The sequence below is a fragment of the Pogona vitticeps genome, chromosome 6 (genome assembly GCF_051106095.1).
Source record: "Pogona vitticeps strain Pit_001003342236 chromosome 6, PviZW2.1, whole genome shotgun sequence".
Taxonomy (NCBI): Eukaryota; Metazoa; Chordata; class Lepidosauria; order Squamata; family Agamidae; genus Pogona; species Pogona vitticeps.
In genome coordinates, this window is record NC_135788.1 from 62397345 (window position 1) to 62468624 (window position 71280).

Below are 71280 nucleotides of genomic sequence, written 5' to 3' on the forward strand. Positions count from 1 at the left end.
TATGCAGCATTTCTCCCAACAAGGGACCCAAAGTGGCTCAAAATAAACAAATGTGAAATAAACAATGTGCCCTGTATTACTTTGCTGATTACTTTTGCATATGCAAAACCATAAAATAGCAGAAGTGAATCTGAAGATCTGCTCCATCTATTTGTGCAAGGTGTCTTTTTATCTCCTTCAGGATACATAATAAATGTTAGCATTTGTACACCAGAACAATGGGTCCATCTTTTTTGTCCTGCCTGTAGCAGTATACACTTGACACTCCTGAAGACTGACCAGGATTTTGACTGAGCAAATGGTGATGAACAAATGGACAGAAAGCTCTGCTGGCTACTGGAAAGTCAGTGTAATTACAATCAAAGCTATTAAGTCATCAATAAAGTGGTCCAAATTAGATTACTGGCAGTGAAAACCAACCAGTTGAGATCATTTGCTGATGAACAGTGATACAGCACATTTGACAGGTGCACAAATCCTAGCATTTGTGAAGTCAGCACAGGAAATATATAAGTGAGTAATCTGAAAATAGAGTTCATACTGTATCTTTAATGAGGAGGAACTTGAAAAGAAATAACAGTTCTATTCCCAGATCTTTCTGATTTCCAACTTTATTCTCTGAATAAAGCTAGAATTAATTTATTTCAATACAGAATCCAGAGGCAGGTATGTCTGGTCTATAAACAAAGTCCACAATCCATATTGGGATGTTAACTTTGTTAGGAAAAAATTGGGGTGAGCATAAAATTATGTGCAAACTCTCTGGTTCACAAGAGTCTTTTGTTAGCCACTGTATTACAAAAGGTAGCCAAGGAGGGGGGTGGATAGAGAAAAGAAAGAGACAAAAACAGATCTCAAAATCTTTATATTCCCATCCTGAATGGCCTAGGAAGAGAAGGAATTTTCCTTAGGTAATGTTTTCCTTTAGGATATGCAGAATATAGAGACAGCCGTGTTGACCAATAAACAAGACTTAAAGTCCAGACTCCAAATTAGGGCAGCACCTTTATTGAGTTAACAACAAGAAAATGCACAGCACAAAGAAGGACACCAAATTCAGCCATCTAGGAGTGGGCTTGACAATGTGAGCCACAGCTTGCTAGAAACTGATACATTAACATGTATCAGGTAATACTGCTCAATGTAGCCTTGACTGAGATTTTTATACCTGATATAAGATTTGAAATACTGTAATATGATGTTAAGATGGAATTTACTTAGTCTGTACCCAATTCCCCACCTGTCAAGGAGTCATGAGCTTCAAACAGGGCAGATACAGGCTACAGTTGACAGATGGACTTTATGTTTGCGGCAGTAAATACACGCTACCTTGAGTTCTGTCATACAGAAACTTGGGCAAGAATTAACACACACAAATGACTGAAGGATAGCACTCAAAAATCTGCTAGCTTGTGGGAAAACTCTGCTCAAGGTCATTAGCTGCATTCCATTTCAGTGAAGAGCAAACTCTCCTGGCTGAAAAGCGACAGCTGCCAGCCGGCAGGGTAACTCCCTCATTCTGCTTCGTCCCTTAGAGTTAGATCAAAAGTTCATTCTCTCGCCAATCCTCGTAGTGATTAGGTAACCAGTATCCTATCTGAATTCTTTCAACATTCTGTGTAAGCTTGCTAGTTAATAAAGGGAGTTCTCAGGGTGTCGCCCTGGGACTCCACTGGCAGATACAGTCAACCCTCGACTTACAAACGGCTCGAGTTACAAACATTTCGACTTACAAACCACTCTGATAGAAAAATATTGACTCGACTTGCACACTTAGATTCGAGTTACAAACCAAAAAAACATGTTTGAGGTGAGGAAAGCATGAAGTTTGAACTTTCAGTTAACCGTTGGCCAGTGAAGAGGGTGCTTATCTGCTTCCTCGCTCTTCCCAGTGTTTTGAGAGTGGATTTGGAGACAGTCTTCAGACTGCCTGGTACTGCCTGGTACTGCTGGTATTGCCTGGTACAGTGCGGTACGGACTGTATTTTTATTTTTTGGTGCTTTTTTAATTTTTGATTTTTGGATTTTTAAAAGGTGTTCCCTCCCTCCTTTGCTGCCCCCCCTTTTCCCAAAAGGTGCTTGTATTGGCTTGTCTTGATTTAAAAGGTGCTTTTCAAGGTGATCTGTTGTCTGAAAGGTGCTTGGTTTTTTCCAGAAGGTACGTGTCTTGGCTGAAAATGTGCTTTTCAGGGTGTTCTGTCGAAAAGGTGTCTGTTCCCTCCTTCTCTCCCTCATTTCTTTCCTTTTTTTTTAACCTAAGTCATCTTAGGTTAAAAGGAAAGAAAGAAAGAAATTCTGCCCCTAGTGGTAGGAACGGATTAACCGGCTTTGCCTTAGTTCCTATGGGAAATGCCCCTCAACCTAAGAACCAAAAACAGCCAGAACAGATTAATTGGTTTTCAGTGCATTCCTATGGGAAATGCTGATTCGACTTACAAACTTTTCGACTTACAAACTGCCTTCCAATACGGATTAAGTTTGTAAGTCGAGACCCCACTGTATCTACGTGTCAACTTCTTGGTTCTATCTCTCTCTCTAAAGCTAATTAACTTATCTTTGTTCCATGATCACCTACACTAGCTAAAGCATGCTGACTCAATTTTTAAAGCAGGGATGATGAGGATGTGGCTCTCTGGAGTCCAGATGTTGTCGGACTACAGCTTCCACCATCCTTACCATTAGCAATACAAGCCAGAGTTAATGTGAATTGCTGTCCAACAACATACAGAAAATTACACATTCCCACTCCTGTTAAATTTACATCATTTTCCATTTTTGTAGGTTTTGAAGAGATAGTCTACAACAGAATTCTACTTTCTGTTAGTGATTGGTTCCTTCTCAAAAGCAAATCATGTTCTTCTTGTTAGCGATTGTCAATTTGGATGTTGTGTGCATTGCCCACAGCAAGACAACATACTCTCCCCCACCATTATTAACCTGCTTTTCAGTTTCTCTCACTAGTTAACAAAATGGCTTGACACCACAATCCCGTGCATTCCTCCCAGAAGAAAGTGGCATGTATTCCCAGGAAAATGGGTACAGGGTTATAGTATGGTGTTAGTGTTAGCACAAAATCAGCGGAAATTCAGCAGAATCAGCAGAGTATTGATCAGTCCAGGTAGTCCGAATAACTCACGCATACACAGGCAGCTTCTCCCAACACCAACGTGTATTTACAGGATATTTACAGCAGTTCAGTCTGGCAGCATAATAGGATAGCATTCATCACAAATCAGGAATACATCTGTATAGTTTCACATATATACACATATACATATCTGCAAGTGACCAATCACATTAGATGTTACATCATGAGTCAGCATGACTCAGCATTCTTACACACCTGTACAATATGGCTGCTCATTCATTCATTCATTCATTCATTCATTCATTCATTCATTCATTCATTCCTTCATTCATTCATTTTTTGATTTGATTTGATTTGATTTATATCCCACCCATCTAGTCTATACAACCACTCTAGGTGGCTTCCAGTGTAACAAAAAATACAATAAAATAATACAAAAATATTACATAAGACAACCAGCAACAAATTACAATACAAAAATAGAGTAAGTAGTAAATAAAGAGAGAATAAAAGAAAGTCAAGTGTTGACAGGAGGCCTGAATATACATCCATGTTTTTAGTTGACTTTTAAAGGTACCCAGCGTGGGAGCTGGGTACCTTTAAACACACACTTTGTTCTGTTCAGGCTTTATCCTCGACACCCCTCCTAATTTACGCCTCAGCAGAACATATACCCAATTCTTCAATCATTTCCTTGTGTTTTTGTATGTTCAGAGGTTTTGTCAAAATGTCAGCTACATTTTTCTCTGTCTCGCAATATTGTAACTCAATTAAATTTTCTTTTATTGCTTCTCTGACATTATGATACTTTATATCAATGTGCTTACTCCTGCTTCTCATCTTTTCATCCATCTGAATGCACGTAGTGTTATCTTCATACACAGTTATGGCCTGATCCACTATAATTCTTAAATCTGTGAGTAATTGTTTGTACCACCCAATTTCTGAGCACAATTCTGATAATGCTACAAATTCTGCTTTAGCTGTTGATGTGGCAATGGAACTTTGTTTCCCTGACTTCTGGTAACTAGAATATGAACTTATGCTCACCAGGTAAAAACATGAATCTGACTTTTAATTTGGAACAACTGGTTAATTCTACCTGGTGAATGAACCTGGTGAATGAACCAAATTATAAACCCTACTGTGCTAAAAGATTCTGGGTCTTTGTGTTGTCTTCCCCCACTCCCCATAGCTAAAGGAACCTTTGTTTCAAGCAAGCAATGTGTGGGTGGGGTGTGGGTAGAGATTACAAGGTAATTCACAGTCTTTTGGTCTCAAGAGTCAGGAAATAAAAATTCCAGACCTTGTTGCAGAGACAGTAGAGGCTCAACAAGAAGAACTGATCATCTCTCCCATATAGGTAATATTAATTTCTGGACACTTTTTCTGCATCATCCATGAAAGGGGACATGCTTAGAGCCTGAGGAAGTCAATTTCATTCATGAAAGCTTGCTATTTGTTTAATTTTTAATGGTCCAATGAAATGCATCAACTAATGTATTTTTCCATGTATACAACCCTCAATATACACGCCGACCCCCTAATTTTGTCCCTTGCTGGAGGTGGAGGAGCAGTCAATGGGCAGCCGCGAGGGGCAGCTCCACCTCCTTCTCCTGCTGCCTCCGCCACCCAATCACATTGCCTCCTTGTCTCCTGCCTGAAGGGAGCCTGCGAGTGGTCCTGCAGGAGGCAATCCAGCAGTGGAGGCAGGAGCAGCAGGAGATGGCGGCAAAGGAGCAGCCATGCTCGGCTGCCTCTTGCTGCTTCCCATTGACTGCTGCCACTGGCAGATCACCTCCTTCAGTGCTACTTGGAGGCTCTCTTCGGGCAGAGGACAAGGTGGCGATGTAAGCTGGAAGTGAACCCTGGCAGGAAGAGAAGGTGATTTGGCGACTGTCGCTGCTCTTTTGCCTCCACCTCTGCCTCCTTCCATGTACAAAACAACCCTCAATTTTTTCTCTAAGATTTTAGGGGAAAGTGTTGTTTTATACATGAAAAAATATGGAACTCTTGCATTTTCAAAAAGTGCTGTTTGTTAACAATGGCTATTTTCATTTTTCACTACGTTCACTTAGATGAGGATTCAATGTTGAACACATTCTTGATTGCATCTGCCAAGACAAATTCACAAAGATAATTCAAAATATTCATTAATACAACTCTATTCTGATGCTTTTTTACTACAGAGATGGGAGAGTGCAAGATCTACCTATTATTAACAGCAGCCTAAGTTTTTATTTAATACATTGCTCATGCTTGTTATACTAACATTTCATACTGACACCCATTCTAAATGGAGCTAGAAGTGGTATCCTGTGTGGTACAGTGGTGCCTCGCATAACGAGCGCATCGTTTAATGATGAATCCGCATAGCGATCCGTTTTTTGGGATCGCTAATGCGATCGCATTGCGATGTTTTAAGTGCCAAAACATCGCATTGCGATGATCGGTAAGCGTTTTGCTTACCGATCTTCGCATTGCAATGTTTTTTTAAACAGCTGATCGGCGGTTCCAAAATGGCCGCTGGGTGCCTAAAATGGCTGCCCGCAGTGTTTTCGCGCCCTGCCCTCGCTTACCGAGGGCGCGAAAATGGCAGCTAGATGGGGAATCTTCGCTCAACGGTGAGTTTCCCCCCGATAGGAATGCATTAAATGGAGTTTAATGCGTTCCTATGTGGTTTTCCATTTCATTTTACGATGTTTCCGGATAGCGACAATTAATCCGGAACGGATTAATCTCGCTATGCGGGGCACCACTGTATTTTAAAAACATTTCAGGTGTAAAAAGAACGACCCAAATGGAGCTAAAGTTAGTCACAACTAGAGACTATTGAAACATGTTAGACCAGTGTTGTTTAGCGTTGACCTTCCAGGCTGAGCTGCAACTCCCATAATCAATGACCATCAGCTATGTTGGCTGTGGCTTCTGAGAACTGAAGGTGCACAAATTCCGGAGGCCAAAGATTTAAAAACATTAGCTGAAATCCTGTTTGTTAAGGCATCATAAATATGCTGGGCATTCAGTCCTGGCAAAAAGGACTATATAAGATGACTATGCAATCTGCTGCACAGTTCTTGATTTGATTGATCGCCAAATGAGCCAGCAGCACCATGGAGACAAGACATTGTGAGAGTCATCCTCAAAAATCACCTCTGATGATTGGATGGGCAGCTATGGGGTGACAGCAGATATCATGAGTATAATGCCAAGTTACACGCTCAACAGGATTTCAGCCTCTGAGACATACTAAACTTAAGTCCTGTTCCTATCATAGCACAGAAATAATGCTATTTCGTTCAATGAAGTTTACTTCAGAGCTAAATGTGCATAACAATGAAGTCATGATGACTGTGGCGTTTACCCCGTGGCCCCTGCTTGTTTCACCAAACAAAGAGCTCACCTGAGTATCCTAACACATGCTTTAACAGGCTGCCACCAATTGCTCTCTTTATCAACCTATATTTCCTATGAAAGACTAAGGTCAATTTAGTACTGAACTTTTAAACAGAAACATGTTTATTGATTACAAGTTGTTTTAGGAATAATTCTTAAGCACATTCTTAAAGTTACACAAAGCTTCTGTATTTTACTTTAACCTCTTCTATCTTAATTAATACAGGTCACACTCCGACTAACCACTCCTAAGTACATGCACATATAACAACTTACCAATACTTATACATATCCTATAATACAATCTTTATTTCTGTTACTATGTTCACCAAATCAAAATTACTACTATAAACATCCAAGACAATTAATGACTCATTTGACATGGATCAAATGAATTTCTTATTGAGCCAATAAATGCTTTGTTTTGTCTCTGATGGAACACAGACCTGATATTTAGGAAAATAGGTTCAAAGACATTATAGATGTCAATAAATTTGCACTTGGAAATCATTAGTTAATTCTGAGATTACCAGGAATGTTCAATAGACATGTAATCATCCTGCAGTTGAACTCAGTCAGTTCTGAGTTAGAGGTGATGTGACATTCCAGTTGTCAAAGTTACTCCTGTTCAATAAGCTTTTTAAAGTGTTCCCTACTTCTTGAATTATTAAAATAAGACAAAATACACCCTCCCCACTTCATCCTCTTCTCCTAATGAAATAATGTATTTTTATTTCTTAAAACACTTTACAATGGCTAAAAGGATTTTATTCATCTCGGTTTCCAATCCATAGAGCTAGCGTTTTGTCCGCAGACAATCCTCTGTGGTCATAAAACAGCTACCCTGTTTTCCCGAAAATAAGACAGGGTGTTATATTAATTTTTGCTCCAAAAACGCATTAGGGGTTATTTTCAGGGGATATTTCATTTTTTTCATGTACGACTTAAGGAAAGGATAACAGCTTTACTACATTACCCTTGGTGTCCCTCAGTGAGTTTTTTAAATCATGAAAGCTTTCACTGAATGTTTGATTTTAGTGGTCTACTAAAAGTGTTGCCTGATTTTTTTACAGTATACAAACATACTGATGATCACTTTTGTAGAACTTTTGGTATTTCAAAGTGCTGTGAGTGTTGTTTCAGATACAGCAGCACAAGATTCGCTAATATCTCTGCTGCATATGAGACAGTATGGAATACTGGCTTTCCATCAAATAGTTAGCTGAGGTAAAATTTGAATAAAGGACTACTGTACATAGTTTATGGACTTTGCCCTTGCATTGCACTAGCTATATACATCTTTCTGGTTTTAATTTTGTTGGAGTAAGTAAATTTGAGGACCTTTAAAAATGTAGCAACTGAAAGGTAAAACGCATGAATAATTATATCATTCTTTCAAGTGACTTAATTTCTATGTCTTTTTCCTTTTTATGAGGCAAAGTCTTAATAAAGAACCACTTAACTGAAATGAAAATGCACTTTTTAAAGCAATAGGTGGCAGCAAGTCTCCAGTGTTCTGGTGACATTTCAGACTGAGACAACAATATAAGCCACAGTCAAAATCTTTTACAAGTTTAGAGAACAATTAAGAGAAAATATAGTTTAGCCTAAGTCTTTGTTTCTGGAACACACAGATGTAGAAGTCCAGATTGAAAAATGTATATGTAAGGTTTAGTTTCTACACACATTTTCAGTTCTTTCCCCTTTGAGATGAAGTAGTTAAACTATGACAACTGTTTTAGAACCACCAAATAATTGAGTTGGAAGGGGCCTGTAAGGCCATTGAGCCCAAGATCAAGGATGGTCAATTGGTGAACCTCTCTATTCAAGTTTAATCCCTGAGGCAATTTCATTTGGACCCTAGTGAACATAATTGTTTTAATCAATCAAAGAATAACAAGAAGTTATTTATTCCTTTAAGAAAAAGGCTATTGGTTTCAAAACCTGGAAGGAGAGTTTCAACATGTTATTACGCCCTTTTCTCTGTTTTCCCAACAATTCTATGTACACCTGTGTAGTCTGGACTACACATGCTTCGTAGCTATCAAGTCTTTAGTCCTAGCAGTCCTGATCACTGTAAAGCAAAAATGAGGATCTTCTACTTCCAAATATTGTAGGAGATCCAGTAAGCCCAGGCAGCATAGTTAATACTTAGAAGGACAATGGGAGTTTATTTATTTTATTTATTTGTTCGATTTATATCCCGTACATCTGGTATATTCTACCACTCTGGGCGGCTTACAGAATATCAAAACAATTAAAAAACATAAAGACATTAGCATACAACAATAATTTTAATTTTTTTTAAAATTTAAATAAATTAATTTAAATAATTTAAAAATGTTATGGTTTCACAACAGATGAAGGGCCATAAGTACTTGGTTCCTGTTTACAATGCTAAGCACATATGAAGAAATTGGATATTGAGGCAAAATGTCCTGTTTCATAAATGCTGTTTGAATAACAAACGAGCCCTCGAGAATAGAAAAGACAGTCTTCTTTGATACAGATGTAAATCTAAGGTCACTGCTTCAGCTTCTTTTTCCAGATAAAAGCCTCACTCAGAAGTCCATGGAAACTTTCGGAAAATACACAAATAGTTGTCTTGAAGAAAAAAAGACAGGTAACTGGATCTGAAGATTACATGGCTTTCCCAGAGACAGATGTATTTGTAGGGAATTGAACTCTCAATCCATGGCTCTGTTAGATGCCTAATTCACTGAGCTATCCAACCAGGCAATATACAAAATAAAATAATCTCGCCTAGAGTCAGACACGACTGGACAAATTGTCATGGGAAACAGCAGATAGAAAGGGACTGTCACACGCAGGTTGGGCTCTCACTCAACAGCCACAATCCTATTGGGTGCTTATGTACATGTGGAAGGTACTGTGGCTAATAGGGATGGGACTTTTGGAGTCTGAGGACTTCTAGTCCCATAATTTGTCCAGGCCCCTTCCCCCCGGCTGAATTATGAGAGTAAAAGCCCCAAAACCAGAGGGAGTGTGAGCAGTCTTCTCTATCTTTCTACCACTCTGCCTTGTTTCTTCTTGGAACTGTAATATACAGTAGGATCCCGGCCACTGCTCGGAATCTATCGCTCTTCTGGCTATCATATATTCTCAGAGGAAAAAACTGTGTTAAGTTTGAATCAGAACACAAAATACCTGTTATAGAAATGAATATGCTTTATTATTGTTGGCAAATGTATAATTCATTTTTAATTAAATAAAAAAGGACCTTAGAATTCTCACTGCAGAATAACACCACCCTAACACATATAGAAACAATGTGCTCCTAAAGTATGCCAACATGCTCAGACAGCTTTAACAGTTGACATACAGTAGCTGCATTAGCCATCCAAGTATATTCCAAAAGTAATGTGATTAGATTTAACTCTTCACTTACCATCTTATTTTACTATCTAAAGTACAGCAATGATCTTATACTGCATATTAAAAATACAATGAAGCCTAACTTTTATTGCAATGTGTTTTATCAAAAACATTTTGTAACAAGCAATTCCTCCATGCTACTTGCTCAGTCCAATGTGAACCAAGATGGACGTTTCCGGTTTCTTTCTATGATCCGCTTCCCTTCATCTTTAAGTCTGGGTTTCTCCCCTTCATACAGTACAACAGACTCAACTGTGGGACTCCTATGAGGTCCTCCTTCCATTATCGTAATTTCCTTCCTTATGGCAGCAGTCTCCTGTTTAACTTTTTCATAACAATAGCCGCAAAGAATATGCTTCTGTTTTAAGCTGCCACACTGAGGACAGACATCTATGTTTCCCTGAAGATAAATAAGAACACAGTTTTAAAATGCAGAAGTGTAATACCACCTCATTTTAAACTGAAATGAAACACAGAAGCCATGGATGCATTTTGTACTATGAACTTTTTCATCACTGCTCAGTGATGAGCAAGAGAATTGCCAAAATCCTACTGAGCAACTACACACAAACCCCCTCAATGTTCCACCTACTACAGTGTATGAGTGCTAACACAGAAGTACAATTCCTGAAGCATTTCTGCTGGTGCACTGCACAACTGGTCATGCTGAGTAAGCACAACCAATTGTAGAACTGAATAGCACAGTTCCTTGATGCCAGGTGTAAAACCGTATACTCCCCATTTAATTTAATTATTTTATTTATTTCCAGAAAATGTACCCAGTTCTGCTTGGAATCAAATCCCATGAATCCCACCCTCATCCTACTTTTCATCTCATAAAGTCTTTTTTTTTTAATTGTCTCTTCCCCTCTCTACTCTGGTAGCACTTAGATTAGGGTTAGAAGCCTATCCTAGTGTTCTCCCTTCTTTCTCCACTGTTATTTTTACACTGCTCTTCCCCCACCCTTCACTCCAGAAATCAGGAATATCTACAATTCCCAAAATCCCCAGCCTGCCTAGCTAGGTGTTGCCATTTTAGCAAGAGGACTATAACTTCTAGGATACAATAGCCCAGCTGTTCTTAGACTTTTCTTCACCATATTTACCTTCTTCAAATATCTTTTGTTACTGTGCACCACCAAGACCTAACTCAAGATTTGAAAACCTAAAGTGCATCAAATATTTATTTAATGCTCAGGAAGGGTTTTCAAATTTAGAGAGAAGGGAGAAATAAGTTGATCTGTTAATGCACACACTTCTATTATAATATTTTATTGGAGTGATTCCATACTATCATCATCATCATGAATAATAACAAAAAAGCAAAAGAATAATGTAAGCAAAAGAAATTAGGCCCATGTAAAGGTGATAATCTAAAATTTTGAAAAGAAATGTGGGAAAGCCCAACCAGACATAATAAAGATGCCTCATGGATTAAAGACATTTGTAAAGAAACTCAAGGAAAACAAATGGATGATATTGTAATAACAACTGAAATGATTAAGAGGCAAGTAAAGGCTGTGCAAATTTGGAGTGCAGCTGGTCCAAATGAGCTACATGGATTTTAGTTAAAGCATTTAACAAGTCCCCATCAATGTATAGCAGTGCAATTTAATCACCTACTCGAAAATTCTACAACTGAACATTGGATGACAATGGGCTGTATATTTCTGATAATTAAAAAATCATCAAAAGAGAAATGTACCCAGTAATTATTGCCCAATTACATGCCTTCCAACAATGTTCAATCTCCTCATAGGAGCACTTCAAGATCAACATATTACTTAACTGAAAACTCCCTATACACAACTGAACAGAAAGAAAACTTTAAAAACTCAGGAGCCACAAAAGATAAACTGGTTATTGATAAAATTATACTGAAGAATGCAAAAAACGAAAAGCAAACCTTAACATGGTCTGGATAGACTATAAAAAGGCATTTGACTCATTGCCACATAGCTGGATTAACATCTGCTTTAATAGATTGGAATCAAAATGAATTAGGAGAATTGGATTAGAAAACATGGAAGCTAATGAACATCCATCATGCACTACATCCAAAAAGTGCTGTGGACAGATTATAGTTACCATGAAAGATTGGAGACCACAGATTACTACAAATACAGAAGGTAGTACTGGAAAAAGCCTAAATTATTATATAAGTACAGAAAAATTACTTAAGGCTGTGAAAATGGAGAATATTTCGAAAGCAACAGAAGCAAAGGTTCAATATAAAAACCACAGCAATTTGGAAATAAATTAAACAGTTGCAAAAATAAACCACTGCATACCCAGCACCTGAGAAATATTGATGGGAAGCATGATTATAATTCAACATGGGCTAAAACTGGGACCATTAAGATAGAAAACGAAGGTTTATATTTTTTTTCATGCATAAGAACAAGCACACCAAAATCAATGTGATGAAAGCTAAAATTCAATGAATCAGTGCTAACAGCAAATGCTGATATTGCTAAAAAAAGAAAGAAGAAACTGTCACACGTCATCTGTGAATGTCCCAAGATTGCAAAAACAGATTACAAAATTAGACGTGATAGAGCGGCAAAATTAGTACACTGGTCATTACACAAAAATGTAACCTGTTAGCCTCCAAAAACCCAGGTAGAAAAGTTGTCAGAAAATGATGAAGTCACTCACTAGACATAGTAGTAAAAGAACTAAGATCACTGGCATTGCTTGTTTGTGTTAAACTTGGCTTTTTTTACCTACCACCTCCATTAAAAACAAATAAAAGTAAAAGTCAATTATGAAAATAACTGATAGCAAATAACTATTTGATATTTCTACACATGGTGAAAACATACAAATGAATGGTTGATCAGTGACAAATTTGGCTTAAATTAAAATCAACTGAACCACTCTTACAAAAATGTGCATGGATATTTATTACAGTTGTCTTACAATGTTGCTGTTAATGTTTACAGAACTGCAGACATCTTGGGATCATAGCAAAGAAATTCAGGACAAATAGGTCAAGAAAGCGAACAGAAATGTGATAAGTTACCTTTAACTTTTCAAGTTTGTTAGGATTTCTTCGTCTGCATCGATTCACTTCAATGGTCCGCCTTGACTTTGGGGCAGCCATCCAAAATATGCCATCTAAAAAGCTTGGAGTTTCATCACTTTCAGTCTTCTCTGCCATAGGCTCAAGCAAAGAAACTGGAGCTTCTACAGCCAAAGCGGGTGCTTAAAGGAGACATGAAACAGTATTGTGACTAATATAATATTAACAGTTTGTTTACTTTTATTAAACAGAGTACTAAGCAAAAGTCCCTCTCAGTGTGAGCCTTCTTCTGTTTATGGGAGGTAGAGGGTGAGGTTGCATTATGAAAAATAGTATCTGGGATTAACTATACACAGCTCAGTTTTTTATATATGTACTGAGAAGCATTCACTTCTGCCAACAGGTGATTATCTTTCTCTTCAGGCGCCTTTACCTCAGTGACTGGCTATCCCAGAAGGCTTTTAAAAATGGGATTGTTAGCGCTTTGCTGCTTTTAAACGTGTTGCTTTCAAATATGCTTTAGCACCCTTTTAATTTACATTTTATTATATTTAATTCTTTTAAGCATAGTATAAAGGGATTGTTTTAAGCTTTCAATATTTTTTTTCTTTTGAATGAAGTAAGCTGCCTCGGGTCCTTTTTAAAAGAAAGGCGGGATATAAATACTGTATTGGGATATACAGTACTTCCATTCCACTGCTGCTGCTGCCATTTGCAGTTAGGCAGCCCACAAAATACGCCTCACGGGCGGAGGCCGGCGGCTTCAGGAGCCCTCCAATAAAGTTACAGGCCACTTGAGACGAGACACTGAACGTCTCTCTTCGATCCCAAAGCCTCTGGCAGAGCTTCCCCCCCCCTCGCAGTTTTCGTTCAACGCCAGGCTCTCAGCGATGCAAAGAGGCTGCTTCGCCGGAGCGGACCAGGGAGGCATGCCAGTGAATTACGTCGGCCTTCACGCGGACAGGTTCGGGGGGTTGGCTCCGTTTTCAAATCCTTCCTTGAGCAGAGCGGCACTGACGCAGCCGGGCAGCAGCAGAGAAGGCTGGCTGGCACGGGGGGGGGGCATCTAAACTCTAAAGGGAGACGCGTAGCCAGCGAGAGGCACCGAAGCAGAAACACACACCTACCCCACCGAGGGCTGTGGCTACGGAGTGGTCCCCAGAACCTCCGGAGAAAATCATGAAGCTTAGGCAGGGGGGATGGAAACACCAGAAACACCGCCATGCCCGGCCTTCCCTTCCACGGGCTCCGGTCTTCTAACTGCCCCCGCTCAAAACCAAGGCCTGGAAGCACGGGGGAAGGATCGGCCACAAAGAACGCTGGGAAACCGGGTTGCTACCACTTCTTCATCGCCCGGTTTCCGGAAAAACGGAACTACACTTCCCATCAGCCCCGGTAACCCGGGAGTGTCTTTCCTTCGGGGCTTCCGCGGGCGCCAAGTGGAGGGAAAACTACCAACCCCGGCATGCATAGCGGCAGACAGAGCGTGAATCTTATATTCAGACCCTTTGCGGAGATTTTGTCCTACAACTCCCACCAGCCCCGCCAATAGCGTGTACCAAGGCTTTGTACTTGAAAAAAACGGGAAGTCCAAATGGCCCTCAGATGTACCGGAAGACTCTAAGCATGCGAAACACCTGAGGGCTTCCCTAATGACATCCCAAAGGGTTAGAGCGGAACAATTCTGCCGTACCGGAAGTCCGGCCTCTCCTTCCCTCCCGGCGGGTAGTAAGATCTGCGCCTGCGCCGCGTCAGAACCAATAGCCGACTGTAAAGAGGCAGTGAGCGGAACAAGTCAAAATGGCGGAGCGGGGCTACAGCTTCTCTCTCACTACATTCAGGTAGGAGATGCTCTTCTAAGCAGTAGCCTGCGAGGAAGGCACGCGCTTGAAGAGGAGATCTAGAGTCAGTAGGTTTTTCTGGTCACCTTCACGGATTGCTGCCTGGTAGGAGCGCCGGGCTTAATTCTGCTCCGCTGGCAAAGGAGAGTCAATATTTTGTGGAGTCACTGCCGTTCCTTTTCCTTCATGTGCCGGTTTGAGGAGGCCCATGAGGAAATCGCCAGTGATTTTTTGGACTCTTACATTGCAGTCCTCTACACATCTCTCGGGAAATAAGCCCTTCCAAATTCATTGGGAAAGCTGCTCAATAAAGTTCTTAGGCTTTCATCGTTACTATGTTTCACAATGAGGGTGTATTATTAATCTTTATGCAAGTCTTGCTTTTAATTGTTAAAATGTCTGCATGACATATTTCAACAAGTTTTTCTCCTCTCATTTTAATAAAATACAGGAGTAGAATAGTATTCCAGTGATTTTGGCTTTATTTTCATGGATCAGCATTGCTATGTGAAGTACAGTTGCATAATGAGTCATTTGCATTTTTTTCAATATTCCACGGATTAGTGAAATCTCTCAATTTCTTAATGTTTATGACGTGCTTAAGTCAGTTTATCCTTCTAGAAAGCAAACTGAGCAGTTATGTTCTTAAATAAAAAGTAAGGCAGTATTCACCAGTGATTTAGCTTGCTCAGGTTGATTTAGTGATTTAGCTTGTCAGTTGCTTCCATGGTGTGTAGAGCAAGTTGCTAATCATTTTGCAACAGCCTTTGGTTAGGCTAACATTCTTGATATTTCTTTAGGTCCCAGCCTTTAATAATAGGTAACAGTAAGCTGCTGCTTTGGGTGCCTTGTTGAGAGATACGTGGTATATAAGTAAAACTAATAAAATAAATAAACAAGTTTTTAAGAAGCACTCATATGGACCTTTTAAGTTCTTGGCTTTATAAATTGACAGCTATGCAAATTTTCACTCCCTTGTATGTTAGAATTTTGTGAAAATATGTTAATGTTTCCTTGAAAGTAGATTTGAATAACTTTGTAGGATTTAGAGTTAATCCTAAATTGGTTTCCATAGGATTGCAGCTTCTGAGTGTGTAGATTATTGGAAACAAGTTACACTGTGTTCATTTATGTATTGGATTTCTATCCCGCCCATCTAGCCCAAAGGTGTTTGTGATTACAGATTTAGTAAAAGTATAAAACTCTTGAACACAAAAGTGAAAGTAAAATACTTAAGTGTGCTTGTAGTTTCACTTTGATAATACCAGTTACTAATTCCATTCTCTGGACATAAGCTCGTGACATTATGAAATATGCAAGGCAAGCCTATGCTTGTTTATTCTAAAGAGAATTCACCTGAATTCTCTGGAACAGCCTCTCAAGAAAATATGTAGAAGCTTGTTTCTTTAGAAGTTCTTTTGATAAAAATAAGTTTGACTCCTATATTTTTGTGTGCATCATTATATTCTCTAAACTATGTCAGAAAGAAAGAATTGAATAGCTTTGTAAGCTTTGTTCAAAGTTGAAAATGTTTTTTCAAAAAGTTATGTCATGAGTGACCTAAATGCTTTTTTTCAGCCCTTCTGGAAAGCTTGTTCAGATTGAATATGCTTTGGCAGCTGTTGCAGCAGGAGCACCTTCAGTTGGAATTAAAGGTATGGTGCTTAAATTTGGACTTGAATCATATTGGTGTTTATCTAAGGTTGTGTCATTTGTTATGAGTAATTGACACAGTGCTGTGTCTCAAATGTGTGATCACATCTGCCTCTTAACTGATACATGCTGTGGCACTTTGTCAGTTAATTGGAGGTAACCAGTTATGCAAACCTGACACAGACATCCATAGGATCATGGCCACTACTGTACTTTGTAACCTGAAAAGACAAGACATACCAGATCTGCCAGAATATGATGATGAAAACGGTCTCAAGTTATCACTTAAAGTTGTATCTGAAGGGGTAGGCAGCCCTTTGCAGTCCATGAAAGCATTTGCTGTGTCATGTTTCGGGGGTATGTATGGTGGCAGCAGCAATTTACATATTTTTCCTAGTCTTGTTAATTAGTTTTACCTATATTTGTTGTTCTGTTTTTTTACTTTGCGTTCCATTGCTTATTCTTAGTTTATTTATCATCACCATCATCCTCACACATTCTACAAGAAGATCAAATGAGCTGATCCAAGTATATGTTGTTGGCTCTGCACTTAAGTAGATAGATAGCTTGGCCATGTTGTGGATGGAGCTCCGTACATGCCAGTCACAAACCATAAAATAACATAAACTTTTTAACATGTAAACTGTTTCCTGCTTATGGGAGAGGAAAGTCCCACAATGCATGAGCATTGGCTACATAGAACTCAGTTACTTTAGGAAGGGAAGTAGCTGTGATGTTGTTACACCTAAGGGAAGAACTGAAGTAGTCTCACCTACACAAATAGCAAATATTACATAGGATATATATGGTAAATTCATGAAAGATAAGCAAGTATGGTAAATTCATGAAAGATAAGCAAGTAAGTAAATTATCTTAGTTGTCTCTTTTAAGAGCAGCGAACGTTTGAAAGATTAGAAGGGAAAGGAAAGTGCAAGCTTCAATAATTAAAATGTTTTCTTTTTTTATCCAGCTGCAAATGGTGTGGTATTAGCAACGGAGAAAAAACAGAAGTCCATTCTGTATGATGAACGAAGTGTACACAAAGTGGAGCCCATCACCAAACACATAGGCTTGGTATATAGTGGCATGGGCCCTGATTACAGGTATCTGAAACAATTAGTTTGTGAATTGGTGCGATTCACTTTTACTCTTCTGTAGACAGCATCAGACCTACCCTGTTTTCCCAGAAATAAGACCTAACCTGAAAATAAGCCCTAGTATGATTTTTTAGGATTCTCGTAATATAAGACCTACCCCCCAAATAAGCCCTAGTTAAATGAAACCCCACCCTCCACCATTGTGCAGCAACCAGTAGAAGAGGACATGACTGTATGTGAATGAATGTAGATGGTTGTACATGAAAAAAATAAAACATTCCCTGAAAATAAGCCCTAATGTGTTTTTTGGAGCAAAATTTAATATAAGACTGTCTTATTTTTGGGAAAACATGGTATAGTGCATGTCAGCATCCTAGTCTCTGAGGAATCTTAGATGTTTGCAAGCATTTCATTTCTCATATATTGAACTTAGGCAGAAGTTCTTTAGCATGCACCAAGGTACTGTTTTTTATTATACTACCCAGAATCTTCTAACCCAGTGGTTCTTAACCTCGGGTAACCCAGGTGTTCTTGGACTGCAATTCCCAGAAGCCTTCTCCACCAGCTGTGCTGGTTGGGGCTTCTGGGAATTGCAGTCCAAAAACACCTGGGTTACCCAAGGTTAAGAACCACTGTTCTAACTGACTTGGCTACGACCTTGGGATTTTCAGAGTTCTCCAAAATAAACCATTTTTCTATCTCTTTTCCAGTTCCCCTTAATATTAAAGGCAGGGTGTATTTGATTTAAATCAAGTTGATTTAAATCACTAGTCAGTAAAATTTGATTTAAATCATGATTTTTAAATTTAAAGACTCATTGTTGCTGGCAGATATAATTTTTAATATTTATAACCAGATGAAGATTTGATATTGAGAATAATAACTGCCAGATTAGTAAAACAGTTATATCAGAACTGATTTTAATAGGTTAATCACTTGTATTTGGAGAACTACTTAAATTGTTTTAACTCAAACAATAACATTATATAGCTTACATATTTTTGTTTTTGTATTAATAAACATCAATATTTATTAACTGAAGTGGTTAAACTATATTTAAAGAAACCCAAAAAAATTCAAGCTGTGTGCACAAAGATTTTTATTGCTTGCCCATCCCTCCTCACACTTAGAGCCTGGTCCTGATGTATTTCACTCCAAACAAACTTCAAATATAGCATTTAAGATAATGTGTTCATTGTTTGTGCATAGATTAGCAGAACAACAATGGAATGAAGGTATTTTCCTGAATTTCATTTATTTTGTACCATTTTTACTTTGAAAAAGTACATGTTATTTCAGCATGGATAACTCGGATTAATTGAATTAGTTTACCAAAAATGTAAATATTACATGAATATACAGCCTCATTCTATATAACTAAACTGTTTCATGCTACATAACCTTTGAACTACAATGTTTCTAAAATAGAAAACTATCTTTAGATTTTTTCTCCAAAACATTTGATTAAAATAAAAAATCGTATTTAATTAATTTTTAAAAGAAAATCATCAATTTTAATCCATACTTATTAAAGGGCTTTTCCATGTAGCTTGCCTCATTATCTTGATTAATAGGCTAGTGGCTGTCTTTGATGCTTTTTTTAAAAGAACCAGCCATTCAGTTGTACAGTATATTAAAGACCCTAGAGTTGTTGCTTACCATTAATATATGTCCACTTCATAAAGATGAAAGGTATCAGTGTGTGGCAGGGTGGAGGATTGTGAGACACAAAGTACATCAACACTGTATTTGTAGAGGTTTGTATTCTATGCAGGTTGCAGGCTTCCCAGAGATACTGGGCTGGACTATTTGGAAAAAGGATGCTGGACTTGATTGCCTGTTTCTGATACAACAGAATGGATGTGTTGCCTGTTAGGCATCCTTCAGTCTCGAAAGACTATGGTAGCGTGCTCTGTATGGAGGGCTTGGAACAGCGCCTAGTGTGGCTGAGAAGGCCAATTCGAGAGTGACAGTCCCTTCCACGCTGAAGACAAATCCAGTCTGTCCCCTGTCCGGCTCCCTGGTTTTGCTGCTTTTGTGACTTCCTCTTTGCCTCGGCCTGCTGGGCAAGGGTCTCTTCAAATTGGGAGAGGCCGTGATGCACCGCCTGCCTCCAGGCTGAACGCTCAGATGTCAGGTTTTCCCATCTGTTGAGGTCTATTCCTAAGGCCTTCAGATCTCGCTTGCAGATGTCCTTGTATCACAGTTGTGGTCTCCCTCTGGGGCGCTTTCCCTGCACTAATTCTCCATAGAGGAGATCCTTTGGAATCCGACCATCAGCCATTCTCACGACGTGCCCAAGCCAACGTAGACGTCGCTGTTTCAGTAATGTGTTCATGCTGAAAATTCCAGCTCGTTCTAGGACTGCTCTGTTTGGAACTTTGTCCTGCCAGGTGATGCCAAAAATCCGTCGGAGGCAACGCATATGGAATGTGTTCAGCTTCCTCCTGCCGTGCACAAAGGGTCCATGACTCACTGCAGTACAGGAGTGTGCTTAGAACACAGGCTCTATAAACCTGGATCTTCGTATGTGTCGTCAGCTTCTTATTGAGCCATACTCTCTTTGTGAGTCTAGAGAACATGGTAGCTGCTTTGCCAATGCGTTTATCCAGCTCGACATCTAGTGAGAGGGTGTCAGAGATGGTTGAGCCGAGGTACACAAAGTCATGAACAACCTCCAATTCTTGTGTGGAGATGGTAATAGAGGGAGGTGACTCCACACCCTGGCCCATGACTTGTGTTTTTTTCAGGCTGATTGTTAGTCCAAAGTCTTGGCAGGCCTTGCTGAAATGATTCATGAGTTGTTGGAGATCTTCAGCAGAGTGGGCAACAATGGCTGCATCATCTGCGAAGAGGAAGTCCCGCATGCATTTCAGTTGGACTTTGGTCTTTGCTCTCAATCTAGAGAGATTAAAGAGCTTTCCGTCTGATCTAGTCCGGAGATAGATGCCCTCGGTTGCAGCTCCAAAGGCATGCTTCAGCATGACAGCAAAAAAGATCCCAAAAAGTGTTGGTGTGAGGACACAGTCCTGTTTCACTCCGCTTTGGATGTCAAAGGGGTCTGATGTTGAGCCGTCAAAAACTACAGTGCCTTTCATTCCCTCATGGAAAGATCTGATGATGTTAAGGAGACGAGGTGGACATCCAATCTTGGGAAGTATTTTAAAAAGGCCATCCCTGCTAACCAGATCAAATGCTTTTGTAAGGTCTATGAAGGCCACTAAGAGTGGCTGTTGTTGTTCCCTACATTTCTCCTGCAGCTGTCGGAGTGAGAATACCATGTCAGTGGTGGATCTATTAGCTCGAAATCCGCACTGTGATTCTGGATAGACTCTATCTGCAAGCACCTGGAGCCTCTTCAGCACAACACGGGCAAGCAGCTTCCCTACCACACTAAGAAGAGAGATACCACGGTAGTTATTGCAGTCACCCCTGTCTCCTTTGTTCTTGTACAATGTGATAATGTTTGCATCCTTCATGTCCTGTGGTACTCCACCTTCCCTCCAGCAGAGACAAAAGACTTCATACAGTTCGGAGGTGATGATCTCCTTACAGCATTTCAGCACTTCAGCAGGGATGTTATCCTTTCCAGGTGCCTTGCCGGAGGCGAGGGAGTCCAAGGCCGCTTTTATTTCTGCTAGGGTTGGTTCGCTGTCCAGCTCTTCCAAAACAGGCAGGCACTCAATGTTATTTAATGCTTCTTCGGTTACTACATTCTCTCTGGAATATAGCTCAGAGTAGTGCTGTACCCAGCGTTCCATCTGCTGTGCTCGGTCCTGGATGAGCACACCTGTAGCAGACTTCAGGGGAGCAGATTTCTTCTGTATTGGACCGAAGGCCTGCTTGATACCGTCATACATTCCTTTGATGTTACCTGTGTCCGCTGCTAACTGTATCTGAGAGCAGAGCTGGAGCCAATAATTGTTGGAGCATCTCCTGGCAGCCTGTTGGACTTGACTGAGAGCAGCTCAAAGAGCTTGCAAGTTGTACTCGCTAGGACAGGCTTTGTATGCTGTTAGAGCTCTTTTCTTATCTTCGATGGCTGGCATTAACTCCTCTGAATGGGCTTCGAACCAGTCAGCCATCTTTTTGGTCTTCTTGCCAAAGGTGGACAAGGCGGTGTTATAGACAGTGTTCTTGAAGTGTTCCCATCGTTCAGATGCATTTGCATTAGCCGGACCTGGAAGGACTTCCTCAAGTGCTTGGGCAAATTCCTTCACTTTTCTTTGATCGCAAGTCTTGCTGATGTCAATACGTGGTCTTCCTTCCTTTTTTGTGTGATATACTCTCTTTGTTCGTAGTTTTACTCTACTACACACCAGGGAGTGATCAGTATCACAATCAGCACTCTGGTAACTGCGTGTGATCGTAATATTAGGAAGGCTGGAACGTCTAGTGAGAATTAGATCGAGCTGATGCCAATGCTTGGATCTTGGATGCCTCCAGGAAACTCTGTGTTGCAGCTTTGTGTTAAAGAATGTGTTGCTGACACAAAGACCATAATAGCAGCAAAACTCCAGCAAGCGTTGGCCATTTTCATTCATCTTTCCAATGCCAAAACGGCCTAGACAAGTGGGCCAAGAATTATGATCAGCACCAACTCTAGCGTTAAAGTCTCCAAGAATGAACAGTGCCTCTCTTTCAGGGACTTTTTGGATAGTAGCTGCCAGATCGTCATAGAATTTGTCTTTCACTTCTGGAGTGGATGACAGTGTTGGTGCATATGCACTAATGAGGGTTACTGGTCCTGCTGATGAGTGGAGCTGCAGAGACAGGATTCTTTCACTCCCCACAGTAGGTGGAACAATGCATCTCAGGAGAGTATTTCTGACTGCAAAGTCAACACCATATTCCCTGGTCTCATTCGATGGTTTTCCCTGCCAGAAGAATGAGAAGTTTTTTTCTTTGACAGAACCTGAGTCTGGCAGTCTTGTCTCTTGTAAGGCAACAATGTCCATCTGCAGTCTACTCAGTTCCATGTCAATGACAGCTGTCTTGCGCACATCGTCTATTTCTTGCAGGTCTTTAGGAAAGCCGTAGTCAGGAAAGCCAGGGGTCATTGTCCGTACATTCCAGGTGCCCAGCTTAAGGGCAGAAATTTTCTTACGATTGTTGCATGGTGCACGGTTATCGATCTGCTTTTCGGGTTTGACCCTAAACCCCACGCACCCCGTGAGGTTAACAGACCGTGGCGAGGTAGCACCTTACTGGCTGGGGGCTGCCCAGCTTAAGGCGGGCGGTATCTACCTAGTGAGGTGCAATGACCTCTCCCACCGTCAGAAGTAGCCCCTGGCGTCCTGCTCTACGCCAATTGAGCAAAGACTTATAACCGGTAACTGCTACTTCCCGTGTTGTTTCGACGCTGTATGCGAAGCTGGAGTGTCCTCCAGAGCACGAAGCCTGGGTAAAATAATATGGAGGATAGGCTGTTACCCAAGCAGCAAATCCCCCCTCTCCACGTCACTGAAATGGTCCAGTGGAGAGGCAAGAGCCAATACAACTGGTTCCAGCAACGTCGCAGGAGTTGGCAGAGTGACACAAAGTGCCTCCGGGACTCCGGCTCCGGATTTTACCTCGAGGTTATCTCCTGAAGCCCTTTCCATAAGTGGATATAGCCACAAGGCAGTGGAGGTTTAAAGTCGGAGTTTTCCTTCTCCTTGTTGCCTGTACTGTATATGAAATCCATAGTTTTGACAGTGAATATTAGCAAATGTTTTACAGTGTTTGTGATAAAAATATGATTGATGTTTTGGGAGTGTCTTTTCATATGTCCTAGCATAATATCTTAAGGAATGCTTTTTATTAATTGGCACTGAAGAATCCTCCAATTTAAATATTCCAAGTTGCTTAATTATAAATGATTTTCTTATTTAAGGTTTGTTTCCCCTCTCCTTTTTTGGTCAGAGTTCTTGTCCACAGAGCACGTAAACTGGCCCAGCAGTACTACTTGGTTTATCGTGAGCCCATTCCAACAGCTCAACTGGTGCAGAGGATTGCTTCTGTGATGCAAGAATATACACAATCTGGGTATGCTACTTTTTCTGAATTCTACTACTTTCACATTCATGTCTGTCTGGTTCCTTGCATTCTGTCCATCTCAGGATGACTGTAGGTAGTCTTTTTGATGACTATACCAAATGTTTACTCCCCGGTTTTTAAATATTGCCACTTCATGGTAGTGTGCCAGCTGTAAGTGACTTAATCTGTATAAATACATTAGGACTTCTGTATTTGTAGGATCAGTATCCACAGAAAGAAAATATTAAAAATATTAAATGGAAAACAGAAATATATATTTCCATTATATTATCACAACTGGCCACTAGAGGGAACTGGAGACTGGCACATATAGAGCTTACTGTTGTCTGTGTTTTTGGCATCTATGCAGGGTGGAGCTTGCAACTGAGCCCCTGCAGGTACCACAGTCCTGCTCTAGTGACTATAGGCCAATGTAGCTATTCCACATGCCCTTCTTACTATGCCTCAGTGAGGTCTTTGTCTCTTGTCTGCTGACCCTTGGAGACTGTGTGTGTGAAGGGGAAAAGCTGGACTTCTGCATAGTATAGTGCTGTCTCTTTACTGTAGCTAAGGTAGCTTTTTTGCATCTGTTTTTACTTTGTTTATTGTTTAATGGTTTAGTTCACTTGAATCTAGGAAGTTATTTCTGCAAAATGGAACTAATATAGGAAATACTGTTACATGTCTGAAGGCCAGCTTTGTTCCTTGTTCATAATAATGACTAGTATTCAGTTATTTGGGCTAAGATTTTTATTGCTAGTCACAATATCTTGAATGGAAAAGAATTGTTAATTTTTCTTTCAGATGCTTGGCTTTCTGAAATTAAGTGATAATTACATCAAGTTAATTCTGACTTATGGTGACCTTTTCTAGGGTTTTATATGTATATTCAGAAGTAGTTCACCATTCCTTTTTTCTGGGGTAATCCAGGACTGTGTAGTTTGCCCCAAACCCCGCAGATACAGTAGATAATCAGAACTCTACGATGTGAACGCTAAATTATTTGAATTAGCACTTGTGTAACTTACAGGTTATAAAAAGAAGGAACATGCCTGTAATAAGGTAGGTGGGTCAGATGTATCCCTAACACAGTCTTAAGGATCTCCCAGATGGCTGTAGAGGTTAATAATCGTTTGAAAATATTTTTCCTGATAGGGGTGTACGTCCATTTGGAGTATCGTTGCTAATATGTGGGTGGAATGAGGGGCGTCCATATTTATTCCAGTCTGATCCATCTGTAAGTATTAATAACAGGATGTTTTGATAGCATTAACTAGAAACATTGCATAATTCCCTATTAGAAAATTTATTAGCTGTTCCTTTCTTCCTTTTATGTAAATGAATTGTTTGTAATAAGCATAGATGAGATAGTGAGGAATGGTAAGATTCATCTGGGACAAAATAAGATTACTAGGATATTGTGGCTGGTCAAATTTAAAATCATAAGTGGATACATTAAGCAAGGTTTATGTTTGGTTTAATAGCCTGTTTCTAACATGCAAGCCCATTAGGTAATAATCACTAGAGATGGGCGCAAACCTGGTTTGGCAATTTGTGCCAGTTTGTTTAGTGGCTGAACATGTATTCAGCACTTCAAAGCCCCACCTCCTCTGGCGGGTGACCAATCAGGCAGCATGAGGAGGAGGTTGGGTAAAGTAGTGGGCCGCTGCCTCTGAGGACACCTGCTTTACAAGGCAGGGCTTTGAAGCGCCAGAAACCTGTTTGGCCGCTAAACGAACTGGCCCATCTCTAAAATCACTTATAATTACAATAAAAGAGTTACAATGACAAATCGATGTTGCCCTCTTTTACTGAAATAATTAATATTTGCTGAACTTGTTGCTTCTGAACTTGAAGGTTCTATTTGGCTATCTGGGCTACTAGCTGCTGTTTGGCCTACCCTCTGTGATTTATATTTCCCTTTTAAAGCAGTGGTGCTAATCACATTATGTTGCAGTGCTTTCTATAGGTACATGTTTCCCAAACAAAAATTATTTTGTCTGTCTTGCACATACTGCCAGTCAAGGTTAGTGAATTTCTAGAACACCACTTTGCTGTCTCCATGTTTTTCAAAGCTTTGTAACCTGTATATGTGTACCCTGCTTTTCTTTCCCAGTAGAAAGTAAAACTTACTTTCATTCTTGTTACTGTTAGATATGTTATAAAGCCACTACTGTTCCTCACTTTTATGAACTCATCAAAAGTTTTAAAATTTAAGATAATGCTGATCCATCTTCCATGTACTAGGCAAAATCATATTAGTGTAGTTACACTAGCATAAACGAAATCTGGGTGTCAGAAATAATTAATTTAAGCAAATCAAATGCTTCCTATCCTCCCTCCTCCCTGATTCAGCTTTGGGGGCTTCCCTTTGCCCTGGGGAAGCCTTTGGCAGCCTCAAGATGAAGTGGGAGGGAGCCTTTATTAGTAAAACGATCACTGCCAGTGGTCCCAAACCTGGCAATAGTGATCCAGCAGCATTCTGCACCATTTGAAGGTTCTGCATCAGTCTCAAAGGTAGCCCCACGTAGAGCACATTATATTGGTCTAATCTCGAGATTACAAGCACATGGACCAAAGTGGTGAGCGCCCCAACATCAAGATAGGGACGCAGCTGGGCAATCCGCCAAAGGTGGAAATAGGCGGTATGGACCTCTGACGCCACCTTCCACTCCATATCAGAGAGAAAAGAAACCCAAAGAAAACCCCAAATTAATACAATTAAATAATATAGTGATAACAAAATTTAACATAAAATAACAAAAAAGAGTAACAATGTACTATTAAACTAAACAACTTTTAAATATTAAAGTACATATGTTTCAAAAAGGGGTGAATAAGAAAAATAGTAAAGTACAATAAAGTACAATAAAATAAAATAACAGAAAATAAAAATAAAACAAACAATATAAATAAACAGTATAAAGAAATTGAACCCAGAATTTTTACCCTCCACATATAGTCCTGTTCTGTTTTACTCTGTCTGGAGGTCTTGTCTTTCCAGATGTTATTAGAACAGTATATCATATAATAATATTTTTCTTTTATCCAGGGGGCTTACTTTGCATGGAAAGCAACTGCAATGGGAAAAAACTATGTGAATGGAAAGACATTCCTTGAAAAGAGGTAATGTTAAGAATCTTTTATACTGTCTCTGATTTGCCTTGTGTGAAAATTCTTTTTCTCCACAGCTTAACATAGAAAAAATTGGAATCCTACCTTGCTCACGTCTGTTGATTATTATGAAATGGTTGTTGCTTTATACCTCAGCTTGGCACATTCTCACAAGGTGTGAGTGACAAACTTCCTTTAGTTGTGGTGTTTGTAGACCCAGTTGCAGCCACATATTAGGCTTGATGTTCTAGGCAGATCTTTAAAAAATCAGCTGATTTATAATAAAAGGATGTAATTGGCTCTTGCCTTTCCATTGGACTATTTCAGTGATGTGGAGAGGAGGGATTTGCTGCTTGGGTAACAGCCTATCCTCCATATTATTTTACCCAGGCTTCGTGCTCTGGAGAGGACACTCCAGCTTCACATACAGCGTTGAAGTCCTCCATACAGAGCACATTACTATAGTCTCTCGAGACTGAAAGATGCCTATGAGGAGCATGATGAGGAATTGAAGAGTAGGTGACAGTCCCTCCCACTGCTGCTCCAGTGTGATTGTTTTTGCTACAGTATACACTTCATGTCTTTCTGTTGATAGAAATCATACCGCACCGGTATTTATATTTGACACAAGAGAGCAATTTCTACACTTAAAGAGCTGATTTTGGGTAACATTGATTACCTAGTCATCACAGGTCTTAACATGTTCTGGAGACATCTCTTCTGGAATTTAAGAATATCCAGAATTTCTGTGTTCAGAAGTGGTGTAAATCTTAAATGGTACATCCAACTCTTGCTAAGTCTCAAATTGCTTTTGTGTTTTGAAGGAATTTTCCGTGTAGTATCAGGAGTTCTTTGCAAAACCAAATACATTAGGGATGTTTAGTTTTGCACTTCTGTGAATTTTGCGTATTGCTTTAAATGTTTTCTGCAACATCTTAAGTATATTTTTAAAACTTTCAAATCTTTCTGCAGATACAATGAAGATTTAGAACTTGAAGATGCAATCCACACTGCTATCTTGACATTAAAGGTGAGAAATACTCTCAGTGGGCTTACTCTAGTAATGACTTTAGCATAGCAAGTCACATTTGAATCAATAGAACTTATGGAGGAGTTGATTTCCTAAATCCCCAATGATTCCACATGGCCACTCTAGTGCAAGTTATGACACTCAGCAACAGGATTGCAGCTAATGGATGTGTTTTAGTAGAGACTAGCAACTAAATTTAGGACACAGTATGTAAAATACATGTTAAGAAATTATTTTTTCTTTCTAGGAAAGCTTTGAAGGACAGATGACAGAAGACAATATAGAGGTTGGCATCTGTAATGAAGCAGGATTTAGAAGACTTACTCCAACTGAGGTTAAGGATTACCTGGCTGCAATTGCATAGTGTATGTTAAAGAAAACCAGCTGGATACATCTGATGGTCTCTCCTTTTTTGTGTGCGTGTCAGTCATTGAAATCTATGGCTTCTGCACTCTGTTTATCTGCTAGATTTTTTAAAAAAAAAATATGATGGATTCATATGCTTCTGTCCCAATGCTGAAAGGTTGAGTTATTGTTCTTAAAAGAACAAACACTGTACAATAAGACTTCATACAATCTAAAAATAAACCAAACAATTGGTAGTATAATTTTCAAATCTCCAAAGACTTATGGGGGTGGTGGTGTTGTGGAGCTTTACTAAATGGGTATAGTTTCTGTTAAAACCTTTCTAAATATGTGATTGGTAATCTCTCATGTTATGTATGGCTCTAGAAGAATTATGTTAGAGAAAGCAGTCTACACAAAAATGACACACATTATTATAGAGCTAGTGTTAGAGTTGCCATCTGTCAGAGAGGACAGTGATCCAAGTACCATCAGAAGCTTGTGTTCCATTAGGATGTGTGTTTGAGAACTCATATGTGCATCCATTAAATCAGGTGAAATCCTGATGGACTATGTGTTGCCCTTCCCCACTCCACTGTATGTGGAGTCAGCTGCATGCGTCCCGTGTGCCTCTAGCTGCAAGTTCCTTTAATAGGGATTGGACATTCATATTTAAAGACTTTCATAGGTCAGTAAGAAGCTTCCAGGTTGAATAATGGTAGTGAAAGCCCTCAAACTGGCAGGAGGTGGAGCAGCCCCTTAAAATTCCCACACTGCTTCTCTGTTGAGTGGAAAGAAAAGAAGGCCACTGCAGTGGGAGTCATAAGGCTTCCCTGCAGCTTGTGGGAGTTGTATAGGTGCCCCATCCCTACTTGCTAGCCTGTTATGCAGGGAAATGGAGCACATAATAGGGAAGATGCTGTGTATCATGTGTTTGTGGGAGAGGTGGCAGCATGTGATGAGCTGAGGTTGGGGCCAGGTAGCTTAAAGAAGGCTGCTTCCTTCCTGGTGGAACTGAAAGTGCTAGGAAAGACTTTCACCCTAGGAAATTTTGGCATCTGAAGGCTTTTTCAGAATCGGGGCTGGGCAATACCTTTAGCAGATGAGTAAAATACAGGCAGGCTTTCAGGTCCAGCAAGACTCTTCTGCAGTTTGGACACTGCAAGGCCTGTAAGGGTGAGTGGATTCAAAGAGAAGGAAATAATTCCACTGCAAATCTAGTCAAACTTAATGAGTGACAGAAATGTTTCTAGAGGAGAATGTGTGCAAAGTCATGCCCTTTTCAAATAGGATGTTTACAAAATCTAGGATGGCAGAAGAATCTTGCAATCATTTAGTAAGAATCACCATAGATGAATTTTGAGAAGCACATTCATAGTGTATTTTGATGGAATGGAAAATATCTGCTTGTAAGTGATTGGGCTTCACATTTCATCATCTCTTCCATACTGTGTGGATGAAGTGCACCTTTTTATCATCTGAAAAGCCACAGCTTCTCGGCCTCTACAGGACGAAGAAGTGCACTACTGCATAAAATTCTACAAAATGCTGTTTGTCCCTAGTGACCCTCCCAGTGGACAAACAGAAACAAATCCCAGAGCTTTCAGTGAGATGTACTTCTAGATCTGCTCTGCTACAGCATTGTTCAGGAAATCACAGCAAGGGAACTCATCTGGTATGTGCAAAATCTTGACCCAGAAGGAGTTCAGCTGGTAATGACTCGCATTAGGAATAGGGAACTAAGTGACTTTCCAGATGTTGCTCATTACCCCTCACCATTGGCTAGGGCTGATAGATACTGCAGTCCAATTCTGCACCCGGATTTGCATTGTGTTTAAATCAAGGTTAATTTAATGTAGGTCTAAATGAGAGCCAGCTTACATATGCAAGTGTATTACTTGATAGGCAGATCTGGATGAGGAGTTAATATGAGTAAGTGAGTTGACAGAACCTTTATTGCATACACAGACCACCACTTACAGAATAACAAAAAACTATTAACTGAATCTACGAATTCGTAATATCTCAGTATGTGGCTCCTCACTACCTGGTTCAGAAAGGCTACCACAATCTCCACTATAAACAACTCTCCTGTTGACAAAATATATCTCAGTGTGGAGTTGAAGTACAAAACTTAATACTTCCATTCATCTTTCTTGTTAAGTCAAACATTATTTAAAAAACAAAAAAGATGGAGGAGAGGAAACTCCTGTTTGGATCAACATATCCTCAGCCCATGCTGAAGCACACTAGTTCATTTCTGGCCAGTCACTATTTTCCTTCCGAAAGTCTTTGTAACAGAGTGTTTTCTAGCAGAGGGAGATATGGTGTGGGTGCAGTTGCCATTCATTCCAGAAGAATGATACTTGAAATCTGTTCACTGTTTTGGTACTGTGACCTCCTGCCAGACTCAAGGTAGTTAACTCAGACAGCCCTCCATTCTAAACCTGGTGTTGAATGTCAGATCTGTATCAAATAAGTCCCAGATCTGATTCTGGAGGAGGATGCAGATCTGGCATGCATAACCAAAACATGGATGGGCAGGGAAAGGAGTGTTCCCCTGACTCTTGCCTGCCCTCCTGGTTATGCAACCCAACACCAGGGTAGACTGGAGGGGTGGGGTGGGGAGTATCCCAACAGTGCCACGGAGACAAAGTCCGCCAGCTCTGGTAAGGAAATGGCTGAGTTGCAGGGAGCGCAGTAACCCAACAAGATCCCTATACCATCAAGGCCAGGGATGGTACAGGGATCTTGTTGGGTTACCGTGCTCCCTGCAACCCAGCCATTTCCTTACTGGAGCTGGCGGACTTTGGCTCCGCAGCACTGTTGAAGTTTCCAACGTTTTTGGTCTTGGGTGACTTCAACGTGTATGCGGAGGTTTCCAGTCCAGCTCTTGAGTTCTTGGAGATCAGGGCCTCCTTTGACATGTCCCAACATGTCAACAGCCCTAACCATTTGGGTGGCCACACACTAGACCTGGTGTTCTCCACTGAGCAGAGTGAGTGTGCTTTGATGGTGACTGACCCAGTATCTGTCCCCTTTTCATGGTCAGATAATTGCCTAATTAAATACAATCTCACAGTGGCTCTCTCCCCCCCCCCCCCCCCCAGGAGCAAAGACTTGTTTTAATGGTTCACCCTCAAAGGTTATTGGATCCTATAGGATTCCAGGACACCATGAGAGGCATTCTGGCTGATTTAACTGGCACTCCTATTGAGGCTCTGGTTGATAGCTGGCTGGCTGCTGCCACTAGAGCTGTTGACACAATCGCACCTAAATGCCCTCTCTGGCACAGAGATCGCCCTTTGCCCTGGTTTAATCCACAGCTGCAATCAATGACGCGAAATAGGAGAAGGCTAGAGCACATATGGAGGCAGAACCCAATGGAAAATAATCAAATAGCTGTCAGGATCATGACTAACCTTTACCAATCTAAGGTGAAGGTTGCTAGTCGATCTTACCTTGCTGTCCGGATAAGCGAAGCCTCCAACCAGCAGGCGGAACTTTTCTGTATAGTCTGCGATCTATCCAGAGTTGGTCGTAGAGACTGGCCTCCCACTAGCATCTCACCTGACCAATTTGTAGCCTTTTAAAAATCAAAAGTGGAGGCCATCCGCTGGGATCTTACCCCCTAAACAGTGGATCAAGCAGAGATGTCCAGCGCTTCCGTCTTGCCTGATGAGACTTAACCACTTTCAGCCTGTGACGTCAGACATGGTGGACAGAGTGCTTGACTGCTGTCGCGCCACCATCTCCTCCCTTGCCCAGCCTGGCTAATCAGCCAGGCCTATAACATCTGAATGAGATACGGCAATAATCAATGAGTCTTCTCAAGGAGACACTAATTAGGTCCATTAGGAAGAAACTAAGCTTGGCGACAGACAATATTGATAATTATAAGCCCGTCACCAATGTTTCTTTCCTCAGTAAGGTAGTTGAGAGAGTGGTGGCTGATCAGCTACCGGCTCTTCTGAATAAAACCAATGCCCTGGATCCATTCCAGTTGGGCTTCAGGCCAGGCCACAGCACGCCCTGTTTGATGACCTCATGAGGGAGGCTGAGAGGGACAAAATGTCTCTGCTGGTCCTCCTTGATCTCAACCACCATACCATCTCCAGGGGAGGCTGAGTTGGGAATTGGTGGCCTGGCTCTTGCCTGGCTCCGTTCTTTCTTGGGGGACTGTCCCTAAAGAGTGCAGATTGGAGAGAGTTTCTCAGACCCGTGGAGCCTCAATTGTGGGGCTCCAAGGCTCGATTCTCTCTCCAATGCTTTTTAACATAGAGACCGCTGGGAGGGGTCATCAGAGGATGTGGGGTTTCGTGTCATCAGTACACTGATAGCTCTACATCTTTTTTCCAACAACAGTGGACGCTCTCTGTGTGTGTGTGTGTGTGTGTGTGTGTGTGTGTGTGTGTGAGAGAGAGAGAGAGAGAGAGAGAGAGAGAGAGAGAGAGAGAGAGAGACTGACTCTTACCACCAAGAGAGAGATTTGCAGTTTGGGTGTACCTCTGGACCCGGTGCTCACCATGGAGACCCAGGTGGCCGCCTTGCATTGGCTGCTCATTTGTTTCCATATTGATTTCAAAATTGTTACGATTACATATAAAGCCCTAAACAGTTTAGGACCTTGATACTTGGCAGAGCACCTTCTCCTACTCAGTTCTGCCAGAGTTACTCATTCCAGCCAGGCTAGGTGGCTGAGGGGCCTAACGCCAATGGAGGTCTAGAAGGAAAGAACGAGGAACCAGGCTTTCTTGGCAGTGGCCCCTTGCCTTTGTAACAACTTGCCAGTGGAGATCCGCCTAGCTCCCTCTCTGGTTGTTTTCAGGAACAAACTTAAAACCTGGCTATTTGGACAGGCTTCCCTCCTGCCATATCTTAATTTCTTATACTTTCGCCACCTTGGATTTCTTATACTTTCGCCACCTTGCTTATTGGTTTTATTCTTTTTAAATTTGTAATCTGCCCAGAGTAGACCTTTGGTTTAGATGGGTGGGACAGAAATCCAATCAATCAATCAATCAATCAATCAATCAATCAATCAATCAATCAATCAATCAATCAATCAATCAATCAATCAATCTTTTTAGAGTTAAAATGTGATAACTATACAGTCTGGCAACAGTTCATGAATCTAATTGAAATGATCATGTTTGGAAGAAGATACATATCTGTACAAATGAATAGTTCTTGACAGGTTATTTGATGTAACAACAAAAGCTATTAATATTGTCCCTGATATTAAATTATAATGGGAATATTTGAACCATAGAAAAAACTAGACGTGAAAAGCAATTCATAATTTTTGGGGCATCTTTTCCTTGTCTTGGAAATTTTGGCCAGATAGTGGCGCTGCAGCATCCTCAGAAGTAGGATAAAATTCTACCATAGGAAAATAAGAAAGGTACTGTGGGTTAGTTTGGCCTATTGAGGAACTTTGGCTAAAATCAACACTATTTTCTAGATTAAATGCAGGATCCAGAACGCAGTGTAGAAATCACCCTCAGTTGCCGTGTAAATACGTAGTCAAGGCAGAGAGAGCTAAATGCTGCTTTTCCTCCAGAAACGAACAGTAGGTTTTGACTACAGTACTTCAGTGTTTTGTCGGTTGCCTTTCCACTCATCAACCTCACCACCACCATTTTGTATTTTTTATTATTAAACAACCAGAGTTTTATCCCAATGGAGATCAAAATAGCTATTCCACGTAAAGGACTACCAAAAACCCGCCGCAAAAGAGAGACGCTTCCCGTCCTGCGGCTTACTTGCAGCAACCAGTCTTGCTCCGCAGGTGGAAAAGAGTCTAAAGGGAACCGGAAGTGAGGGATGCCGACAAGGCCGCTTCATTTCCCTCCTCCCTCCGTCAAACAATCCCTTTGCCCGGACGGGGGAAGCTGCCGCTGCGTCCTTCTCCGCCGCGTCCAAGAGAGCCGGCTGGCGCGCGCGCGGGGGGGGGGGGCGGTGTGGTCAGAAAACGCCCCGCCCGAACTGTAAGGAGAGCGTATGCGCGGGGAAGGGGGTGGGGGTTAGAGGCGCCTCGGTCGCGGCTCTCCTGGGCTGGGCGGGGTGGGGGCTGGCTGGTGTGGAGGAGGGAAGGAGCGGCCCTGTCCCCGAATGCCTGTCGCCATGAAGGGGTGGTGGATGGATGCGTGGGGTGAGGTCCCGTGTCCGATTCGGCGAGTGGGAGGGGAAAGGGGGCAGACGCCTCTGTTTCGCCCCAACCTACTCCTTAAGCGGGGGGTGGGGGTGGCGGTGGGGCCGAAAGGCAAGGGCCAGGCCGGTTCCAGCTGGCGCGCCGGTTTCCCGGGGACTTCCAAGACATCCGGGAGGGCTCCCACCTGGCACGTGTCCAGAGGAAGGAAGGGAAGGGAAGCAAAGCAAAGCGCAACGCTGCCTGCCTCGCTTCGATTCCGAGCGCCGCGTTCGAAGGCGGCCCTGCCGGTCTTTTGCGCGGGCTTTTGGGGGGCGCGTTTGCATCAGAGGCAACGGGACCCGCTTTCTTCCAACCCGGAGTTCACGCGTCGTGTTTCTGTGTCCTTCAGGACTCGAATGGCGCCTGGCAGAAAATCCCATTCTCTCTCTCTGAATCTCGCAGAAAGGGGGATCCGTCCGAGGAATCTGCCCCAAATTGCCTGGGATCTGTCTTGGGGGGGGGCGGGTGCCAGGACTACGCGGCTCCTTCTGATTTGGGTAGGGGACGGCCCGGAGGGGTGCCCGACCGACCGCCCTGAGCGGGCGAGGCTTGGTTGACGGGAGGAGGCGCCTGGCTCCGGCCCGGTTGAGAAACGGAGCGAGGGAGCCGCGGGGAAAGCTCGGCTCCGGCGGCTGCTTGAGGGGGGCTTCGATTCCCGAAAGGCAGGGCGGGGGTCCGCTGCCTTCTGCTTTCGCCCTCCCCGCCGCCTCCCGTGCCAGAGCGGACGGTTTGCTTGATTCTGCCCTGCCATCCCCGCTGTGCTAGTCACTCTTTTCCAAGGGGAAGGGAGGCCGTGTTACAGACTGTTAACTGAAGTCATAAGGATGTGCCGCCAAGTCGATACCTATTTATGGCGACCCTTTCCCAGGGTTTTCCAGATATCGCCTGCTCAGAGGTGGTTTACCATTCCCTTCATCGGGCGACACCAGATTATTTACACCCGCCTGCGGATAGGCTTCACCGAAAAGGACTAGATTTATTTCTGAGTAGGATTACCCTGCAAACACTATTTTAAGGGAATGGAATTTTCATGAAACATAATAACATATAATCACGGAGAGAGTTACCAATAACCCAGAAGCCTTATTCCTGGAGAGAGATGTTGCAGCCCCTGAGATGTGGAGAGCACCAGCCAACCTACCTTAGATTAGAAGAATTTAGACTTGGTCAGTGTGGACAGCAAGCCTGGCCTTGGAAGAACATCACCTTGGCCTTCCTTGTGTTTGCTAATATTCGTTTCTGACTTAACTTGTGCATAGGAAAGAAGAGAGAGTTGCAGAAGTGGAGGAGTCTGCTGATCTTGTGGAGGGGGTGGGATCCTTGTTTGGGGCAGAGTGACTGAAGTGCAAAACTGTGGTGGTGGTGGGGGGAGCCAGGCTCCCAGGGGGTCAAGGGCTAAGTGAAGTGTCAGATACTGCTACACATCTATTCCCAGGACATCTTTTGTGTCAGCTGTTTTTATATATAGTTGTTACAAGTTTTGATTCTTTTTTATTTCATGTTTTAATTTTACCATAATTGAATTTTATTTTATGTTTATATTGCAACACTTAAGCCACCAGTTGTGGCCTGGCCACTAGATGAGTGAGGTAAAAAAGTAAGTAAGTAAGTAGCTGACTAACTGATTGTGCTAACAGGGGCTGGTAATATTTGAAGTCTGAAAGACCACAAATTACCCATTCCTTCCTTAGCGTGAAATGAATAAATGCATTATAGAGCAGATTTGTGTGAATGGGTGTCATAATTATAAGATATTGCCATAGCAAGTATCTCATGGGACCCAAAGGTAAATTTTTATAATCCCTCAGTTTGGCTGAGAAGTGAATTTTTATATGCATCATGTGATGTGCCTCTAGATTAATAATAATAATAATAATAATAATAATAATAATAATAATAATAATAATAATAATAATAATAATAATAATAATAATAATAATAATAATAATAATAATAATAATAATAATAATAATAATAATAATAGTGTGCTGCCAAGTCAGTAGTGACTTATGCCAACACTTTTCAGGGTTTTCTAGGATACTCAGAAAGCATATTGCAGTCCCTTTCTTTTGGGGGCATTGTGAGACTGTGCAGTTTGCCCAAGGCCACACAGGCTACCTCTTCTGGGAGACATAGTGAGGAATTGAACTCCTAACTTCTACCTAACTCACTGAGCTAACCAGCCACCTGCCTCTAGGTTACTTATTTCTGAAACATAACACATAAGGGTGTGGTTCTCAGTGTATTTAAATATAGTTTAAAAGCATGGGCAAAGAGTACTGAAAGGTAATAGAAGACAGGGTACATATATTATTGAAGTATTCTGGATACAGTAGCATAGTTACTATGTAGGTGGTTTGAATTTTGTGGTATAAATCTATACATACTCATGCACACATGCATTTCATATTGCAGATAGCCAAGAGTTCTGAAAATGGCTTATCTTGGTTGATGTCATTGAAAAGTAAGAATAGCTATTTTCCTAAAACAATTCTATGAAATATTCTATTCAAGCTGTTTTTCCGTATCTTTCTCCTAAGTGAATTGATCTTGAATCTCTTATTTCTTTTGTTGCTACAGAAAAATATAGTCCTGGTTCTACAAGATCTCTGATTTTAACTTGCTTGTAAACAATGGTTTTTGCTAAATAGGTAAATACGTTATGTATTTAAAATATTTTTACTCCACCCTTTTTCTTAAAAAGAAGCTAAGGTGGCTTATATCAGTAGAAGTCAGCTTTTAAAAGCTGAAAACATGGGTTTGCAAATAGTACAAAATATAAAACAAACACCACATTACAACAGTAAACAAAATCAACACCAAAAACACATACAAAGCAAAAAGACACAACAATTAATTTAAAAAGCCCTCTCAAACAGCTAGTCACTAAGGGAAAGCTTTCTTGAAAGGGAAGGTCTCCATCTGTTTGCAAAGATGAGGCCAGTCTGGTTTCTGGTGGGAGGGAGTTCCAGAGTTTGGGAGCAGTGATAGAGAAGGCCCTCTCCCAGGTCCCCACCAAATGCACTTCTGAAAGTGGTCGGACAGAGAGAAAGGCCACTCCTGATTATCTTAACACCTGCAAGGGCTCATAAAGGGAGATGTGGTCCTTGATGTAGCTTGGATCCAAGACGTTTAGGACTTTATAAGCACTTTGAATTGTGTCTGGAAATGGATTGGCAGTCACTGGAGTAGCTGTAACAGGTTTTGTTTTGTTTATTTAATCATAAACATGTTTATTTTGGAATGACATAAATTTTAGAGTTTAGGATTTTTTGAAAACATTTTGTTGTCTTCATTTTACAGTACCTTTTTTCTTATCTTTCTCAGGAATAATGTTACGAACATGTCTACACATTCCTTGCTATATGAAAGAATTGCTCTTGCAGAGGAGCTAATCAAGAGGGCAGAAGGTCTTTGCCGGTCCCGAAAAGGTGGCATTGAAGGGGGATCAAAACTCTGCAGTAAACTGAAGGCAGAGGTAAAATTCCTGAACAAGGTGAAGTCTGGGAAGGTAGCCATCAAAGAATCTCATCTGAAGAGCACAAACCTTACTCACCTGCAAGCTATCATTGACTCAGCAGAGAACTTGGAGGAGGTGGTTGGTGTCCTCCATGTCTTTACTTACCAAGACAAATGTGGTGAAAAGCAAAGTTTGGTAGTGGATGTAGTTGCAAATGGGGGTCACACTTGGGTAAAAGCAATTGGCCGAAAGGCTGAAGCTCTGCATAACATTTGGTTAGGCAGGGGCCAGTATGGTGACAAGAGCATCATCAAGCAGGCAGAGGATTTCCTGCAAGCAAGTTGCCAGCAACCAGTGCAGTATAGTAAGCCACACATTATTTTTGCATTCTTCAATGGTGTGTCTTGCCCTATGGCAGAGATGCTGAAAGAGATGGGTATATCTGTGCGGGGGGATATAGCTGCTGTGAATGGATTGATGAAACCTGCTGATGAATCTGAGGATGAAGGTGAATGCCTTCAAGTGACTAAAGTAGATCGGGAAAACTTAATTGCTAGCATAGCTTTCCCAACAGAAATCAGAGTAGACCTGTGCAACAGAGTTAACTTGGACATTACCACTCTGATTACATATGTATCTGCCCTTAGCTATGGGGGCTGTTACTTCATCTTCAAAGAGAAAGTCTTAACTGAGCAGGCAACAGAGGAGAGAGAAGAGAGTGTACTCCCATTGTTGGAAGAGTTCATGAAGGGCAAGGAGCTATTTGCCTGTGAGTCTGCTGTCAAAGATTTTCGGGTTATCTTAGAAACTTTAGGGGGGGCAGGGGAGAAAAGTCGAGCTGCATTACTCATGGAGAGAATCAGTGTGGTGCCAGATCAGCCCTCTGAGCGTGCCTTAAGATTAGTGCCTAGTTCCAAAATCAATAGTCGTTCTCTGACCATCTTTGGAACAGGAGACACTTTAAAGGCCATCACCATGACAGCAAACAGTGGCTTTGTTAGAGCAGCAGCAAACCAGGGAGTTCGGTTCAGTGTGTTCATTCACCAACCAAGGGCACTGACAGAAAGCAAAGAATCATCTGCCACACCTTTGCCAAAGCACAGCCTTGGGTTATAAGGGTACAAACCATTTAATTGTGGTCATTAAAGTGATGGACGCAATGGTTGGCTATTCCCAAATAATATCTTGTAGCAGAAGCTTGCTTGGAAACTGAATTTCTTTTTAAAGAAGTGAGTACAATTTAGCCAGTGGATCAGACCAAACCCTGCAAGAATCATGGAGCTGCTGTTAAAGAACTAAATGCTTTCCCAGCTGTCGTATTTAGTATAGCATATCTTATGTGCTGGCATTATTTTCTTGCTGTATTCCTTGCTCCAGCTCTACCTTTTTGACTGCTGTCGGTATGGACATACATAACATGACATCACATGAAATAAGATGTACTAGATTATAAGAATAAACTGTGTGCATGATTATTATATCAAGTAATGGCGGCAGCCCTATCTAAGTTTTTTTTTTAAAGTTTCCTTCTGACAAGAGTTAAGCAACTAAATTCCAAATATTTCTCATGAGGATAGTAATGTATAGTTTATTTTCATGTAGGAATAAAAATTCTTAAATATGGCACAACATTCTGTTTACAACACGAGATTCTATCTTTTCTAGGATATATTTTCGTATGAAAAGGAGTGGGTCTTTTTACAAATTGAAATAATTGGCTGAATATGCCTTGTTCCTTATCCAAGTACTGAGGTTAATTCTTTTAAAGCCCTATTTATTTAAATATGAAAAAGTTTCAGTACATTCAAAAATCTTCTGTTGAAACTTCTGTACTTTTAACAGGAGGAAAGAGAGCTTGATTTGTCTAGACTGCAACCTTTGTATTTTTCTGTTTAAAATGATGGTTCCATTATATTTACTTTATTGGATATAATTATGATGTTTAGAGAAAATGACATATAATTAAAATGTTACCAGTGAAACATTCTGTTTACTTGTAGGCTTCTGCTGCAACTCTTATGTGGTGTGGGGAATATGGGGAGGGACTTGAGTATAGTACTGGTTAATGGAATGAGAATGATGTGGCAGCATTTAACAAGATCTGAGGGGATCATACCCTAAGCACAGGGTTAACTGAACCTTTAAGAGTAGGTGGATAATTAGCAGCAGCTGTATAAGTTAGATAAATTGAGATCCAGGAGAGCAAGCTTAGTAGGGATTCTTCAGAAGCAAAATGGTGATTGGTTGTAGGTTTTTCGGGCTGTTTGGCCGTGTTCTGAAGGTTGTTCTTCCTAATGTTTCACCATTCTCTGTGCCTGGCATCTTCAGAGGACAGGAGTCAGAACTCTTTGTTCTGGTGCAGTTTTGTGGGATGTAAAAAAGGGAAACTGGCTGCCCTTTGCAAAGATGGCAGCTGCGACTTCATTTAGTGTAGGAAAGCTGCAGCTGCTATCTTTGCAAAGGGCAGCCATCCAGGCTGGAGGGGTGGCAGTGGGGAAGTGGCGGTGGCAGGGTGTTGTTTTTTAATAACCCCCACAAATCGACAAATATACAGTATTTGTTATTCGTCGCTTCATGGGGGCAACTTTGTGCTTCGTGAGTCATCAAAAGTTGACAACTCATGAAACAGGATGACTTGCCAAAATGATGAGTCGTCCCCATCTCTAATCCTAACCCTTCCCAAACAGCTCTCCTAGGGTCTTGGATTATTTTAAATAAACAGTATTCTGTGTAGATGTCTACTCTGCCTTGTTTATCATGCTGTAGATCAAATGTTTTGAAATACGTATTTGAAAAGGAAAAAGATCTTTCCCTGTTATGTTGTGAGTCCAGACACAACAACTGCTTCAGCATACATTTCTTTATTCCAAAGACGACATAATGTACACAAGACACACATTCAATAAATACCCATAACACCCCATCAAACCCTCTAGGACCACCTCATTACAAGGTCCACCTGTCTCCTACATCTATCAGAGACCTCCTTTAAAGTGCCTGATACACTACACCTCTCCCCCCTAAGATAAGATTGTACCCGGTTGCAAGCAGTCCTGCAAATAACGGGGAGATGCCCATACTCGCTGAGAACATCTTAAACCATTATCTTCAGCCTGCCTATTGGGACCCAATGAATCAGGCTGTTCCAATGTTGATGCCTCTGCAAGTTCCCCAGGTCAGGTCTTAACACTGTTAGTGGATATATAATGGGCTGTGACACAATCTCTACTGTCCGGGATTCCCCAGCTTCTGGTGTCTCTGACTTTGGGTCGTCCTCAGCTGCTGACACCCTCCTTGGCCATCTCTGCCGCAGATGATCCAGATGATGTCAGAATTCCTGGCCGTCGAGCATTGTCACTTGATATGACACCAGACTGGTTGCCATAGCTATTGTTGCTGGCACCCAATCATGACCCCTACCATAAAAATGCCTAGAGTGGTCGAAATGACTAGATAGGCGGGGTATAAATAGAAATAATAATAATAATGATGATGATGATGATGATGATGATGATGATAATAATAACAACCAGATCCCCAGGGTAAAAAAAATTGTGCTTTCCCTCCTACTTGTGATTCTGCTGACAAGTCTGCGTGCAATCTATCTATGATTGTAGTCAGCCTTCTATTCATTAAAAGCTCTGCTGGACTACGCCATGTTGTAGAGTGGGGTGTAACATGTTGTTGCAACAACAACGCTGCCAACCACTTTTGCCAGTTCTCTCTAGCCAGCTGGTGGAGTCTTTCACTGTCCTTACTATTCTCTCTGCCTATCCATTAATAGTTGGGTGAACGGAAGCTGATGTCACATGCCAAATAGCATTATTTCCCATAAACTGCTGAAATTCTGCTGACATGAACTGAGCCCCATTATCTGAAACAATAGTGTCCGACAAACCATGTGTCGCACAAAGCCTCCGAAGTGAACGAACAACAAAGGTTGTGGACATACTGGACACAGAGACTACCTCCAACCATTTAGAAAAAGCATCCACCACAATAAAATACTTGCCCCTGAAAGGGGCCTGCAAAATCTATGTGGAGTCGGGACCAAGGGCCTCATGCTGCCTCCCATGGGTGGATGGGAGCTTGCACTGGCGATGGGTCTTGACTCCTGACACATCTGACAAGAACGAAACCATTCTTCAATGGTCTTATCCATCTTAGGCCACCAAACATAACTACGGACTAGTGCCTTCATACGCACTATACCTGGGTGGCCGAAATGTAGTGCCTCAATCACTTGTTGTTGCAATCAGCTTGGAATAACAACTCGACTCCCCCACAGCAAACAAGCTTTGTGCACTGAGAGTTTGTTCTGTCTACAACTAAATGGCTGGAACTCTTCCCTCATTTGGCCCTCTGGCCATCTCTTCCACACCAAATTAAGGACATGGGCTAGCGTGTGGTCTTTAGCTGTGTGGGCTGCTATGTCAGTAACCCGCACTGGAGGCCGAGACAACTCTTCCAATAAGGACACATGGTGAGCTGGTGCCAGATCAATAGCTGTATCTGGCAGCGTGAGTCAACTGAGGGCATCGGCATGACCTAACACCTTACCCAGGCAGTGCCTCAGATCATAAGAATAAGCTGACAAAAACACCATCCACCACAGCATTCGAGGGGACAAAATCTGTAGGGTTTGTTTCTCTGGAGTAAAAATTCCCAAAAGAGGTTTACCATCTGTAATAATAACAAAATGCTGCCCATACAAGTACTCATGAAATTTCTTAACCCCAGCCACAATAAGCGAAAGCTTCCTTGTCAATTTGAGGATAATTACACTCTGCTGGTGACAAGGTCCGTGAAAAATAAGCAATAGGTGCCTCCTGACCATTTGGCATTTTGTGACTAAGGACCACCCCAATTCCTTATGGGGAGGCAACTGCAGCCAAAAGAAGTGGCTTCTCATCAACGTGTCTCAAAACACTTTCTGAGGACAACTCCTTAACTGCCCTAAAAGCCCTAGCTTCCTTTCTGCCCAAATTCCAGGGGTGGATGATCTAAAAGGTGATGTAACGGCTCTGCTACTGATGCCGTATGAGGTAAAAAAGCATGATAAAAATTCACAGCCCCCAAAAGGACTGCAATTCCTTCCTTGTTGTAGGCTCTGGTGCACTATATATAGCCTGGACCTTTTCTGAGGCAGGATGAATACAGGTAGCGTCAATCAGGAATCCAAGGAATTCCACCTGTGTAACTCCAAACTGACACTTCTCCTGATTAACCTTCAAACATGCTGCCTGAAGTTTACCTAACACCAAATTGAGTCACTCAGCTAGCTCAGCCTCACAATCTACAGCTACCAAAATGTCATCAAAATATGGGATGACACCTGGCAACCCTTGCAAGAGGCCTTCCATAATGCCTTGAAATATCCCGGGGGCTACACTGGTACCAAACTGTAATTGAATTACCTTAAAAGCCCCCCTTATGTGTTACGATTGTTTGTGCCTCTGCGATGGCATCATCTACTGGTATGTTGAGAAGCCTGGACCAGATCAAGCTTTGCAAAGATCTTTCCACCATTCAGCAATACCAGAAGATGACTCACTACTAGCACTGGGTATGCATGCTGTTGTAATGCCTGATTAACAGTACATTTGTAATCAGCGCACATCTGCATGGCCCCATTTGCCTTAAGAGGAGTAACAATAGGTGCCTCCCATCAAGCATGGGGTACTGCCTCTAGGACCCCCTAGCTATCAACCGATCCAATTCTTCATCAATTTTAGACTTAAGAGCAAATGGAACCCAACGTGACTTTAGATGGATCGGGGCACTGTTGGATTCAAATTAAATGAAATAGGCGGCCCAGTGTAACTCCCCAAAGATCCATCAAGCACTGCTGCAAACTCCTAACACACAGCTGAAACATCCCCATGCTTGATTTGTTGAATACCAGAAATATAAATGCCCAGTGGTTCAAACCATTCCAATCCCAGTAGGCTTGGTAATTGCCCTTTTGCCACTACCACCCATAATGGCACTCTGAAATCCTTATAGGCTATTTGAAAGGTGCCCATCTCCAGCACAGGAACTTGCTTACCCTGGAAATCCCTAAGAAGTACATCACATGGCTCCAATTTGTGCCTCCACCCACCCCTTAGGTCAAATCTGCTGGACTGTCTGGTCTGCAGTGATAGACAATGCAGAACCCGTGTCCACCTCCATTTCACATGGCACATCCTCAGGGCTTGAAAAATCCACTTGTCTGTGACGGGTGAAAAACGCTGCTTGATGAGCCACAGCTCCCTCTGTCCGTCCTCCCTCCCTCCTTGCCTCCTTACCTTCAGTCCATCTCTCTCTCTCTGATCATGCAGTCCTCCCCTCCCCCTTCCCATTGCAAAAGGAAAAACAGCCGTCTTCTCGCGAGAAGAGAGTTTGAGCAGCACATAGATATATAGCTCTGCAAGAGAATGTAGAGTAGTCCCATGCTGGAGAATATGGAGATTCCTTGCTCCCCATTTCAACTGAACGACCTGGCTCTTTAAGAGGCCAGGTGCTTTTGCTTTCAATTTTATTTTTTGCTGACCACATTCAAAAGAAAGGCATTCAAAATACAAGCTTCATGACCCCACAGGCACGCAAGTAATAAAGTACCCCAAGTCTGAGGGTATATTTATTTTGGGTTTGTACGCATTGTTATGTAGAAAGTGCCTAGTTTAAATTTAAATTTAAGTTTAAACATAAATTGCAAGGCTATAGTCTGGTCATGCTGACTGGTGACATTTTTGACTGACTGGTGAGACATTCTAAAATTTTTCAAGCCCTACACATCCTGAATTCTTACAGTCACTCTGCTCTTTGATCGAATTGCTGGCTGTAATGTCATCACAAAACTGTCTCCTTTAATCTCTGGCAGTTCAACAGAAGTGAGGAAAGAGTGTAACACTTGCCTTTCTGGATGCCCAAGCTGCTTGACAATTCCCCCTTTCAGCTACCCTCGAGTAAGGGGAAGTACGACAGGCATGAGCAATATGCCCCACCTTGCCACACCTTCGGCATTGTACATTCTGGAACTGACATGCCTTCCTCAGGTGGGCCGCCTCACAACCGAAACACAGATTTTCTGGTGGCACTTCTGCTCCTTGGCTCCTCTGATGGATGACTCACATTATGACTTCTCCCTCCCCCTCCCTAGAAGAGGAGTCCTCCACTGCCCTTGATGATGTGGACGATTTCAGTCTTACTAAACGGTGGGGGTCTTTTCCTGTCAAATTTCTCTTGTAAATTTCTGTGCAGCTTCTATAGCTAAAATCTCCTTATAAGTTGTTTTAAAATCCAGACTCTTCCTTGCAAACAATCGATGTTGCATTTTTTTCATCCCTTATGCCGCAAACCAACCTGTCTCTCTCAACACCTCCTCAAAGTTTGTGAAATCAGAGTTCGATATTGATGGGCTCAGGTAGCTGGCTCAAAGTTGATTCTGTTGTCCTTCTGAGGTTGGTAAATTGAGTATTTGATGGTGGTGGTGGCAATGTGTAGCCTGCATAATTAAATTGTAGACTCCCCAGAGAGTGCTGGGTCAATATATAAGCTGCACACTTTGCTTTGATTCTTAAAGTTACAAGAAAAGGGAGGTTGTTTTGCACAGAGACAGTGAACACAAATTATGGAGCCTTGGCAAAGAAAAATATTTGTCATTGGAAATGAGGCATTTTGTGGGGCTAAAAAAATTCCTCATGGTTTCAGTGAGAATGAATAACAGCAAGCATGCTTGCTATTGCTTGTGGAAATCCTGTCTTTTCAGTGGATCTTGCACTCCACTTGGGAAACCAAATTCCACCTCCCTTTCCTAGTCACTGAAATGTGTCTGATTTATTCCAAGCACTCTTCCCCTCATAAAGAACATGCAAATACAGCCAGCTTTTAACCCTTCTTTTGTGTGGCTATCATCCATTCAAGTCAAGGACTCTTGAGTGAGAGCACTCCATCTTACTCTGTCAAAACCTGACTTTCCATTCATGGCTTGCTTTCAGCTACTTAAGTGGCATTTTAGTAAAGGGGAGAGAGCCCAGAGCCTTTTTTGTTAGGCTCATGGCCTGTGGCTGTACCTTGATCTACTGTGATCACATCTAGCTCAAAAGCATTCCACAATGCCTTCCAGACAATTGTAGAGGGCAGTTTAGGTCTGAAGGTTATCTGAGTACATTTGGTCCCCTTTCTCCCATATCTTGATTTTCTTAGGCAAAACTCTGTCCCTGAAATTAGCACCTCCATCTGGTATTGTTTGCTGTCAAACTTAAAAAAGATAATTGTTTTGGTTTCTTCAGACAAAAAAAAGGACACTCTTTAATAATTTAAAAGTTTAGGGTTTAGTTCACAGAAGATTGTAGTATTGTGTGATATTTGCTGGATGGATCTGGAGGCTAGGAAATCCTCTAGAGCTAACTTTCCGGAAGTTCTAAAGGCTGAAGTGGTGACTGGAAAGGAACAAAGTTAAGTGCTTGCTCCTTCTTAATCCAGATTCTTTTAAAAATTGGAATTTAAGGCCACATGTGGTATATTTACTTGTAGCTACCACCCACTAAAATCATTAGGGACATTTTTCAAGTTCTTATAGTTAGGATATAGATGTAAAGAGCAGGACACAAAGAGAAAGTGATTAACATAGTGAACAAAACAAACCATGAACACTCAAAATAATGTCATTCCCTTTTTTATTTTAAATTGGTTAAAGCACTTGTTTACAATATGGAGATCCCATTGCTGCCAAACCCTGGGAGACAGAGGTTAGAGTAGCATTATCACAATATAAATGGTACAGGTCAACTGTGAGCTTTCTGGTGGGTCACCATTTAATAAATAACAAAGTGAGGTGGGAGAAATTGAGTTTCACTGAAACCCAACCAATTAGCTTTAAGACCTGCTTGCTTCAAAGCTACAGAGATTTCTGGTATTTTCAAATACAGGAGAGTTGCTTTCATCAAGTCCAAGTCATCAGGAAGACATCAGTGCAAGTTTTCTTTCTGGATTTATTTTCTTTTTATTCTAAAGACAAAAAAACACACACATAAAAACACAATAAAAGATAAAGAGTTGGGTTTGTAAAATTGATCATATAATGACATTGTTTATATGTCCCAAATTGAGCTGATTTTTCCGGTTTGAAAATTTCCTTTCAGAATGTTGCACATTACTAATTACAAAGTTTGATTACCTATCCCAAAATAATTTGCATTTTTAATCCTTAAAAATAATTTGTGCACAAAATTGTTCACAGAAATACGGAAACAGGCAAATCAGATATTTTTTACAATTTAAATAAAAAATCAATTTAAAAATTAAATTGTGATTTAAATCAATTTGAGTTTTAAAAATTATTTATATTTATCCAACCTGGAGTCAGGTGAATTCAAGTTTCCAAAAGGACTCCCCCGCCCCCAATTTTTTGGCTAACATATTGTCTAGGTTTCATGATGATGGTGGTAAGTTAGTGAGACATCATTGTTCTTCATTACTAACATCCACAAAGATCATTAGTGGATATGCAAGACTTTAGTCATTCAGTAGCATTACCATTCTTTGTTTCCCAGGCAAAAATCTCTGCCTTCATTGGCAGTAGTTCAGAAAGAAGTAGTGCTGGGGGTGGGGTGGGGTTGTCACAAAGCTGATACTGGAGATGAAAATTTAACCTGCAGAATGTAAGCTTGCCTTGGAATTATTAAAAAGCAGAAGAATAATGTGAAGCAAAAGTGGTGGAATGCTGCTATATAATTAATGTCTGAGGCCTTATTGGTTGTCCCAGCTAGAAGAGATGCAGTGAATCAGCTGTTGAATGGTAACTCAGTATACAAGTCAAGGCTATGTGGAAGCTTCCTAACTTGTTTTGTATCCAAATCAAGGATACGCAGATCAACTTTGTCCTATCCTTTAAGACAGTGGTCCTCAACCTTGGGCCTCCAGATGTTCTTGGACTTCAACTCCCAGAAATCCTAGGGGTGATGGTGAAGGCTTCTGGGAGTTGTAGTCTAAGAACATCTGGAGGCCCAAGGTTGGGGAACACTGCTTTAAGAGACATTCCAACCAGCACTTTCCTGGGTCTGTGATGTTCTCTTTGCATTTTCAGATGTCTGGTTAAAAAAAAATCCCATAAATGGCAGGGAACGCAACAAACTATGAGCAGGGGATGGAAGTGGGATCTCAGTGAGCCCTACTCTTAGAAGACACAGTGGCGGTTCATACTCCCAGCCCCAGGCTCTGCATCCATTAATAGGTATTATGACCTATTAAGCTATAAAGACTTTAATACTGTAAGTCTTTGGTAAACTTGTTTCACTCTCGCTGATGTTTTCAAAGAACACTGCAATATGTTGAAAAACAGACTGGATTCCTACAATCTTCACAGTAATGCGAACAATATGCACAATTAGTATGCAATTAAGTATTTGCATATAAGATAATAAGAAGCATTAAGCTTTTCAGCCCCCAATATTTTCGGATATAAAGCTGCACCAGCTTTTGGTCATCAAGGAGCTTGAGTATTGTTGTGCAGCAGCCATGTAGCATTTATCATGCAAAGACTGAAGAAGGGAGATGAAGCACATCAGCTACCACTTCTCGGCGGTCTGAGATAATTCTAGTGGTAATGAATGATAGGAAATGTAGGCTAACATTTGGAAAGCGACACTTTGCTAATAAATACTGGATACTGAGGTTTCAGTTCTTCCTGCAAATATGTATCTGAAATTCTGACTCATGTTCCTTGGACATTATGCCACTACAACTCATGGATTAAGACAGTAGACAAGATATATTTTGGCTATGATCTTATGTCCATTTAACTGGAAGTAAGCCTCATTGAACTTAGCTGGATTTTTCAGGAGAGATGTATAGGACGGTACTGTAAGGCTGCAGTCCAACACACATACACTACAGAGTCACTAATTCTTAGGGTTGCCATAAGTTAGAAGTGATTTGGTGGGACATAAAAATGAGAAGTGTGCTAAAGATTCCATTGTAAGATGTTCCTATATTATAGTATGAAAACATAAACTTTGCTTGCTGGGATGCTGATGCAAGCTTTTGTTGGGGTCCGATTATAGATTTCTTGGAAATCTTGCCTTTATGCTGCTTTGTTTCTTGCTTTTTCTTTGTATACATTCTTGGCAACTATAGAAAAAGCTATGTACTTCCTGGCTTCTTACCCATTGGGCAAGGTTAAAGCTCACAAAGAAAAAATTCAATTCAGGGCAGGCGACTGCAAACAAACATTTGCATTCTGCACCTGTGCACCATGTGCTGAGAATTGGATATAGCCACTTCATGGTGAATGGCTGAGTCTGAAAGCCAGCATAGGAGTGGATTTCCTGTGCCCTATAAGGAAATGATTTTGCAAGAATCCATAGATCTTTTAAACTAGCTTTCAACACATTTGTATATCTAAAACAAATATGTCTAAAATAAGAATAAATAATAACAGGAAGTTACTTCATATCAGCTCATGTCATTAGAAAGATTATGTTGTGTAAGAAAACAATATTGGATTATTTGGAAAAGGTTCACCTTCTCTCCCATTATGCCTTGGACACTGTACTCAATAGGAGAGCCTTCCAAATGTGAAAAAATGAACAGACATTTTAGTTGCCATCTGACTATATCCATTCAGGAAATGTATAGGAGCTTGTCTATACACAGTTAACATCATCCTTGTATTGAATTTTTGATATCCAATCATATTTTACTAAGTTTAACATAACCTTGTGAACCTGAAAGGTTACATTTTGTTTATCTTGCCTACTGATGAACACCATTGACATGGAGTGTGAAGGGGACATGTTGCAGCCCCAGCTCCAGTGATTGGTTATACTAAACAATGCAGGGCCAATCCAAAATGTAATGCATAGACCAGTTTTAAGAGAGAGGAGTATTACAAACAAGGCAATAACAATAGCAGAATTAACTTACTAGAAGAAATTTGTTTCTTCTGCAGTTGGTTGTGGTCCTGTGGTTGTCTTTCCATTTACCTCTTCATGTGATTCTTCACTTGGCAGTAAACTTGAAAAGTCTCCAGGCAGTAAGCTGAATTCTGAACTTGGCCCATCGCTTGGCGCTCTGCTTGGCTGCTCAGATGGTTTGTCACTTGCCACCGTCGAAAGTTCTTCACTTGTTTCTGTGCTTGGTTCAGCAGTGGGTTCTTTTCCACTCGCTTCTCCGCTCCCTTCTCCGCTCGCTTCCCCGCTCCCTTCCCCACTTGCTTCCCCACTTGCTTCTCCACTCCCTTCCCCACTTGCTTCTCCACTCAGGTCTACAGTTGGCTGTATACTAGGCTCTTGACTGGATTCTACACTTGGTTCAGGGCTTGGGACAGTACTTAGTTCACCTCCATTTTCTCTGCTGGTGGGTTCTTTGCTTGACTCAACAGTTGACACCTTATTGGACTGGGTGTTTGCTTCTTGAGTCACTGGAGCAACAGATGCCTCTGTAAAGTTTAAATAGCTCACTTTAAATGTATAATATACAGTTACCACATATCTAACGCATGCATAGTAATGGCGACTTTTCTTTTCCACACCCTCTCACTGGAAATCTTGTGGTCCACCAATGAGCTTGTTTGTTTGTTTGTTTGTGTATTGCATTTTTATCCAACCCATCTAGTGACAGAGCACTTTTCTGGGCAGCTAACAATGATGAAAGAAATAAGAACCCATCCATCTCCACATCCAGCCAGTTTTAAAAAATGGCCCAACCCCCCCCCCCCAAAAAACCTCCAGAGACAGTGGCAAATAAAACTTACTTAAATAGTGCATAGGTCTGTGAAAATATTAAAGGGGGAAAAGATGTTACCAAAGGCCTCTTTGAAAAGCTCAGCTTTCATCTGTTTCCTGAATGGCAGAATGGAGGGAGCCTGGTGAACTTCAACAGGCAACGCCTTCCATAGCATTGCGGCTACCACAAAGAAAGCCCAGTTCCTGATGCTGGTTTTCTGGGCTTTTTGGAGAATGGCATTAATTTGCAAAGCAAGAATGCATACCTAGGATCATGTAACCACTAAGCAATTGATCTATTAAGTAAGAATTAATTAGTTTAAGAACATAAGAAATGCTTTGTGTGGTGGGAGTAAGGTCTGTCCAATTCAGAATTTATTACAAAAATCTCACCAACCAGCAAGTGCTAGGCAGGTTAGTGGAAATTGAGCATTAGTCTTTTGGTGGACCAGGGAGATCCTTTGCCCATGCCCTAAGCAACAAAAATACTTTTTTTCAATTATATTTTGAAATATTTAGTAAAAGTCTTTTCAGACATTGAGAAAAAAGTCAACAAACAATGGAGTATGTGTCATGGCATGGCATAGTTTGTGGATTTAATCCACTGATCTGAACTTACACTGAACATAAGGCAAGGTTCTTAATTCATCTAATATTAGTAAAATTTAATTAAATCAATACTAATAATGACAACAAAAATGCTTCCTTAGGCTATGCTTTTATGATGTGTTTTGCTTACCTTGTATAATCAGAAGAAGAACTAGAGCTGAGGGGATTGAGATTTTTCTTAGCATTCTTGTGGTGGTGTTAAGTCTTGTGAAGTCCAAGTAACAGATCAGACGTATCCTGTGGAAAGAAAGCTTTGGCTGTATTTATTGAGGTAAGTCCTTGGCCTCTGCCTAGCCCAACATTTTATCTCCACCCTCAAAGGAAGCCACAAGATAAAATGCCCCGCCTCTTACACTAAAGACTCAGAGTGGGATTTGGGAACACAATTCCTGCTAGTAAAATTCCATTTGAACATCTCAGCATAAGATAACCCTTATACCGGAAAGTTACACCTGTTTGGAGTAGGACAGTCATGGAAAAGACTCTACAATAAAGCAAGGCTCAGAACAATTTGCCTCGGGCATTGTTGGTTTCTCAAGACTAATTATCCCAGTGTTCTCTGGCTGTGTTACTGATGTGACAGTTGACCAACAAGTGCCTCCAAGCAGGTGAAGGGTCACTGGACAGAGTGGTTGCTGTTGCTTTTTGTCCCAGTGTCACTAAATATTGATCACAGTTTTGAATTTTTAAAATAAAAATATAGTTATGCCTATCTATAAGGCAACCCCCATTCATGCTAGAGTAGCACCTTTATTAAATGCTGCAACACTGTGTAAGTTGGAACTGCAACTGTGTGTTCAAGATTGGGAAGGGTACTTTATTCCAGTGCTTTGTTTATTACTTTATTCCTTTTGAAGTACTAGCATACAGTATTTCAGGTTCTGTTTATGTCAAATTAAATAAGTGGACCTGTATTCATATATATATATATTTGCTATGTCTGAAAGTAGTGATGCAGTGATTTCTTCATTGAATTACTAAAATTATGCAAATATTAGTCTTGTTTTTATTCTTTTCAGTGCCAGTGTCTTGTCAGCAGCTACGTCTCGGTCTGCTGTGTCTTCTTTGGTATCACCCCATTCCTCCACATCTGTGCTTACTTCTTCGTCTTCAGTTTAGTCACAAACATTTACTTCATCACGAATTCCTGTATGAGGGTTCAGAAGAAGCTTCCATGGGATGGTGCGGTTCAGTTCAATGTGCAGAAGAACATCATGACACACCCTTCATATCTCCCTCCAAAGAGAATCCACATCACACCCCATAATCTATGTACATGTGTAAATATCTTTGTGTGTGCATGCACATACACAGTGACCATGCAGTTGATACTTGCATTGACTACTTCCAAAACAAATAAACCATCCTCAAACACACACAAACTACTAATGACATTATCCATTTAAGTTTACTGGACAGTAGAGTCCTGTCACTCCTATGTATATGCATAGTTATTTGAATGTAAACTCCACCGAACTCAGTGCTACTTAATTCTGAGTGAACAAATTCAACTTCAGAACCTTGAGCAAAGAGGTTTTGTTAAGTGACTTGCTGCATGGCAGGTGATGTCATTGCTCCTTCTCTGAAAAATGTCTTGGATATTTTGCCTTCCTGCATTCTCATTCTATTATATCATTACCCCCATCCTTGAAGGAATGTGTACAGGGAAATGCCACTGGGCTGTGATGCATCCTGCTACTGGTACAAAGAGTACCTACATGTTTCACCATCCACATCTGTGAAGGAACTCCATCCACACTCAGCTTCCGTATAAGGTTCCAGAGCTATAGGTACTGTAGCAGTTTTGGTGCTATGGGCGAGCAGTACAAAATGTGCCCCCAAATCAACTTTGGTCTACTGAGCCCTGGGTAGACCTATCTTCCAACAAGGATGGCTTGGTCTACTCACAGTCAGGATAGACCATCCATCCATCTAGATGCTGCCATCTCCTTCTCCGTGTTTGCCCTCGTCTACTAAGCTTCCTACAGGCCTGCCCTCTGATGATGGAAGTTTGGTTTACTGATGATTTGGGTAAACCAATTGTGTATGCAGATGCTGTCAGTGCCTGCTTCTTCATATCCAGTAAATGGGCCTGCTCAATTGAACTCCCGGTAGACGTGTCCTCTGAACCTTGGGTAGACCTGACTTCTGCTGCCTTATAAAGATGTGGTCTACTCATAATCTGTATTCTTTGCCCCCAATGGCCTGCAAATTGTCTGTCCTAGGAACCTGGTCTACCATGTCTTTTCTTAGGGCAAACAGTCAGAAAGACTTGGATGCAGTCTCCATCTCCATGTCTTTCTCTTGGGTAGACTTACCTCCCGCAAGTCATGGTGCTGGCCTCCTTTTTGCTGACCTTCCATAAATAGGCAAATACCTTTCTCTTCCGGCTGCTGTTTTCTCAGCAGCTGGCTTCCTAAGAGGAGATTATCAAAAAACCCCACATGCACACCCCCCATGTGCGCCCCACCCACTATATAAATATAACAATTTAAAAACTATTGAACATATATTAAGATTAAATCAATCAAATATAAAACCAATTTAAAAATATTAAAAACCTGTAAGTTAAAAAACAGCATTTCTGAAATAACTTACTGCTTAAAGGCCTGCCTGAATAAGGAGGGCTTTGATGATGGAAGGAAAAGAGGGAAAATCCAAGAAAAAAATTGACATCTCCTAGGTAGCACTACTAAGGAACTTACTCTGCTAACAGGCAGATGCATCTACTCCATCATGCAGAGATGAAGCAGTGTCCTGTTGCAGAATGCCGAGCCCTAACTATGTTACTTGGCTGTTCCCTGCCACATGTTAACTGTTGATTTTTTATTTACATCTTAGTGTGTTTTAATTTTGCACAGTATGCTGGTCAACAGTTGTGCCAGTCAACAGTCTGGCTGCAGTGTTACACCTCAAAGGCAGCCCGACATAGGGTACATTACATTAGTCCAAACGGGATATAACTAAAGCATGGGTCACCGTGGCCAAATCAGACGTCTCAAGGAATGGGTGCAACTTGTGCACCAACTTTAACTGTTCAAACACGCTTCTGGCCACTGCTGAAACCTGTGCATCCACACTCGTGGTTGAGTCCTTGGATCTTCTCAAGAACGATTGTCTCTCTCTGTGTGTAAATAAATTACTTTACAAGCAACATTATTGAGAGTGCCTACCCCAAGGCAAATAAAGAAAAACAATTCTAGAGATCTGGGCTTTTTCAGTAGTGGCACTCTCACTGTGGGATTAACCCACTAGAAACTAGACAGCCCCTCCCTACAGATCTTTAGAAGATTGGGAAAAGCTGAGCTACTTAAGGAGGCCTTTGGCAACATCCTGGGCTAGTATTTGAGACCTGTAAACTATTGCTGTTATTGATAATCTTTATTATAGCTACTGGATATTCTGTTTATTATGTTACGGTCTACATAATTTGGTTCATTTAAGCCACCATCTATCCTTGGTTGCCTTTTTTGTTTAGTTTGCAGTATTATGTATTCATTCTTTTATTATTTTAGCTGTTTTATGTTTTGCCTAATTATGTAAACTGCCTTGAGTAGTGTTTCACTAAGTCGGGCGGTCTAAAAACTAAAATAAATAAATAAAATAAGCCAGCCAGCCTGCTTAAAATCGTGGCTGTATAGATAACTCAGTGGTTTAGGTATCTGATTGCAGAGCAGGTTGCAGGTTCAGTTCCTCACTGCCTTCTGGGAGAAGAGCCAGCCTGAGTAGTCATGGGCAAGCTGCACAGGATGCAGTTATTATAAGTTATTATTATTTAGAATGGCAATTTATAGCTATAATCTTATGCACAACATGCCTAGGAGTAAGCTTCGTTAAGTAAAGAACTCCTTAGTTAAGAGGCATAGAACTGTAAAGTAAACGGATACTTAATCATATTATGTCACACGAGATTCACCCAATCATTAACCATAGTCTCATCCTTACTTTTTCATTCATAAGACGGTTCTATTAATGATAGTGATAAAATTAACTACTAGTCCCTTATACTTTGTAATGCTTTTTTTCAAATACAGCCCCCTAAATTCTATGAATATACATCTATATTTCTTAACATTTTATTAATTCTGTAATAAAAATGATAATTTTGTTTTATTCTCCCCAAGATTTCAGATCTCACTACTGAGAGATAGGATGCCATTATGTACTGCTTGAAATAATTGTCTCTAACCTATACTGACACATAAACCAGTTTCCTGTTCCATTTTGTACTAATCCAATAATTTGTGAAAACCTAACAGTTGGTTTGTGCTGGCTGAAGTTCTAAAAGGCCAGGACTTCGGTAGATAAGTCTTCAAATTGACATAAGTGCAGTGATGGTGAACAATGGCATAAATGGTGCTTGCTTACCACTTACTCTCCCTGTACTCATACTTTGCCTTAGTCTTTCAGGCCCAAGTCCAGATAAAAAAGATGGAGTGTCTGAGAATAGCAAAGATGCCCCACCTTGACCTGATTTGTATTGCTTTCTGAAGTATCTGAGCCTTACAGTATTACTAGATGAATCCTCTTGAGAACTGAATGGTGCCTGTTCATTGCTTGTATCATGAGCTGGCAGGACGAGCCAATTTTTCTATATCCTAACTGTAGTTTCTACAGCAATCCCAAGCATATTTTCTCCAAGTTCCACAGAGTTCCACCTGCTTCCTAATAACTGAATTTAGAACTGCAGTTTTTCTTAGAAACAGTGGAATACTTCCAACTGAAACAAGTCAAATACAAATATATTTAGTATCTAAATATCTAAATATATTTAGATCGTGTCTACGGCTAGTGCCGTAGACACGATCGCGCCTAAACGCCCTCTCCGCCGCAGAGATCGCCCGGCGCCCTGGTTTAACCAGGATCTCCGGGCGTCGAAGCGGGTCAGGAGACGGCTAGAGCGCAAATGGAGAAAGGACCCGACGGGTTTCAATCGTATAGCTGTTAAGGTCGCTACTAACCTTTACCAGGCTAAGGTAAAGGCTGCCAGTCGAACTTACCTCGCTAACCGGATAAGCGAGGCGTCTAACCAGCAGGCGGAATTATTCCGTATAGTACGCGACCTATCCGGAATTGGCCCGGGTGATAGGCCTCCCCCTAGTTTTACACCGGACCAATTTGCAGCATTTTTAAAATCTAAAGTGGAGGCCATCCGCCGGGACCTCGCTCCTTTTTTGAATACAGTGAGTCGAGTTGAGATGTCCAGCGCTCCGTCTTGTCCGGTGATTTTTGATACCTTTCAGCCTGTTTCGTCCGATACCGTCGCCAGGACGCTTGACCGCTGTCGTGCCACCTCCTCCTCCTTGGATCCTTGCCCGGCCTGGCTAATCAAAGCAGCCAGGCCTTCAACAACGGAATGGGCTACTGTAATAATTAATCGGTCTTTCCTTGAGGGCAGATTTCCCTCTGCCCTCAAGGAAACACTCATTAGGCCCATTAGAAAGAAACCTAGTTTGGCGGCGGACGAAATTGGCAATTATAGGCCCGTCGCCAATGTTTCTTTCCTAAGCAAGGTAGTCGAGAGGGTGGTGGCCGATCAGCTTCAGGCGTTCCTGGATGAAACAGATGCCCTGGATCCATTCCAGTCGGGCTTCAGGCCGCGCCACGGAACAGAAACGGCATTGGTCGCCCTGTGTGATGACCTATTGAGGGAGGCCGACGGGGGCAAAATGTCTCTGCTGGTCCTCCTCGATATCTCAGCGGCCTTTGATACCATTGACCACGGTATCCTCCTGGGGAGGCTCTCCGAGCTGGGAATTGGGGGCCTGTCATTGGCCTGGCTCCGCTCCTTCTTGGAGGACCGCCCCCAGAGAGTACAGCTTGGGGAGAATGTCTCGGCCCCGTGGAGCCTCAATTGTGGGGTCCCACAGGGGTCGATCATCTCCCCAATGCTGTTTAACATCTATATGAGGCCGCTGGGGCAGGTCATCAGGGGGTGTGGAGCGATGTGCCATCAATATGCGGATGACACGCAGCTCTACATCTCCTTTTTTCCAACTGCAGGAGATGCCGTTCTGTCCCTTCAGCGTTGCCTGGGGACCGTATTGGAATGGATGCAGGAGAACGGGCTGAGGCTGAACCCGGACAAGACGGAGGTACTAAGGGTGGGCGCTCCCACAGTTGGGGACTTGGGAAACTCCCTCACTTTTGGGGGTGTGACTCTGCCCGCCAGGGATGGGGTCCGCAGCTTGGGGATCCATCTGGACCCGGCGCTCACTATGGAATCTCAGGTGGCGTCTGTGGTCCGTACTGCTTTTTTCCATCTTAGGCGGATAGCCCAGCTGCGACCCTACCTTGATGTGGGGGCGCTTACTACCTTGGTGCATGCGCTCGTAATCTCAAGATTAGACCACTGTAATGCGCTCTACGTGGGGCTACCTTTGAGGTTGCTGCGGAAACTACAGGTGGTGCAGAATGCTGCGGCCAGATTACTTAGTGGAGTGAGAAGATTCCAACATATCTCGCCCACTCTGGCCACACTGCATTGGCTGCCCATCCGATTCCGCATCGACTTCAAAGTGTTGATGCTTACCTATAAAGCCCTAAACGGTTTAGGACCTCGATACTTGGTGGAACGCCTTCTCCCACCAAGATCTACCCGTGTCACTCGTGCGAGCCAGGAGGTGAGGCTGAGGAGCCTAACGCCGAGAGAGGCCCGGAAGGAGAAGACCAGAAATCGGGCCTTCTCGGCGGTGGCTCCTCGTCTCTGGAACAACTTACCTCCTGAGATTCGCGCGGCTCCCTCGCTGGACATTTTTAAGAAACAACTAAAAACATTGATGTATAGGCAGGCTTTCCCAACAGAAAACTCCTGACGATTTTTCCTTTCTTATATCTTTCTTTGATTTCTATCTTAGTCTAGGTGCAATGTTTTAAAATTATATTGTTTCTTTTATTGTAAGCCGCCTAGAGTGGGCTAATATGTCCAGATAGGCGGGATAGAAATAAAATAAATAAATAAATAAATGTGGCAGGGCATACTTTGGGTCATAACTTGATTGAAGAGAGAAGTAATTATCTGAGAATGGGAAGCTAGCAGTGACCCCACTGTCATGGACAGATATGATCAGTTTGCTGCCAATAATTTTTTTTTTTAGGGATGGGGGACCAATTGCAATTGTCAACCATTTAGGATCCTGATAGTTTTCTGAAGTCTAAGTCTGGGAGGAATATTCCTGTGGATTTTTGCTCATGCTTCTACCAGCTGAAAAATGAAAAAATACTTGCATCGATTATATGTTTGCTTCTAAACATTGTTGGCAAAATCAGAGTCAAAGATACTCCTTGATATTTTGAAGAGCTGAAGATGAACCATTGGTTAGAGTGTAAGTGATAATGTACTCAAGAAAAAAAAAACACAGGTTGGAACCCATTTTAGAATATACTTTGTCATGGTGATGGCACTGAAGAAAGTATGCTTATCCTTGTTGCTCCTGCACAGTGCCAGGCAGTAAATGTTTTTTCAAGTGACTAGCAGTCTTCTTGATAATGGCTCAAAAGAGCCGATAGTCTTTGGAGTCCCACTGTGACCAACATGCAATGCAAATTGAAGATAAAGTTGCTGTCATCCATGCAGACTTGGAAGCTACTGTTAGGTCAAAGAGGGTTACAGCCAAATTATGAGGGATCCCTTTCCACATGTGCAGCTGTGGAAGGTAGATTTCCATGTCCATCCTTCCATTCTTTTTACATCTGTATCAAACTTGTGAAATACATCATCCAGAGTTTGAGCTAAAATATTGTCAGTATAAGGGAACATGCAACATTAGCTAAGTTTTCTACCAGTCCTACGGGAGCGTTGGTAACCATGAACAGGTGTCTGGAGATGGTATTGGAATTTATGTGGGCAAACAAGCTGAAACTGGATTAAGTAAGACTAAGTGAGAAAATCTGCTTGCCTAGGTAGAACCACACAATTCTGGGCAGTATTGCAATTCCTTTGAATAACCAAGGTTAAGCTTGGGGCATTGCCACTCTTGATGGACACACAGGCAGCTGTGAAGTAGCTTTTATCAGCTTGATCTGCTGTGATTTGGCTCCTGTGATCCTATCTAGAGAGAATGAACCTTGCCTCGGGCATACATGCCCTAGCCACAGCCAAACTACACTGCTGCAATTACATTTTTGGGTGGCTGCCCTTGCAAAAGATTCAGACACCTCAAAATTGTACAGAGAATGCCAAGTTGAAGAACCGACAGTATATAATATATGTTCTATATTACCAGCTTTAGCTGCTTAGTGCCTCTGGATCCAATTTTCCTACCAGGGATGAGGAATGTGTGGCTCTCTAGAGGTGTTCTTGTACTGCAACCTGGATAGTTTGGGACATGTTATCTGAAGGACCACCCGAAGCTATCTCTGAACCATACAGTTGGCCTCTTAAGATTCTGCTTGCAGGCCTGCTATCAAAAATCATTAGTCTGGGTGGGAGCAAGAAATATTGGTGGTCCTGTGCTAATGGAAGATTCTCCTAGATGCTGTGAAGGAAACTGTTGATCTAAAGACAAATCTGAAATCCATGTTTTGCACCTATCCCTAGACAGATATGCATCTTGAAGGCTTGTTTCCAAGCTGCTTTTGATTAGTATTTTACTGCTCTGTCTTTTACTCCTGCTGTTTTAATACTTTATGCCCTGTTACTTGGTTTCATATTTAGACATTTTTCTTTGCAGTTATTACTTAATCGCTGCTGCTATAATATGTTTCTTAAAATATCTAAGTTTTGTAATGTTATGGTTTGTAATATATCAAAATAAAATTTATATTTTCGTTATGTTATCAGCCACTTTGGGAGTGTAAATCCTAAAGCAGTTTAGAAATGGCAAAATACATAATTTTTACACTGTAATCCTGTTCATGATTATTCAATCCTGTAGCAGCCAACAGAGCTTTCTATCTGGTAAGTGAATTTAGGAATGTGGCACCACAGGCTATGGAGCAGGCTGTGGCTTCTGTTCATGACTTTGAGGGAACTGTGATTGTGAGCAGAAAAGAGATCCATGTGACAGAGAATTTAGCTGGAATTAAAATATTAGTCTGCACCACATTGCCAGGGAGTGGCACACCATTTTTGTCTTATAACATGGCGAACAAACCACTTAAAACAACAACAACAAAGTAGCCTCTAGCAGAGAGATTGGATCAGCTACTGAGAGAAAGTCTTGGGGATTGGTAGGCTTCTTTGGGTTGCACAACAAAGGCATGAGGAGTATCTGTGAAACCGCTGGAGCCTGCTTTTCTGGAAAGGTGAGAGTACTAATGACAGCATCCCGTTCCATTCTTATCAGATGAGGACAGTCTGCTGCCCAAATGTCTGCTGCAAGGGTAGAATGTCTTAGGCAGAAGGAATTTGGTTATTCTCCTCAAATCAGTCACACAGTATCAGATTTCAATCTGTTTACTAGTGTCTTTTAAAAATGAAAGGTCATGACATATAGTAAAATCTGTGTTCTTTGAACTACTTCTGTTGGGATCTCTAGTTGCATAGATAACGTTCAATCTTCCAAAGAAAAAAGAAAACAAAAAAGAAAACAAAAAACCATCCAGTTTATGAATGTGGGATATTGTGCTTCTGTATCTATGATCCAAAAAGCCAGGAAATGGTCCAATATTGCTGCACAATATTGTGCCCATGTTGTCAGCAGGAAAAAGGATGCCAAGCTTTACATAGCAAACAGGAGCCTGAAAATTGACATTGCTTTGTGTTTGGGTGAGAAATTATTAATTGATCTAAAAAGGAGTCAGGTTTTGGAATTTCCCCCTGCTTGGTGTCTCTTTGTAAATGGTATTGAGCACAAGAGTGTATCTTGTAGGCCATATTGACTGATGACACTGACGTTGGTGTTGACAACATAAAGATTGCCCTTTGTATCCTTTTTCCTGATGACAGTATGGGCATGATATTGTGTAGCAATATCAGACCATTTTGAATCATGGATGCCAAACAATATATCGTGGATGCCAAACACAATATATCACATTCAAAAACTGGAGATTTTTTAAAATTGATTTTCCTGAGTTTTTAAAATGGAGGTTTGCATATACATACACTACACACAAATCCCAACAGGAATTTCCCTCATGTAGAACTACCCAGTGCTGGAGGATTCTAGAAGATGAGCACATGATCTGTACTATGGTTTGTGGAAGAAGACAGAAGGAAGAGTAGCTTGGATGTGGCTGAAATTGCTGTTTTGCACTTAATGATATGTTGAAGAAAAAGTTTGAGTGCAACACATACATCAGAGAAACTTACACACCCTTCAACCTCTTAGATAAGCTAATATTGCCATGCCTGTTCCACAGAATGCAGACTCGAAAGCTGTGTTCCAGTTTCGTAACCCTTTCTCTACATTTTGCCTGCATGTTTCCCAAAAGATTTGTGCTCAACTTTTGAAATAATAATAATAATAATAAAAAGGAGGGGCTGGAAGTTAGCAAAGATTTTCACTGGAAACCAAGGTCAAAATCATCCATACTATACAAAATATGGATGGCAAACAAAGACAGGGAGGAAATAACTCATATAAAATGTGATGTTGGAGGTGAGCCTGACAGATATCACAGACCATTATAAGGAAACGTGGGCACTCGGTCAAGTCAAGCCTGAACTCTCGCTAGAGTAAAAATGAGTCAACAGAGGCTATCATACCATGTTCATATAAGGAGAGTAAGGAGACAGCAGCAACAGCAGCCAAAGACGGCTGTGAGGGAAGAACGTTGGGATGAAGGTTGGGGAGAGAGAAGGAAATCAAACCCACACTTTCCCTCTGCCTTTCTTACTCTGTATGAGTTACTGAATTCCAAAATGTCTTATCGTTAAGAGCTCTTCTCAGATCTTGTAAACCAAGAGCATTTCAGGTTAGTTTTTCTCTCTTCCTGCCCTAGCAATATTGTCTTTTTTATTACTGTAATTTCTGTTCAGATCTTGCAAACTAACAGCTGTGGCTTCCTCTATTGAGTCAACCTATCTCATGTTAGATCTTCCTGTTTGTCTACTTGAGTCATCTCACTCTTCCTAGCAGTATAATCTATTCTGGAAACTTCTGTATTTCCATTATATGTACATGGTAGGATAGGCTCAGGTTACTCATTTTTGCTCAAGTGAGAGTTCAGGCTTGACTTGATTGTGCACCCAGTTTTCTGCTTCCCTTTAATATCTGTACCAATGCTGCATTTCAAATTAGCTGATTTTTGTCCCTGTCTTTCATCACTATACTTCTTTCACATAACTGGATGATTTTGACCTTGGTTTCCAGTGACATTCTTTGTTAACTCCTATCTCTTCCTTTAAAAAAATTTCAAAAAACAAAGGGACCATTTTTGAAAATCATGCACACAACATATCCATAGAGCTTTTAGTCCAAATATAGCTTTTCTTTCTCAGCCTGCCTAACTCAAAGAAAGGGTTTGGAAACTGGAACATAGCTCTCCAGTCTGGCATTTCAACATTAGTTTAACCGAGAGGTTAACGGGTGTGTATGCACTCACTGTACTCACATCTTTGCTTCACCATTTCATTAAGTTCAAAACAGCCCTTCAAAATATTTGGGTGGAGAGGGACTGTAGCCACATCCAAGATGCTCTTGCTTCTGTCTTCTCCCAGTGACTATAGTACATGCTGTATCATATCCTCATTTTCTGGAATCCTCTACCACTAGGTACTTCTATATGACAGAAATTTCTGATTGAATTTGTGGATAGCATATGTATATTTAAACCCCTGTTTTTAAAAGCCAGGAAATGCAATTCTTCAAGAAAAAAAACCCCACAGCCTTCCATTTCATGAATTAGGGATTTTGTGCTTCTGCACCCATAATTCAAAAAGCCAAGAAATTACCCTATATTGGTGCACAATATCATAGCCACCTTGCCAGCAGGAAAAAAGGATGCCAAAGTTTACATAACAAAAGGCAGCCTGAATGTTAACAACACCAATGGTCTACAGAGTATCCTCTTCACACTTGTTGAAAACAGCAGTCCTGAAAATTGCTTTGTGCTTGGGTGAGAAGTGGTTAACTGATGAAAAAAGGAGTCAGCTTCTGGAATTTTCCCTTGTGTGGCCTCACTTTGTGAATGATAGTGAGCAGAAGAGGGTATCCTGTAGCCCAGTGGTCCCCAACCTTTTCTGAACTGTGGACTGGTTGGGGGGTGGGGTCCATGTGGGGGGCAGGTTATCCCCTGCGCTAGTGGATCGGTGGGGCATGCTTGTGCACATGTGTGGATGGGCTGGGCATGCTCACACACATGCACGGGTGGGTGGGAGGAGTGCGTGCAGGGGGGCAGAAGATCTGTCTCCGTGGTCACGGAGCTGCCATGGCCACGATCCAGACCAGGGGTTGGGGACCACTGCTGTAGACCATCTTGACTGCCGCCATTGGCTGCCCTTTGCTATGTAAAGCATGGCATCATTTTTCCTGCTAGGGATATGACCACAGTATTCTGCAGCAATACTGGGCCATTTCTTGGATTTTCCAATCATGGGTACAGAAGCACACTATCCCACATTCATGAATCAGAGGATTGTGGTTTTTTAAAAGAATTGAATTGGCATACTAATGCATGAAAGGTCAGGTTGGGGCCGGTAGTGTCACCAGAATTCCCTGCTCCACAAACAGCCAGAATTCCACACTTTTACATTCCTTTTAACGTCTCTTCAAAGTGGAGCTCTAGATCTCACTTCAAGTGATAAGTGATTAAGTAAAGCAGTGGACCAAATACAGGCCAATTATGCCTACCTATTCTGCTTATAGTTATCTGCCTCAGTACCCCTCCATTCTCCCACCCCCACTTCTCCAAGATGTTTTCTGTAATAAGACAAAAACCGAGTTTCACTTGTAGGTCTGGTTCCCCCAGCAGCTTCAGAACTGTTGGGTCACTGTTGGGCAATTTCCTGTTTCATGATTCTGCCCCAAGGTGGAAAGAGGGCAGGAAGCTGACTTTTCCTAAGGGCTTCTGACCTCTTTTCAGTTGGTGTTCCTGGTGTTTTGCTTATAAGCAAACAAGAGTAGTGTTTCTTTGTGTTAAGTAAGCATTCCATTTGAACACGGAGATTTCAAGATGACATTGTAACATCTTGATCTGGCTGCTGAATGGGGTTATAGATATCATACAAGAGCTAGAAACAGTTACAGCAAAAGCAGTCTAAGTGCTTCTAGTTTAAGAAGCAGCTCAGCTTTTTACAGTTTCTAGGTCTCTGAACATCTACCTTTTAAATAAAACAGCCTTAAGCAACAGAAATGGACCTGCAGATGGGCAAGCTCTCATCCAAATTGCTTATGTCCATCTGGCTTCCCAGAAAACAAGTAGGTGGCTGTTTATATGAGTGGATACATTTATGCATATAATACAACTGGCAAGACCACTGATGACTAGGAAGGAGACTTTTAGCTTTTTTCCTCAATTCAAAAAGAGTCCTAGGGTGGAAGTGTATAAAAAGACTCAGCTAGATAGACAGACCGACTGACCGACAGACAACCCTCTTTCTCCATTGGCATGATAGTTGTGGCAGGAGTCTTTGTGCCAGTGCCTGGACTTGAACCACACAACAACTGGCCTTACACTTTTTGGTTCATTTTCTTCCTGGATCACAGCATCAGAATTGTGCAACTGAAAGGACCCTAAGGGTCTTTGAGCCCAACCCTCCCCCACTGTACTCCCAGCAAGGAGCTCCAGAACTTAATCATCCCTGAAAGATGATAATCCAGACTTTATTTCTAAACTTCCAGAAGAGAGTTGCTAACCTTCCAAAATATCCCCTTCTATTGTTGAATAGTTTTTACTGTCAGTATGTTTTTCCTAATGTTTAGGCAAAATCTCCTATCTTGTAATTAAAATCTATTGGTTCAGATCTTATGTTTTCTGTCTCTCCTTCCTCTCCCTCCCACTTCCTCTCTCTCTCTCTTCTTCTTTAAGTTTGCAAACTGGCGCTTTGTAGAGGAAAGACTGCTTGAGCTCTTGTTGGAAATTGTTGGGCTTTTTTTTAACCTGAAGAACAATAGTCTTTTCTTTAACAGTGAAATTTTGGGCAATAGCTTACCAACAGCTTGATTAAAATTTGAGAAGGAAGACAAGATAAAAATGTGTGGTGGTGGGCTGCAGCTAATTAGCACAGTGACACAGGAAAATGGGGCAGAATCCAATGATATAAACACAAACTTGAACATGATTGGATAACATAATATTTGGGGAACATGGATTTAAGATCTAGCAAGCTATTCATCTGCCTGTATGCTGATGATGTTGATGCTGCTGGTGGAACAGATGCAATAGGGATAGAAATTTAGGAGAAGAAGCTCAGCTATGGTTACTTAGGTAAGCAGTTAGCTTTTAGGCAGAAGTAGTTGACTTTTATTATTTTATGGGGAATGTTTTCATGTGGCTCATTGAATTAACTCAATATACATTGCTTGTTGCCTTTCCATTATTTTGGAACTGGACAACCTCCTTTTTGAATTCTTTATACCTTTTTAAGAATAATTTTAATAAACGTTTCCATATTTTACCCAAGTGTGATCCCTGGGGGGGGGGGAAGAGGGATTTGAGTCTCTAAAGAAGGTGCCTTGGCCAGAGGCTATGTTCACTAATTTCATTACTTTAGGTGGTCTACCTTGTCTGGTTGATGTGCTAAGTACAAAGTGCACAAACAGAAGAGTTTTCTGTCTTGGGTAAGGAGACAGGTGAAAATCTAGGCCAGAATGGTGCTAATTCACGCACCCTCCTGGTATCACCCAGCCTGAGTTTCAAAGTGTGGTGAAGATAGTAACTACAGTGGCTCCTTCACCTAGTGGAATGCCCTCAGGGGGTTCCTTACTAGCACAAACATGTCATACCAATTGTCAAGCACGGTGGTGGAGGGGTGATGATTTGGACTTGTTTTATAGCGACAGGATGTGGGCACTTTGCAGCCATTGACTCGACCATGAACTCCTCCATACAGTATATTAAAGTATTCTAGAGTCAAATGTGAGGCCAACTATCTAACAGCTGAAGCTTGACTGAAATTGGGTCATGAAACAGGACAATGTTTCCAAGCATACCAGCAAATCCACAACAGAATGGCTGAAAAAGAAAAGAACCAAGGTGTTGCAATGGCCCAGTCAAAGTCCAGATCTCAGCCCAATTGAAATGCTGTGGCAGGACCTTCAGAGAGCTGTGCATAAACAAAAACCTCTGTGAACTGAAGCAACATTGTAAGCAATGAAGCAATGGATTGCCCACAAACCGCAATGAACTGAAGCAACTTTGTAAAGAACAGTGGGCCAAAAATGATGTGAGAGACTAGTAAAGTTATACAGAAAACAATTACTTCAAGTGATTGCTGCCAAAGGTGGTTCTAACAGCTATTGAGTCATAAGATGTGCTTAGTTTTTCACATACGGCTTCTCCATTTGGGTATTTTTGTAAAATAAATTATGGCACGGTGTAAGATGTCATGTGTTGTTGTTGTTCATCCGAGGTTGTATTTACTTAATTGTCAGACCTGCAAAGGACCAAATGATTTTTATTACATTCTGATATGTAAAACTATAGAATCCAAAGAGAGTGTTTCTTTTTCACATGACTGTAGGATTGCAGCCTAAAAGCCCTCTTATTTCATTTGGAGAAATGTAAGCACACCCTTAAAACATCTCTACTGAATCAGAAAGAGATGTCAGTTATAGTCTGTGCTTAGAAGAAGGAAGTTCTTAACTCATGTGGGCATTTGAATGTCATAGCATGAGCTTTCAACTTCAGGATTATGCAAATTAACTTGCTTTATGTGGTGATTGGGTTTTAGGATTTAAGCATTTGATTGATTCCCTTATGGTCTGATTTCTTAAGCAGGGAAGGACCGCCTTAGTCACCTTTCTGTGACATTAACATGCTTTCAGCTCTCATTATGAGCTCAGTCCAACATTGTTCTTGGTCTAAAGAGTTCAATCCAGACTATACATACTTGAAGTAGATCCACTTAAATCAATGAAACAAGTTAGGAATGACCACATTGTTGATTTCAATGGATCCACTTAACCTGTGACTAAAGATGCAATCCTATGCATGCTTACCTCAAAGTAAAACCCACTGTGCCCTGCTTATTATTTGTTGATTTGCTTTATATCCCACATTTCTCCCAGATGTAAGTAAGATTCAGAGTGGTTTTGATCTTGTTTCTTACAGTTCATTTCCTCATTGCTTTCTTCTTATGAGGGATCTTGCTTCTAAGCAAAAATGCATAGATCTGAGATAGCTCTGTACATGTCTCCATACAACAGTGCTGGGGTTAGGGATGCTTGACTCATTTGTTTGAGAACAATCTGTAGTTAAGAACATACATACCTTGCTTCCACTGAGTTCAAGGAGACTCAGATGTGCTATGCTTGTTTAAATTGTCATGCCTACAGAGGATCTTTTTGTTATAAAATTGTGAAAACCAAACCCAGCATTCACACTGGAAGTAAAAAACAACAACCCACCTGAATACTCTTACAAATTCATTGCATGTCTTATTTAGGAAGCAAAACAATTTTTTCAACAAGTGAAATTAAATAAAAATCCACAAGAGGGAGCTCTCTATTAAAACAAGGTAATAGAGTTGTCTTCTGAAATTCACCGTAAATCCATACACCTCATTCTGAAGTTTTTATGTACAAACCTGTAGAACCCTCATCCAGTGATTTCATATAAATGGGAAAGAGCACAGGTGACAGGTCCCAGAAGCCTTGAAGAAGAGCAGTAATCCTTGTGGAACTAGCCCTTATTCTTAAGGATGGTGCACCTAGTCCCATTCTTGCAAAGCAACCGAGAAGAATCTCATGTTTGATTGAAATCGGAAAGCTGCATTGCAATTAAAAGAAGAATGAACTGACTTTTTCCTTCCAGGTTAAAATCTGGGAACACTGTCACTTATCGCTCAAAAGCTGGGCTCATGACTGCGTTATGTAAATGAGACAACCTTTATGAAAGCATATGCAGACAGTTTGGAAATTAATGAAGCATTTTGTATTCTTATTCTATCGGTGATAATTTTGAAACAGATTAACCTCTTTAAACATAATTTGAAAACTGACTATAACTTGATAAAGTACCTAGATGGTAGATGAACAAGGCCATGGGGACTGTATCAGTGATAGGTGGGGACAAATTATTTCTACAGCTAAATTCTCCTGGTATTTATTTTAAAGAAGGAAGGACAGCATTGGGTGACTTCCTAAACAGTGCACACACACGCACCATTCCCATGCAGCAACACAAAAATATGGATGCACAAATTAATGCCCAGCAATTTAGAACCTTTAAAAAAAGAGAGAATATCTTTAAGTTATTACGAGGTTGACTGCAATTTGTGATCCAGTTATGATTGTGTTTGGATCATACATTGAGGTGGACAAGCAACAAGGAGTGTGGGTGTCTACTGGTTACTAGGCTTGCTGGATCAGCGGTACCTCATTCCCTGGGACGATAGAAGCTTGATAGGTCATGAGGTTGCCATTTCATTAAAAATAGTGAATTGGAATATCAAAGAGAGAAGAGTGAATCTTCATGACTAGCTGAAAGGCAGATGTGTGAAATGCAGCAGCATGTCATGAAACAATGAGGATAAACCCCAAAATCTAGGATTGCCAGGCTGGCAGTGTCCTAATCCCTGCTATTTCACCTCCAAAGCCTGAACCAAGAACCTGTTAAAGAAACATGCCTCCATTTTGTGAAAGAACGCAGCTGGGAGGGAGAACGGTGGGAAAGAATATTGAACAACATGGATTGGTCGTATTTAAAGAACCAAACGTCCAAGATGATGTCAGGGAGAGAGCCAGAAAATGGAAAGCAAGCAGTGGCATAAGCATGGGTTGCCAGCACCTCGGGCAAGTATTACGCACCTGTGGACCTGCTGCTGCTGTTTTCCACGGTGTCGCCTCCTCCTCCTCCCTCTTCTTCCTCCACCATCATCCCTCCTTCCCTCATCTTCTCTCAGCTCCTCCTTGCCTACCTTGTGCTGGGCTCAGTCAGACCGCCTCCTGCAGCACCTGCATGGCTCAGCAAGAAGACACTCCTGGCCAGGCTCAGAGCCACCAGCGGTCCAACAGTGGCCAGGAAGAGGCACAGCAGCACCTGGATGCCTGGCACCCTGGCCTGCATGGTTCTGGCTGCCCAGCAACAGCAGCTGCCGCCACACCACCTCCACCCAGCCTCGGTCAGACGGAGGCTATGGACACACTCTCCTCAATGGGATGATCTACTGTGCTTCATTCGGCATCGTTTAGTCGTTTAGTTGTGTCCGACTCTTCATGACCCCATGGACCAGAGCACACCAGGCCCTCCTGTCTTCCACTGCCTCCCGGAGTTGGGTCAGATTCATGTTGGTTGCTTCGGTGACACTGGCCAACCATCTCATCCTCTGTCGTCCCCTTCTCCTCTTGCCTTCACACTTTCCCAACATTAAGGTCTTTTCCAGGGAGTCCTCTCTTCTCATGAGATGGCCAAAGTATTGGAGCCTCAGCTTCTGGATCTGTCCTTCCAGTGAGCACTCAGGGTTGATTTCCTTTAGAATTGATAGGTTTGTTCTCCTTGCAGTCCAGGGGACTCTCAAGAGTCTCCTCCAGCACCACAATTCAAAAGCATCAATTCTTCGGCGGTCAGCTTTCTTTATGGTCCAGCTTTCACTTCCATACATCACTACAGGAAAAACCATAGCTTTGACTATGCAGACCTTTGTCAGCAAGGTGATGTCTCTGCTTTTTGAGTTGCTGTCAAGATTTGTCATTGCTTTCCTCCCAAGAAGCAGGCATCTTTTAATTTCGTGGCTGCTGTCTCCATCTGCAGTGATCATGGAGCCCAAGAAAGTAAAATCTGTCACTGCCTCTGTATCTTCCCCTTCTATTTCCCAGGAGGTGATGGGACCAGTGGCCATGATCTTAGTTTTTTTGATGTTGAGTTTAAGACCGTTTTTTTCCACTCTCCTCTTTCACCCTCATTACAAGGTTCTTTAATTCCTCCTCACTTTCTGCCATCAGAGTGGTATCATCTGCATATCGGAGGTTGTTGATATTTCTTTTGGCAATCTTAATTCCAGTTTGGGATTCCTCCAGTCCAGCCTTTCGCATGATGTTTTCTGCATATAGGTTAAATAAGCCGGGGGACAATATACAGCCTTGTCGCACTCCTTTCCCAATTGTGAACCAATCAGTTGTTCCATATCTGTGCTTCATTATCCAGTGCCGAACCTGTGCTGGGCCGGGGGTGGCTGGCTCGCCCTGCCTGCCAGACAGCCTCAGCAGGCAGGGAGGCATGGGGGCAGCAGCAGGAGGGAGGGAGGGAGGGAGGACAGATGGATCAGGCTACCCGGCCCAGCCCAGCTATAAGATGGAGGGGGGCAGCGAAAGGGCCGTGGTTGTGCCCCCTAAAAATGTTGTGTCCAGGGGCAAGCACCCCTCTGCCCTTCCCTACACTACTGAAAGCAGGCAAAGAGTAGTCAACAGAACTGGAACATTCCATGTTGAGGATTATTAACCTGATGGTTTTGAATGTCTTAGCTTTTCAAAAGGCAGAAGAAGCCAAGACTGGTAGGACAGCAGATTCGGGGAAAGGGGCCAGGAGAGTTATCGTGAAGATCCAAGCATATGCAAAAAGGATGAGAGTGCAGCAGAGGACATTGGTGGCAGTGGTTGAATTAAAGGAACCTAAGGATAACCAAAGAAAAACTACGGTAAAATGGCTATCAGTTATAAATATCATGTAAGAACACAGTATTAGAAACACAGTATGCTTTTATTTGTAAATTGGATAGTTAAACTTGTCTACCTTGTCTATAATATTTATAGTGTTCATTTTGTATAAGATGTTTTGTACTCAGGAGCAGATGTATGTTCATTGTAACCCCTTTAAGTAACCCTGGTAATTTTTTTCTATTAGATCTTTTTAAATTTTGTATTTTATTTTCTCTGTTTGCCACCTAGATTGTTTTTTTAAAAAAAATGCTTTGTAGTATATTTTTATCAAGTAAAAAAACTTCCTTGAAAATATCTCCCTCCAAACTTTAGTCTCAGGAGGAAGCAGAGACCTTGGAATCCTACATGATAGACAGGCAGGCACTACAGGAGAGACCACAAGATGGCACAATACATAGCTTTAGCTATTGTTCTGTTTGCTATAATTAAGTACCTTAACTATCCTCCTAAATTTAAGGGTCTTCTTTAAGACCCCAACACCTTAAAACCATAAATAAATTCCATGAGCCCTCTTTGGATATGGCAAAAGTGGTAACAAGATATCAATTTACTGTAACTCTGTGGTAGTTAGCATTTATACTGTTTTAGTGTAATGACAGAGC

General features: G+C 41.5%; 3 protein-coding genes and 1 long non-coding RNA gene across 12 annotated transcripts; 2 read left to right on the forward strand and 2 right to left on the reverse strand.

Annotated features, from left to right (window-relative positions):
* Positions 1-9655: 9655 nt before the first annotated feature.
* Positions 9656-14169, reverse strand: MRPL32 (mitochondrial ribosomal protein L32). Of its 2 annotated transcripts, none has more exons than XM_020798407.3 (3): positions 14029-14169; positions 12906-13087; positions 9656-10280 (listed from the first exon to the last, which is right to left on the reverse strand). In XM_020798407.3, exons 1-3 carry the CDS (start codon positions 14084-14086, stop codon positions 10026-10028), a joined length of 495 nt encoding a protein of 164 aa, XP_020654066.2. In that variant the 5' UTR covers positions 14087-14169; the 3' UTR covers positions 9656-10025. The 2 variants fall into 2 exon arrangements, with proteins under 2 accessions (XP_020654066.2, XP_020654065.2); XM_020798406.3 differs by having other exon boundaries at positions 14033-14168.
* A 247-nt stretch (positions 14170-14416) lies between these two features.
* Positions 14417-28266, forward strand: PSMA2 (proteasome 20S subunit alpha 2). Its single transcript, XM_020798405.3, has 8 exons — positions 14417-14746; positions 16325-16401; positions 17370-17502; positions 23401-23523; positions 24670-24751; positions 26567-26640; positions 27601-27658; positions 27906-28266. Exons 1-8 carry the CDS (start codon positions 14706-14708, stop codon positions 28020-28022), a joined length of 705 nt encoding a protein of 234 aa, XP_020654064.1. The 5' UTR covers positions 14417-14705; the 3' UTR covers positions 28023-28266.
* A 5224-nt stretch (positions 28267-33490) lies between these two features.
* Positions 33491-39638, forward strand: C6H7orf25 (chromosome 6 C7orf25 homolog). 8 transcript variants are annotated; one of them, XM_020798414.3, is made up of 4 exons: positions 33868-33993; positions 36612-36660; positions 36777-36847; positions 37524-39638. In XM_020798414.3, exon 4 carries the CDS (start codon positions 37540-37542, stop codon positions 38770-38772), a length of 1233 nt encoding a protein of 410 aa, XP_020654073.3. In that variant the 5' UTR covers positions 33868-33993; positions 36612-36660; positions 36777-36847; positions 37524-37539; the 3' UTR covers positions 38773-39638. The 8 variants fall into 8 exon arrangements, with proteins under 8 accessions (XP_020654087.3, XP_020654073.3, XP_020654081.3 ...); XM_020798419.3 differs by lacking the exon at positions 33868-33993 and adding an exon at positions 34031-34157; XM_020798418.3 differs by lacking the exon at positions 33868-33993 and adding an exon at positions 34198-35362.
* On the reverse strand, positions 38871-53406 carry LOC140708328 (uncharacterized). The gene is made up of 3 exons (XR_012088430.2): positions 51106-53406; positions 49567-50080; positions 38871-46650 (listed from the first exon to the last, which is right to left on the reverse strand). It is a non-coding gene; the product is annotated as an uncharacterized LOC140708328 (long non-coding RNA).
* Between the last annotated feature and the right edge of the window lie 17874 nt (positions 53407-71280).

Excerpts from the sequence above, each read along its gene's own strand:
- MRPL32 (XM_020798406.3), bottom strand. The coding sequence starts at position 14,129 with ATGGCGGTGTTTCTGGTGTTTCCATCCCCCCTGCCTAAGCTTCATGAT. Across the intron at positions 13,088-14,032 it reads TAGCCACAGCCCTCGGTGGG|CACCCGCTTTGGCTGTAGAA; the intron begins GTAGGTGTGTGT and ends GTCTCCTTTAAG. Across the intron at positions 10,281-12,905 it reads ACAAACTTGAAAAGTTAAAG|GGAAACATAGATGTCTGTCC; the intron begins GTAACTTATCAC and ends ATTTATCTTCAG.
- PSMA2 (XM_020798405.3), top strand. The coding sequence starts at position 14,706 with ATGGCGGAGCGGGGCTACAGCTTCTCTCTCACTACATTCAG. Across the intron at positions 17,503-23,400 it reads GGCATGGGCCCTGATTACAG|AGTTCTTGTCCACAGAGCAC; the intron begins GTATCTGAAACA and ends TTTTTTGGTCAG. Across the intron at positions 27,659-27,905 it reads CTGCTATCTTGACATTAAAG|GAAAGCTTTGAAGGACAGAT; the intron begins GTGAGAAATACT and ends TTTTCTTTCTAG.
- C6H7orf25 (XM_020798428.3), top strand. The coding sequence starts at position 33,830 with ATGCCGACAAGGCCGCTTCATTTCCCTCCTCCCTCCGTCAAACAATCC. Across the intron at positions 33,994-37,523 it reads GAAAACGCCCCGCCCGAACT|GAATAATGTTACGAACATGT; the intron begins GTAAGGAGAGCG and ends TATCTTTCTCAG.